We start from the raw sequence: 71573 nt of genomic DNA on the forward strand, positions 1-71573 counted from the left end.
TCCATAATCCATATTCAAGGTAATGGGTCGTTAAATTGTGGTCGCCTTTGAATGACATCATACCCTTTATCGTTTCTGCTGTAACTGGGTCAAACATAAAATGAATTCCAAAAACACCCAAAGTCATTAGCTGTAGGTGTGAACAGTTAACTCATTTAACTGTTCACATATTACACTGTATCAAGTAATCCTACATTAAACTAACTCTAAACTAAATTAACTCAATACTGCGTTAATGCTACACTGGTAATTCTGTGTTCTGCTGCTAAAACGTACAGGGAAATCAAACAAGACAGCAATTTCCATGAGCTATTGCTTCTTCCTGAAGTCATCAATTTAAGTTTTTAGTGTTTTGACTGTGAGACCCCCAGCAGCAGAAATTACATATATATACTGTCCGTTTCATCTCGCTGCAGTGTTCGAGTATTCAGGTGGACTAATGGTAGAGGCAAAATCTGCAGCATAATATGTTCTGTAACTGCAGCATTCACACTTCAGTGCCAAACAAAGACCTTTGTTTCATGGCGTACTGTCAAAAAGTCATACTGTTTAAGAACACTACCCGAGCTAACCAAAGATCAAAAATGGAAGCGTAGAAAAAACGCTACAGCAGCAGGTTGTGGCTCAGTTTCAGGCTGTGAGGCTTCACATGCATGAGTGGTGATGTTTAATGTCTCAAAGTTACCTCCATCTAGATCTTAAACCTCAGCTGGAATAAAAATGTTTGTCACAGTGAGACAAGTGTGTGTTTTTTGGAATTAGAAGGCTCAGACGATGTTGCAAGAAACTATAAAAGATGGATGGATGAGAGGAAGTGCGTGTTTACCAGATAAGCTCTGGGAAGGAGAAAGCCGGAGATAATGTGAAGAGAAAATTGGATTTTAGCAACAACAACAGGATGAGAATGCTAATGTTATGTGTGTATGGGGTGAAAACAAATGCATTTGTTTTGTGCTTTCTTCCTTTCATCCCTGTCATCTTTAATCTCTACCTGCCACATTCTTCCTGCTTCTTCCCTTTATATCCTGTTCCCATCTTTACTACACTATCTCCTCTGTTTTGCCATGGCCTCCAACTGCCCGTGTTTTTTTAGAGAGGATGGTTTTTTTTATGCCACTCATAACTTATCACTCTTGTACCTGCCCACCCTGCAGAAGAGGAAGACCACCACCATTTCTGTCGAGGTGAAGAAGTCACAGCATAAGTACATCATTGGTCCAAAGGGCAACACCCTGCAGGAGATCCTTGAGACCACAGGAGTGTCAGTGGAGATGCCTCCTCTGGACTCCGGCTCAGAGACAATCATCCTCAGAGGGGAGCCTGACAAGCTGGGACCAGCTCTGACACAGGTCTATGCCAAGGTGAGAAGATAGAGTGTAGACTAAGGAAGGTAAGGTAAGACATTTGATATTCCATGTTTGAACTCTTTTTTTAATCTCTGTGCAGGCGAAGAGTGTGATGGTGGTGGAGGTTACCGCTCCGGCATGGCTACATCGTTTCATCATTGGCAAAAAAGGACAGAACATCGGGCGAATCACGCAGCAGCTACCACGGGTAAGTGGTGAGAGCCACATGAAGAGTCACATGGCAGATGGAGGGGAGGGGATGGGGGGCAGCAGCAACATGACCGATAATGCTGAATAACAGGAACGGGGACATAAGACTGAAAGTTGAGAAGGAGAAGCGAATCTTTAATTGCCTGGTTTTCATTTCTGTGTGTAGGTTCACATTGAATTTACGGATGGTGAGGAGCGCATCAGTCTGGAGGGGCCAACAGAGGAGGTGGAGCAGGCTCAAGCTCAGATACAGGAGATCATCAAGGACCTGGTCAGTATTCACTCGTTGATTCTTAAAACATCTTCAAAACTTTTTGTCATGCTGGTGTTTTGTTGTGTAACAATTTTTTTAATTTATACCTTATTTTCAAAAATATAATTCAGTAGGCAATAACTGTTGATGTTAGGAGGTAATCTTTACAGCATAATTACTGTAATGATGATCGTGACTTGGACAAAACGCACACACCCACATCAGCTAGGTGTAAATGGGTTATTTTCAGTGCATTTACTCATAGGATCAAAGACCGTAGAAGCACAGGATTCAGCACTACACCACTTTGTACCATGATGCTCAAAGTCACTGTCAATTCTTAACTCCTCCTCTTTGTGTAGCTGGTGAGGATGGACTACACTGAAGTCATCATAGACCAGCGATTCCACAGACACCTCATTGGAAAGAATGGAGCCAACAGTAAGAAGACGTGTTGTAATGGTCTCAATAGAAATAACTGGCAATTACACTTAAAGGTCTCATATCATACCCCATTTTTCCAAGTTAACCTAGTTCCCTGGTGTCCTAATGAACATGTCTATGACATGATTTGGTCAAAATACCATAAGGATGAAGCACCGCAGCAGTTCAATCACCCTGCCAAAACAGCCCTGTTCAGAACGCTCTGTTTAGTAGTATCTCTTTAGGTCCACATTAAAGGTCCACCTTAAAAAAAAAAGTAAAACGAAACTTAAGGGACAGGAAATGACATCAGCCACAGAGGCTACTGGGAGCTAACAGCAGTTAGCATTTGGAAAAGTGATCATTTGCAGGCACATTGCCGTTATATATAACATGTATCAGCTGGACAGATAAATCCTCTGAGGCTGGACGTTTGTGTAGGACTCTGTGCTGCACTGTGGAGCCAAGAATAGAACTTTTCGCGGACTTCCGGTTTTCGGATACCGTTTCCCTCGCCAGCACTCTCACATGTTTTACGGACAAAGCGGAGTTCCCAAGACAACAATTCCAGGAATTAAGCGCATTGTGACGTCCCAATGAGTGTGGAAGTCAAAATCACATTTTATCTCCTGTACTAAGACTGACTACTTAAAACATGAGTAATTTTTTTCACAATTTGCCAACTGATAGGGCCTCCAGAGTCCCAAATATAAGGATTTAAATGATTTAAAAGTTGATTTTGCATAATATGGGACCTTTAACAATGCTAGCATTCAGAGTTTGCCATTTCTTTAAATGATTTAAGTTGATGTAAATGTTTCATTTCTCCCTCTCCCGCCCTGCAGTAAATCGGATCAAGGAGCAGTACAAAGTGTCAGTACGAATCCCCCAGGACTCCGAGCGAAGTGGTCTGGTCCGAATCGAAGGAGACCCTAAAGGAGTGCAGCTGGCACGCAGAGAACTGATTGAGATGGTTCAGAGAATGGTGAGAACAAATAGAAAATATAGACTGCATTATGTAGCCTTATCCTTATTAAGAGTGCCCCCCTCCCCCTGTTTCCAGGAAAACGAACGCACCAAAGACATGATAGTGGAGCAGAAGTTCCATCGCACAATCATCGGCCAGAAGGGAGAAAAGATCAAAGAAGTCAGAGATAAATTTCCTGAGGTGAGTGTTCACTCTCGCCATTCCTGCTGTCATTTTTACTTAATTATAATGGAGAAATATTTAATTGATTGATTGATTTGATCTTTATGAATATTATCTCATCTCCCAGGTCATTATCAATTTCCCTGACCCGTCGCAGAAGAGCGACATTGTCCAGCTGAGAGGGCCGAAGAACGAGGTGGAGAAATGTGCCAAATTCCTCCAGAAAATCATCGCTGACCTGGTACGACGCACCACACCGCTCTCTGTCATCATGTCTTTGTTTGTTTCTATCTCTCCATTGTTAAAGTGACAGCACCTTCCCTTTTTCTCTTGTAGATTGAGAACAGCTTCTCGCTCTCTGTTCCCATCTTCAAGCAATTTCACAAAAACATAATTGGTAAGGGTGGCGCCAACATCAAAAAGGTGAGACCACATATGTATACTTATAATGCATCATATTTTATTTTGAATGTTATGCCTGGCCCTTTATGTTTTTCCCAGCTAATTGACAATGACAAGTGTTATTTGTGTCACTAGATCCGCGAAGAGACCATCACAAAGATCGACCTCCCGACAGAGAACAGTAACTCAGAGATGATCGTCATCACAGGCAAAAAGAGCAACTGTGAGGCGGCCAGAGAGCGAATCCTCGCCATCCAGAGAGAACTGGTGAGAACTGGTTTGTCCTGATTATATAGCCTGTGAGGGTTTATTTTTGTTCATGGTCCCCAAAATGATCCTGTTGGCATGAGATGAGTTTATGGATTCGAGATTCTCTGAAGAGCTTCTTCTTCAAAAGATGGAAATTGTGTTAGTTGGCATCAGTGATACCTTTTTAGTCACGTTCTAGCAAATGAGCTAAAAAAAAAAAAATCTTGTTGAATCTTTCCTTTTTCCTTCCCCGCTTTTTCTAAAAAATGACAAACGATGATGATAATAGTATTTAAAGCAACAACAAATGCTGCCAAATTATAGTTTCCTTGGATTCCAAAGATGCTGAAGTCAAAACATTATGACTAATAAGGCATTAACAGAAAAGCTGATTGAGTCGTTTGAGTAATCGACAAGTCACATTTTTTTCCCTCTCTGTGTGTGCCTGCTTGTGTACACAATGCAATCTCTCTGATTTAATTGAGAGTTGGGTACCCCCCCGGTTGGCGTGTGGAGGGGGTACTGGGGGCTAGAGGCTATGACCGGCAGTGGGCAAGTTAACCCAAATCCTTAAAACAAGATTTCTGATTATTTTAGCTTCTTAAATGTGAATATTTTCTTCATTTCTTTGCTCCACATAACAATGAAATCATTCAAATTGAATCATTTTACTTTGTGGACAAAAACAAGACATTCAAGAATGTCATTCCCAGGTTTGACCAACACTGATCACGTTTTTTTTTAAACATTTTGTGACATCTTATGGACCAAACGATTAATCGAGAAAATAATCAACAGTTGCAGCTCGAGTATTAACCTATGTGTTTTTAAATGTCTTTGAGAGGGAATGGTGATTCTTTTTTTTGAAAGTGCACTTTACTATACATATCGACTGTTAATGTTACAGAGAACTTAAATAAAAGTCACTCATTGTTGTACAGCTGTGTTCCTCCGCTGTGTCAGTGTGATGACATCATCAAACGACTTTATTGGCAGATAGATTGATCTTAAAAAAAAAAGTAATTGATGCCCTAATGACTAGTATTTAAAATGACATCTCAACAAAACAAGAGTCCATATTATCTAAACTGAAAATAATATTAAAAAAATTAAGTACGTAATAGAAAAAGTCCATTAGACCCACAAATGTCCTCCTTCATCCCACCAGGCAAACATCAAAGAGACGGAGGTCACTATCCCAGCCAAACTGCACAACTCTCTGATTGGCTCCAAGGGCTGCCTCGTGCGCTCCATCATGGAGGACTGCGGTGGCGTCCACATCCATTTCCCCGCTGAAGGCTCTGGCTCAGAAAAAGTCACAATCAGAGGGCCAGCTGGAGAAGTGGAGAAGGCCAAGAAACAGCTGCTCCAGCTGGCAGAAGAAAAGGTTGGTGGGAAGAGAGGGGAAAAATGTGTGTGCGAGTGGATGAAAAGAGTGTAAGTTGTGTCCTAAAAAGAAGTGAGTTACTGTCGCCTCTTTCCTTCTCACTCCATTCAGCAAATCAACAACTTCACAGCTGAGCTGCAGGCAAAACCAGAGTATCATAAATTCTTAATTGGCCGTGGTGGTGCAAATATCCGCCGTGTGCGGGACAGGACAGGAGCTCGAATCATCTTTCCGTCACCAGACGACACGGAGCAGGAGCTGATCACCATTGTAGGGAAAGAGGAGGCTGTTCGTCAGGCTCAGAAGGAGCTGGAAAATCTGGTCAAAAACCTGGTAATTATACTGTGTGCTTAAATGTACTTGGCAAACAGAGAATATTTAAAGCCAAAGGCGGAATATAGTGGTTGTGGTGTGAACAATCTATTACTATTTTTCCATTCTCTCCTCCTCCAGGATGATGTGGTGGAGGACAGCATGGTGGTGGACGTTCGCCACCACCGCTACTTTGTATGTCGGAGAGGCCAGGTGCTGCGGGAGCTGGCCGAGGAATACGGCGGCGTGGCCGTGAGCTTCCCTCGTACTGGAGCCAACAGTCAGCGGGTCACTCTGAAGGGAGCCAAAGACTGTGTGGAGGCCGCAAAGAAACGCATCCAAGAGATCATCGAGGACCTGGTTAGACACATTAAAAACCCATTGTTGTGATTAAAAGTGTGTTTTAAAGACTTTAGCTCAATGTCTGTGTACAGATGGAAGCTAAATCAAAGGTCTTGTCAGAATTCACTGATGCTACCAACAGCAGCGGCATTTTATTTTAAAGGCAGGATCAAGAAGTCAGTAAGGACAGTTAATGTTTTCAAGGACTCTACATCCAGGGATTTTTGGGGAATAACTTTTCATTGGTTACTATGGTAACCAACTGATACCCAGTGTGGTGTTAAAGCATATTTTCCTCAGTGATTTGTGATGCAAGCTGTCCTCGCGGACACGATTTGTGTTTCAGTGTCAGTTCTGTTGTTACACAGCTGCCTTCCTCCTCTCTCTCTCTCTGTCTCTCGAGCAGGAGTCTCAGGTGAGCGTGGAGGTTGCCATCCCTCAGCGATACCACCGCGCCGTGATGGGGCCCAAAGGCTGCCGCATACAGCACCTCACCAGGGAGCACGAGGTTCAAATCAAGTTCCCAGAAAGAGACGACAGCGCTGCAGGTCAGAAATATAACACACAAAAGTGTAGCTGCAGCTGTGGCAGCACAAAAGCTCTCTGCATGTGTTGAAAATCTAAGAACGTAGGTGTAGGAATACCATAAATGTAGATTTGGCAATAGCACCTGCTGGCCATATATCCTCTTTCTTTATTATTTTGTTGAACTTCACTATATTTATTTTCAACAGTTTTAAAATGAAAAAACAAACTGTCAAAATGAGATCGAAAAATAAATTAAAACAGAAAATAATACCATACTTTTGACTTTATACGTTTGCAGATGTCCCACCAGCGTCTACAATCCATTACTAAAATAATGAACAATTTCAATAATTGATGAATCGATCTGTGTATTTTTTTTATTCAGTAATTAAAATAAGTTTTTTTCCAGCGTCTTAAATGTGAATATTTTCTGGCTAACCCTCCGTAAAACAAGGAAATAATCAACTGAACCATTTTGGTTTTTGGAAAAAACGAGACATTTGAGAACATGATCATTTCCAGGTTTGAGAAATGCAGATCAACATTTTTCAACATTTTCTGGACCAAACACTCGATTAATCAATAAAATAAAATAATGGCCCAATTAATCGATTATGAAAAAATTATGGTGAGTTGAAGCCGTATTCGACACGCGTCCAAATACACCCATTCACATTTTCTTGGTAAATTTTCAGGTCAGGAGGCTCCACCACAAGAAAACGGTGAAGTGAGTCCAGACGCAGAGTTTGTGCCCCGCAAGTGTGACATCATCATCATCTCTGGGAGGGTAGAGAAGTGTGAGATGGCCAAGGTCGCTTTGCTGGTAAGACACCATTTGTCTTCTTCTGTTAAAGATATGTTGCTGTCTCTCTTCTCCTTTTTCTAAATGACAATCTTGTCACCGCCGCCTCCTCCTCCAGGCACTGGTGCCCATAACAGAGGACGTGGAAGTGTCTTATGAGCTGCATCGCTACATCATTGGTCAGAAGGGTAGTGGAATCAGGAAGATGATGGAGGAGTATGAGGTTAGCTAACACTCTGGCGCCATCTTCTGGCCAAGGGACATGTCATACTGCAGGGCAATAAAGGCCCAAATCACTGATATAACAAGAAATACTGTGATAAGTGTGCTAAGCTAATGTAGCATGTATAAAGTCATGGATTTTCTCCATTTATATGACTTTTTACCTTTCAGAAGACGATATAAGTGATATGTGATTGACTGTGTGGTTGCATGTGTCATCTCTGTGTGTGTGTGCTGTGGTGCAGGTGAACATCTGGGTGCCTCAGCCTGAGAAGCAGCTGGATGTGATCAAGGTGACGGGGCTGGCAGCAAACGTGGAGCGAGCCAAACATGGTCTGCTGGAGAGGGTGAAAGAACTGCAGGCCGAGCAGGAGGACAGGGTAAACAAAGAGACATTTTAGTTGTTCAAATGTAATACATACTGTAAACTGTGCATATCGTTTGTGTTAGAAATATCCCGCTGCTTTGTTTGCTCTCAGGCTCTGCGCAGCTTCAAGGTGACCATGTCTGTAGACCCCAAGTTTCATCCCAAGATCATCGGTCGCAAAGGAGCCGTGATCTCCCAAATCAGAAAAGACCACGACGTCAGCATTCAGTTCCCCGACAAAGGAGACGAGCAGCAGGTGTGTCCTGTATTTTAGTTCAATGTTTTTATTTCTGCTGTCCTCGATTGACTTGTATGGAAACAGGTATTGACATATAAATAAAGTTTATATTTTCTCCCTTCTCCCCTCTCAGGATCTGATCGTGATCTCGGGGTACGAGCGAAATGTTGAGGAGGCGCGTCAGTCCATCCAGCAGCTAGTGGCTGAGTTACAGGAGATGGTGAGCCAAGACGTTCACCTGGACCCGAGGACCCACGCTCGCATCATCGGAGCCCGCGGCAAAGCCATCCGCAAACTGATGGAAGAGTTCAAGGTAAGGTTTGGTTTTGTTGTTTTCTCCAATCTGCAATCGGAAAACAGAGGAGTCAAGTTTTATTTGAGTCGTAAATCAAATCTGAACCTGATGTTACCTTCCATGTCACCATGTTTTCCTCTTGTAAACATTTTCAGGTGGATATCAGGTTTCCTCAGCCAGGTTCAGATGAACCTGACAAAGTGACCGTGACGGGTCTTCCAGACACTGTTGATAACGCCATCGACCACCTGCTCAACCTGGAGGAAGAATATGTAAGAATGATGAAGACGACTTTAGTTTGTCGTCCAAAATGTGACAAAAAAGTAATTGTTTGGGATGTCATCCAAAATTTGAACAAAAAGTCATGCTATAGTATGTTGTCCAGAATTGGTCAATATTGGTCCATAGTAGTATAGTATTATAGTATACTATACTATGACGTTTTGACCAATTTTGGACGACATACTATACTATGACGTTTTGACCAATTTTGGACGACATACTATACTATGACGTTTTTGACCAATTTTGAAAATTTTTGGACGACTTGCTTTAATATGACTTTTTTACCAATTTTTGGATGACATACTTTACGATGACGTTTTTGACCATTTTTGGACAACAAACTATACTATGTTTTTGACCAATTTTGGATGACATACTATACTATGACGTTTTTCACCATTTTTGGACGCATGCTATAATATGATGTTTTTGACCATTATGTCGTACAAAATTGCAAAAAGTGAAAAAAAATTGGTAAAAAAGGTCATAGTATAGTATGTTGTAAAAAATTGGTCAAAAATGTCATAGTATAGTATGTCCTCCAAAATGGATCAAAAACATCATAGTATAATATGTCGTCAAAAACGTCATAGTATAGTATCTCATCCGAAAATTGACAAAATTGGTCAAAAACGTCATAGTATAGTTTGTCTTCCAAAATTACTCAAAAATGTCGTCCAATATCGGAAAAGTAAAAAAAAAATGTTTTTCTTGTCCAAAATGTGACCAAAACGTCATACTATACTATTTCGTTGACCTCAATGTCATACTACACTATTTCGTCCAAAATCTGACAATTATTTCGAAAAAAAACTTTTGGTCCAAAATTTGAAAAAAACGTCATACTACAATATGTTGTCGACCTCAATGTCATACTACACTATTACGTCCAAAATCTGACCTTATTTTTGAAAAAAAAAATTGGACCAAAATTGGACAAAATATAGTATGTCGACCAAAATTTCAAGTTCACTTGAATGAGCTCACTGTTCTGTCTCAGATGCTCAGTGTGACGGAGACGGAGACATTGGCTGCTTACATGAAGCCTCCGTCTCGCTACGGAGGAGGAGGAGCAGGCGGAGCGGACGACAGCAGTGGAGGTCCAGCGAAGGGCTTTGTGGTGCGGGATGCCCCCTGGAACGCAGCAGGGACCAAGGTGGGGGCGCGCAGAGTTTTCGTTGTCTCGTCTCGTTGCCATAAAGTCGGAAGGAAATGAAAAAAAATGGCAACAAATAATACACAATTACCCATTTGCATATGTGTGCGCTCATTTCTTTTATTTGTTTATTTATTTATCCATCCATTCCACAGGCTCCTGACATGAGCAGTGCAGAGGATTTCCCCACGTTTGGAACCAGCGTGGCCCCCAAACAAGCGTCAGCCTGGGGCCCTAAGAAGTTCTGAAGCTGCTCATCTGGAGGAAAACAAAAACACTTGTGTAAAGTAGATGATGAGAGACAAATCTCTATTGAAATTGCTGCTCGCCTTTCTTCCTTTCCTTCCCTCCTTCCTTCCTCCCTCCCTCCGTAGTAATCTCCCGTCTCTTCCTCTGTAAAAACCACCTTGTTCCGTCCTCCCACGACCAGCCACAACAAATTCTTGGGAGAACTATCCCTTTTTATTGTCCTTATCTGTCGCTCTTCTTGGTACCTCTATGTTCCTCGTCCTTCTTGAGAGGAAGAGGAAAAAAAAGAAAAGAACATTGAATTCTCCTTTCATAGTTTTGCTGTTGCGCTCTTCTGCCTCTCGGGTTTCACCGCTCCTTTGGCGGCTCTTGTTGAATGATTCAAAGGGGAAAAAAACAACACTATTTTTCACCCCTGATCATCGAACTCTCCCTCACAAATGCAAACAGTCAGCTGGTTAGAGTCAGTCTGACATGTTGAGAGGCTGCTGAGTCAGCGCAGTGGAATATATGGAGACAGGTGATGGTGGATGGAGGAGAATCCAAGGGCAGCAGCAGCAGCAGCAGCAGCAGCTGCAGTGTGTGCGAGTTTGAAAACAACAGCGTCCTTTAAGCTTCTTTTCCTGTGATTTTTATAAGGAGGTTTTTGTTGACTTCACCTTTAATGTGGTGCAGCAGGTGAGGCAATGAGTGTGTGTGTGTGTGTGGACGGATGGTGCTGAAGATGATGAAAGCTCTTCGTTTGTACTGAAGGTCGTTTTTTTCTCACCCCCCCCCCCCCTCGTTTTTATTTATTCAACCACAAAAAGAAGAAGGAGCCATTTTATTTGAACTACTGTGAATCCTGCGTTTTTATAAAAGCACTCTCTGTAGCTCGACGCTGACGACCGTGTGTTTTTGGGGCGTGAATGTTGTACATGCGGGTTTTAGAACATGTTAACTGTTATGCGTGTACGTGTACAAAGGACTTTTCACTATTTTTTTAAAACTGTTTTGTTGTTAGTTTCTGGCATATTTGGAAGACTGTGTGTGTGTGTGTGTGTGTGTGTGTGTGTGTGTGTGTGTGTGTGTGTGAGTGGAAGTTAAGATGTATAGTTGAATGAAGCAGAACCAAACTTCTCTATGGTCTTTGTCCGTTTGTCTCTCTCCTCTGAGCCGTTCTCAGAGCTCATTCGGTTTTTAAAACTCTCTCAGCTCGATTTCTCGATTTCTGTCGACATGAACATGATGCTGCTTCTAATTAATCAGGAGAAAAAAAACGTCCCAAAAAATACAAACGTAACATCTGCAGTTTGGTTTGACGTGTGTGGAGTGATTTTTTTGTTGACCCCCAAAAACCCCCTTTCCACCCCCCAGCTCTGAGATTTAAAACATGTTTCCTTTTTGCGTCACAGTCAAATGAACCCAGAAATCAAACCAACACACCTGGGTTTTTTAAAAGGAATAGATGAACACTTTGGGAAACTTGCCTGTTGGAACATTGATAACCGCTTTAATGCCCGGGAGGTGAAACGAGAGCCATCGATTTAAACTGAAACAAAGAAAACACAAAAATGTAGAAGAAAATGTATGCGTCAACACATAAAACATGCAGTAAATTAAGTGTTATTACACTAGAGGTAGGGCTGAACGATTATGGAAAATAATCTAATTGCGATTTTTCGTGCCAATATTGCGATTGCGATGCGATTATTTTTTAAAGGTCTTAATCTTCTGTATTATTAAACAAAGACAAGCAATACATCATAAGTATGGCCAATACTATATTACATTAAAAATAAACTGTTCTTTCCTGGAAGACAGACCTCTGTTATGATGACATGAGGTGATGCATGAATAGATGATTTTTATTTAACTACTTCAATCACAATAGCATATTTGGAACTTACAAACATCTGAACATAAAGTGCTGAGAAGGAACCCTGGTGTTAAAATGATAGTCAGTCACAATTCACACAAAGTGCAGATTGCATATATATATATATATATATATATATATATATGTATATATATATACACACATATTTATAAAAATATGTGGCTTTACCACACTCAGTTTTTTGACATCTGTGAACTGCTAGACAGTCATTAAATATAATAATAATAATAATAAATAAATAAATAAATAAAATATACACACAACCCGTTTTGAAGTGCGTTCATATGGCGTAACTAGGGATGGGAATTTCAGACTTTTTTTTTTTTTTAACAGGAGCGGCAACCGCAGCAATGCGGGGATGGAAACTAACTATTCTACAGTGTACTACGTCGTTTTAGGCTCAAAAACTGTCCATTATTGAACATCAAAACAGCGATAATAAAAATGAGGGTCAAAAAAAAAGCGGAGCAGAGAGAACCTCTCCGCTGGCACAGGTGTGTCTCCAGACGGCTCAGGTTTTTGAACCTGCGCTTGTTGTGTCCACCCCCGTTCTTCACATTAGCGCAAGCTCGTTCGCACTACACACGCGCACACACACACACGCTTGGACACGCACAGTCACTGAACAGCTGTTCGGACAGCGGCCGAAGCTCCATAGTCACCTTACTAACCCGCCCTCACCTATTCCATTCACAAAAACGGGCCGTGACTCGTCCTCCGCAACGCGCGCATGTGAGAGCGCAGGGAGCCTGCATGTGACCAGAGTGCAGCGTCTGTGGTTAGACGATCTCGTTCATTATATTTATATCACATGTTTTACACGCGCATGTCACGTGAACAGCGTACAATCGCAGCCTTTGCGGTTAGAAAATTGCACTTGATCATATCGCGATATTATCGCAAATGCGATATATCGTTCAGCCCTAACTAGAGGTCAACCAATATAGGTTATTCTGTGGCCAATCCTGATCTTTTGTCATCCCCCCCCCACTTACTCCACACTTAGGCCCCGTCCCATTTCTCCCCTTAAAATTTCCACTTGGTTTGGAGTGCCCTCAACCGTAAATTTGCGTGGCTTCCCTATGGAATTGGGACACCACTATATGCAATTTAGCGTAGTGAAGTAACCAACGTGCTCACCTTGTTTACGATTCTACCGGTGGAGCAAGCTAGTTAGCTAGTTAGCTAGCTGCTTTCATAAATCGTCATAATCGTTATTAGTGTTCAAAGCACAACGGTCCTTTGGATGTATATAAAACCAACATATTCCGACACATTTCGACATTGTAACATGCTTATTTGCGAAAAAATATACTTACAACGAAATTGTTCCTCTGCAGATGTGGCCGCCATCTTTGTTAAAAAAAAATAAAAAATCAGGTGGCTCGCTGAATTCACAAAGCATCGTGGGTAATTTCATCTTCCACTTCGTTTTAAGACCGCATCAGAGCTCACTACATTTTGACGGTCGATTATAAGGGCAAAATCGCACTACCCCTTGCTCCACCCTACACGAGAACGGGCAAAATTTAGGGTTCGGGCAAAAATGTAGGGTTCAGGTGAAAATGTAGGGTTCGGGGAGGATTTGGGACGGGGCCTAAATGTAACAGTTAAATAATAACCAATGATACACAAAGTTGCTTTAACTTGATTTGAACCATCTAAGAAATCATTGGCTCGCTAGTTCCCAATAAATGTTGAATTTAAGACGCATTTTAATGGCTAGGAAGAGCTCAAGAGTCCGAGTGAACGGCTCCAAGTCAGCGGACATTCGAACCTAAATAATAATAATAATAATAATAACATAAAGAAAACTCAGGGTCCAACTTAAAAAGTCAGAGCTGGTGTAGAACGTTTCACATTAAAAGCTGAAAACAAGATGAGTCAATTAAACCGACTATGCAACCCAACAGGAGGGTCCAGCAGATCTGTCGATGGTACGTTCCTGTTGTGTTTACGGCGTCATTACTTAACGTTTCGTTATGGTCATTTGTCTGTTTTAGTTGTTGGAACTTTGAGGCTAATTCTCTCTCTCTTCGTGTGTGTGTGTGTGTGTGTGTGTGTTCATAAACGGCAGGATAGCGCTGCCACTGAAGCAGCCTCCATTTCTGTAAAAACGCTATGAAAAAAAAAACAAAAAAAAAAACACCCACTATTGGCCTTAATGAGTAATTAGTCTACGTTTTGGAAAGGTGTGATTGAGTTAAGTATGCAACACTGCAATAACATGTCAGTGACCAGTGAAGTTTTTTTCCTACTTTAAATAAAATGTGAAAAAACAAAGGAACCAGAAACACCAGTAGGGTTTTTGTCTTTTCTTCCGTCATATTTAATTTTATACCGAAAGAAACACGCCAAGCCAGCGTTCTGTGCATACTGTCTGTCAGTTTATTTTCATTTTTTAAAAATCAGGAGGATATGATTTGTTATGTAACAGCCTGTACAATGTAACATACGGAAAACAAACAAAAAAAAAAGAGAGGAAACAATTAAATTGTACAAAGCAGCACTGGGCTGTAAATAACCCATAGAATAATAATAATAATAATATTCACATTTTTGAGAGGAAGTTTTACCTTCGTACAACCCCTGTTTATCTTCCAGATCGCAGCTGCTCGTAGAAGGTGTCTGAGCTTTTCCGTTGTTCTCGAGTTTCAAAACTGTGCCTTTTAAAAACAAACAAAAAAAAAAACAACAACAAACAAACAAAACAAAACCACAATATCGGGGGGTTTCACGTACTGCAGCGTGTTTTGTAACAAATTGGCAACGAGACTGAAACAAACTCTGAAAATGAATGCTTTGGAAAGCTGTTCACGTACAATCAGTTGCTAGGCGGATAAAATCCTCGTATTATAAACACTCGTAAATGTAAAGCCGTGATGTTAATCGTTTGAACATTCACGTGTAAACACCAGCATCGGTCGCGTTGATCAGGTCGACTTTTACTCTTCACATGTTGATGCTTTTCTGTGTGTAAACGGACATGATAATGATGATGGAGGGAGGGGAAAGGGGGAGGGACACCCTTTTTCTTTTTTTTGGCTTCTGTCCATTTAACCACCTTCTTTTTTAGAAATAAGAGGCATTTTGCAAACCACTCATCTGTGTGTGTGTGTGTGTGTGCGCTAACGTGAAGCTACAGCCAGGACCAGGAGACGTCTATTACTGAACTCACAATTTTTTTTGTTTTTTTATTTGTGCAAAAACATGCTTTTTTTTTTAAGTTTGTGAAGTGTAAATTTTTTGATGAGCAACACAAATGGTTTTACAGGACTTCAAAGATGAAGGCACCGCAGTTGGTTGGTGAACTTTGTCTTTTTTTTTTAAAAGGTCCAGTGTGTAAGAAATGGTGACATCTACTGGTGAGACGGCACATTGTCTCACCACAGTGGCCTTTAAAGCCCCATTTTAAAATGTGCAAAACTCTGGTTTGTTTTTTCATTTAAAATTCATTTAAAATTCAAAAAAGGCTTCTTCTAATGCTACAAAAAACAAAAGTGATTATACAATTAATGAGTAGTGTCATTCAATGATTCTCCCTTACAATTACACACTGGACCTTTTAAACTCTTTCACCACTATGAAACAGCAGAGCACGGTGTCTAAAGCTTCTCTGATTGGTTGTGGCTTCATGTTTACGACACACACACACACACACACACTGGGAGTGGTTTACTCTTCTTCACAAGCTCTTATGTTCCCAAAATGTATAAAAGTGTTGCCCCTTACACATATTATCTGGAGCACAAAAGCTATCATTTCTGTTCATTATCTTTCAACAGAAGTCAAACGTTCCAGTTTTCTCCACCGTGATTGTTCTTTAGTAAGAAAGTGATGCTGGGTCATAAAAAAAAAATAGAAATGTTAACAGGACTGATGATAATAATAATAATAATAATAACTTAGGCAGACTGTTAATGTGGCCACACAAGGACAGTGATGTACAGTGGTACATGTGTAAACATTCCTCCACTTTTAAAATCCCCCACAATCACAAAGAGTTTTTTTTTTTTAAATGATTATTTGAACCCACATTTCTTTTGAGGTGACAGTCTGTTGATGTGCAGGTTCGGGGGCGATGAAGTAAGTGCCAAACTAGCTGTTTGTGAGGGTGAAAGAAAATAAGATGCTGAGAGGAGGAGAAGAAGAAAAAAAAAACCTGCAGCGAAAGAACAAACCTGTTGTGTCGATGAGGTTAGAATTTTTTTTTTCTTTTTTTTTAAAAATCGCCCACAAGTGTCCGAAACATAAAGTGCAGGCAGTGTCTGTTCTTCTTTTAAACCACCGTAGCCCCCGACCACTGAAGGCGTCCGAAAGCAAACAACAAAAAACAATAAAAAAAAAAAAAAAAATCAATAATGCTGAATTGTCAACAATCCACAACAGGAACAGCTGGATTCCAGAGGAGTCTCTTGCTCAAGGCAGGGGTTGGATTTTTAGTTGTCAGTTTTATGAAAAGTCAGAGGGGCGTCCGTCGCGTGGACGTTCCTCTCCTCCCGCCCCGAGTGCCTCCCTCTCGCTCGCTGCTACGTTTCACTCCACCCGGACCAGCAGTCCGTAGAGGAGCATGCCGCCCTGCTCCTTCGTGATCCACTCGATCTCGGAGTTGCTGAAGCGTGGGTCCAGTGGCTCGCTGTTGCCGAGAGTCTGGGGTCCGACCTTGTAGGAGCCCGGACGCACACACACCTGGAACCCTACCTGAGCCTGGTGGCAGCGGTGAGAGCGGGGATCCTGAAATCTGCATGAGGACGAGGAGACTCGCTGTGAGTGTTCTGTTTTTCTCTTCTCAGCTCTCTACTACACATGTTACAGGGTGTTTAAAAGGTCCAAGTGTCTAACATTGGTTTAAATGGAAGAAAATGAATATACAACCTATAAGTGTATAATTGCTTTGCCATCTTAAGCAATTATGCTTTACAACAGATAAGTAAAAGCCAGCTACGCAAATAAACAAAATCTTACACACTGGACCTTGTTATAATAGCATCTTTGAGTAAAGCTCATGTCTCGTGCAGCAGGGGGTGGACTTACTGCACTTTGGGAGCAAAGATCTCCAAGCCCGAGTAGCGCATGGTGGGAGAGAGCCGCACTCTGGGAACCTCCCTGCCGGGGGCGCTGTTCTCTTCTGGCTCGCTGTAGCCGTTTGGCCCCTCCGCCTTCACCGGAGACACAGAGAAGATGGACGACATCCCTGCAACGTGGTAGTTACACACACACTGTCAGGTATTTGTTTAAACAGGTGAACATGATTGGTACTGTTGTGGAAACTTTTACAGTCAACATATAGCATTGCTAAGAGCTTGTGTCGCAGGGCTACATTCTTGTGCTGCACACAGGAAGTGATTTGTTCTATGTCAAAACAGACGTAGGCAACAGCAACATTGTGCTAGTAAAGTGAGACGAGTGCTAACAGGTTGGAGTATAAATAAAAACCAACACAAAGTAAGTTTGTCTGCTCAAAAAAAAAACAGTCATTCATCAATTTGATGGTATTCCCGACTGCTCCTGCAGTGCTGGTGTATACACACAAATGCTCCCTCAGTCGGTTCAGATAGTTTTGTTCTGCCAGATGAAAGACGCTGCATAAAAATGTAACATCGTTTCTGACCGGACAGAGGCAGAGTAACATCAACAATAGACATCACCCAAAGTTACACACTGCAGCTTTAATGTTTTCCTACCTGGCAGCAGCTGACTGTGGTCTAGCGTGCGCCGCAGAGCTCCTACACTTGTGCCGTGGTATGCGATGTGCCACTTCTTCAGTGCATTAGAAACCTCACAGTGAGGTTTGATCCTGCGAAAAAGAACGAGAGCACATTTCACCAACAAATAAGCAGTGTCATTAGCTTCATTTACGCTAAAACGGCAACTGAATGAGCAACCGTTCTCTCACCTGAGGGCGAAGCGGCACCATCCAAAAGGCAGGGCGTAGTCTCGGGGCGGCTCGCCCTTCTTATAATACGCCTCGTCCCCTCGGAGTTTGTGGCATGACTCACAGTAGCACAGGTTGTACTTGGCGTCTTCGCTGAAGTAGCCGTCTGAACGAGACAAAAGGAGGCGATTATGACTCAATATGAAACACAGGTGACGTTACGGTAGAAAGTTCTGAGGTTAAAAACTCACCAGGTAGCGTGAGCAGGTCTTTGAAGCGAGAGCACAGTGCCTGGTATTCACAGGTCTTGTTGGGGTTGACCTCTGGAGGAGGCGTCCAGCACACGCTCTCTTTGATTCCTGCACAGAAAAATCTTTAGGACTCTGGAAACTCCCATGTTCTTCATCATGCAATTGTTGGACCATTTTTAAAGTATTGTTTTAAAGTATTGTAAGTAAGTAATATTTGAATGAATCTATGTTTGGAGCAGCTACAAAATTGCTTTCTTACCATCGACCATGTCTGCCTTCTCCATGTCGCCTTGACAACGGGTTTCACCGTTGTCTCCGCCCACAGCTTGTACATTGTTTGTTACTATTGTGACCTGCCGCGAAAAAAACACCATTAATATACACGTTGTCTCAGTCCCGACTGTTAAAATTCCCAATTATAATTGCTAAAATGAGTTAAAAATTGCGATATTGAGACTATACAATTTTCAGACCTGTTCACACTGGCCGTAGAGGTCGATGAAGGGGTAACAGGGTGAGGGGATGTCCTGTGCTGCCACGCCCTGGTCCATGCCATTGACAAAGAGGTGGAGACAACTGTTGGCGTCCACCAGCAGACCCAACACCGTCCCCTCTGGACAAGTGTCCAGATTAGGACCATAGTTCTCACAAATCTGAGCAGGAAAAGTTGTGAGAGAGAAAAACTTCAGTGTGAAAGATGTTTTCTACGTGACGGTAGATTTTGTTCATTTTGAGTGTGTGTACAGGTACGTACCTTTAGTGAGTTTTGGAAGACGGAATCTCTCTGCAACAGCCAGGCAGAGCGTTTCAGACAGCACGCAGTGGAGGGGAAGTTGAGCCGGTCGGGGGAGTGACCTATTACTCCTAACGACAGTGATGACGTCCACGACGGATTCAGACGGTCGATCTGAAACTGGTAACCAAACGGAACGTGTTGATGCACTGATACTGAAATAAATGAGTTTTCTTGATCCTATTAATGCTTCTATCCTCTTTGTCCTTTTAAAGGAAGTCAAAGTGTGTCGTACCTGGAAGAGCTGTTGGCGAGCCAGCGGCTGCGCAGTGACCAGCAGACCCTGGTTGTAGCTCGACACCCTGGCTGCCGTCAGGTTCTGGTTCGACAGCTGGATGTTTTTGCCGTGGTTTTCCAGGAAAGCCATGATGGTGGGCACCTGTGCACACACCTCCGTCTCAACCTAAAGATGGAATAAAGAGTTTTTATTTATTATGTAAATGCATATATCTTATTGCTCTAGTACCATTAGAGACTGTCAAACCTCTGTTGTACAGTTTTTGGTAACACTTCAGATTCAGGAACACATTTTCACCATTAGCTAGATGCTTACTAAGACATTGACAAGATTAGAAATAATGATTTTTATTCAAAATAATAATTTTGCTTTTGTCAAAGAACCAGCAAAACTGTTTTCAGCTGTGCTAACATTGCACAAGGGTTTTCAAGGGTTTCCTCATCATCCAATAGACTTCTAACGCCATTAGCAAACACAATGCACCATTAGAACACTGGAGAGATGGTTGCTGGAAATGGGCCTCTATACACCTATGTACATATTCCATTAAAAACCAGACACTTGCAGCTAGAATAGTCATTTGCCACATGTTCCACAATAAGTGTATTTCTGAAAGGCGTGTTCCTCAGGTATAAATGTTTAGGTCTTGCCATGCTCTGTGTCTTTCTTCAGCTACGACCTCTCGTGTGTAGATTGACCTTTTATTTGCAAAGAAAATAAAACCATGTCGGCCGGCAGAAGTCTCTATTTCATTCTTCACCAGCAGCAGTGATACCCAGATTTTTATGGCTATGAACTTAGTCTTATTTTTATTAATAATGTTACACTTGTAGTTTTGACGAAGGGAAAAAATACTTAACATTTAAATTTTTACAAAATATGGCGTTGTTACATAATGCTGCTTTCCAAGCCCTCCTTACCTCTCTGACAGGAGTGTTGTCCTCCTCTCCTTCACTGCAGCTCTCTGACGACAGCGACGGCTCCTTGACGCTCTCCATGTCCTCCATCAGTGAAGAGCTGACGATGGACACAGCTGTGATACGCCCGTACAGGTCCAACACTGCGTACACATTCTGCAAGAAGTGACAGAACAGCGCTGAACATCAGATGTGGATCGTTTTAATTTAAATGTCGATGTTTATTTGAGACGGTGTGTGTGTGTGTGTACCTTGGACACTGCAGTAGCAGCAGGTCCCATGTCTTCTCCGTCAATGAAGATGTGCATGGTGTCATCGCTGCATCTCTTCACACCCACACGGTTTCCGACCTGCAAATGCATATCACGTCTTAACAACATCTACTTAGAGCTGAAACTATGAATTGATTACTAAATGAATCGTCAACTATACATGACTATACATTTTGGTTTGTTGACAAAACAAGACATTTGAAAACACACATAATTTCTAGGTTTGACAAACACTGATCAACATTTTTAAGCATAAATAATCGGCAGATTAATCGATGAAGAAAATAATCGTTAGTTTCAGCTCTAAATCTACTGTGTCTGTTTCACTTAACACAGACAAAACATTCAACAGTTTGTCGTTAATAAAAAAAATTCTAATTCTTGACACCCATTTCTTACAAACTACACAAAGTGTAGTGATGACTGCTGAGATGAATGTATTTATTTTGTGGAAAAATAAAATAATTGAATAATATCGAGCTGTAATCATACTTTTTTTCTATTAAATTAATAAACATAGTTTTAAGTTATTGATCTAAGGTTTATTTAACTAGTAACCCTAGTATATCGCTCTATAATCAACAGGGTTACATGGCATCTCTTATATGGAACAAATACTATATTTATGTAGCATATGTTTTTTATTTAGTTTATATTTAGGCTATTTTAAAATGTCTCCAACTCACAGTAAGGCCTTGTTTGTTTACTTTCTGACTAACCTACACTGCTGCTGTGAAGTGTGACTGGATGCTTGAATTTCCCTCGGGATCAATAAAGTATCTATATAATACTGTAAATATTTGTAATACATACAAAGTTGTAATACATTTGAACGGTTAAAATGTTCCATCAAAAAGATAAGACATTTCTGACATAAAAAAAAAAAACGATATTTGGGGCCTTAAGCTTTAAATCAATAGGACAGGCTAAGCTAATGTAAGACATCCACTGCCTGAAGATGCTAATCTTTCTAATCTTAGTGCTAAACTCACAACATTTTCTACAGGTTTTAAATCTAACAGATGTACGTGAGGAGCTCACAGCATGGACAAAGAGAGACAGATGGTGCAGATTACCGTCAGCCGGTCCAGTGAACAGCCGTAGTTCTGACGCTGCAGCACGCCGTTGCGGCGGACCTCGGAGCCGCAGAGCAGCCAGGTGACCTTGGTGCGAAGATGCGGCAGAGAGGGCGAGAGACCCGACAGCGGGCACGACGGCAGCTCCGGGGGCGCAAGCGTGGTCACGCCGATGTGCAGCGAACCGCTCCACTGCTCGTCCACTTCGTCGATCCTCACCTGCAAAGAGACACGAGGTGGAAAGGAAATCAAACATTGGCAATTGTTCAATATCGCTATGTACTGCATAAATATAAAAAAGTGGAATTAATATCTAAGAAATATCCATCCATCTGCTACTGCTTTATCCTCCACATGAGAGTCGCAGGGATTCTTACCTCAAACAACTCGTCTGCTTTGAGTTCCTTGGCACTGAACAAGATGCCATGCGAGTAACCTCCGACTCTGACGGCCTGGCAGTCTTCACCGAGCAGCACCACATTCTTACCGTGTTTACTATGGAGCCGATGAGCCACGCCTGCTACTACACACACACAACCACACACAGAGGAGAGATGGACATGAGGCTTAGAAGACATTTAATATGACATTTCTTCACTCTTAATAACCACTGATGCAAGAGATTTGTGTGGACAATGGGAGGATCAACGCTTATGTCAGAGAAAACATAACACTTTGACCTAATTTAGTTTTATCTCTATGTGGCGTGATCATGCTCAGAAAAAAAACATTTCTTTTACCTGGTGAGTGGATGGGGAAGCTCTTCTCAGTGATGTTGCAGGTACAGAGGCTGTTGTCCAGCGGACCCGAGGAGCTGGTGATGGACACCTGAACACACTGACCGTACAGGTCGACCACTGCAAACACTTCTGAGGAAGAGCGAGAGATGAAGCACTACGTGATCTTTAAACCTCCTTCAGATATTTTGTCAGAAGTGTCTCTCCTTTACCTGGAGGGAGACCAGAGCAGGCGACACCCTGGTCCACGCCGTTGATGTAATAGTGCAGGTCGCCACTGGCTGAGCGCATCATGCCTATCCTTGAGCCCGTGGTCAGAGAGTCGAGGTCACACCCGTAGTTGTTGCGCATCGTGTTGCCATCCTGCATGATGGCTGTACCACTGTGGAAACAAAACATGAGGAAAACAACTTTAATATTTTGTGTTTTATGTTTTTTTTTTATATGCTCCACACATTCAACATTTTAAGTTCTTGTTTTCCAGCCATTAAACACAAATCACTAGACATATGATTTAAAGAACTAAAAAGAAACTGAAGTTACAGATCATACTGTGCTTAACAAATGTATTAGACCAGCACTGCACGCAATGTAAGGTTCATCAGCATTGGTAATTATCAAAATAATTTTTTTTATGTTTATGTAATGATTAATCCACCAGTGTGTAGAAGCTCTTTAACTAAAATTTGAATGCTAAAATACAATTATTGTTATCCATGAATTTTCAGATTTACTGTTTTACAAAAAATGTGTTATAGTACGACGTAGCATTAGGGTCACATTGCGAAAGACTTTGAGAATGAAGTCTTAATTAAATAATTAAAACTATTCCTAAGAGGTTTGCAAATATTTTCAACGGATCCTTGTTCAGGGCGATGCCGACTATTATGATGGTAAATTTCAAGTCATTCTAAGATACATTTTGTTTTTGAGAAAAAAGTCAGCTCACTGTCAAAGTGAATCAGGGCAAATGGATCATTTCAAAAATTCATTAAAATTATTCTTTAAGAGGTTTGCAAATATTTTCAATGGATCCTTGTTCAGGGTGATGCCGAGGGCAAATGGATAATTTCCCATTATTACACACGCCAGCAGTACTGTACGACTTTATTCTCATAAATGTACAACTTTATTCTCGAAGTCTTTGATTTTTAATACTCCATCATACTTATAATTCTAATCATAACTTACTACATCTGCAGTTATTCACTTGCATTACTGAACAGTCAATTGTTTTAGTGGTTGACTGTTATTCTTGATTACTAATACATTTGTTAAGCACTGTAGTTGAACATGCACAGTGATAAACCTTTATGCACATATTGCATCACTACCTGAGCATCCAAGTGTCGTAGTCTATGTCAGTCATCGTGTTTGGAAACTCCAGCTCCTCTGGTCTGATGGCTGTCACTCCTAGACACACATGCAGCACAGTAGATGAGTGCAACAGCAGTGATTACAGAAGAAAAACAAACACCTGTTTCGAAAAGGTTGTGAAATTCTAATCTAATCCCTGAAATGTGCTCACAAGAGAAATGTGAGATTAAAGTGAGTGTTTTTTATTTTTATTTTTAAGGCAATGCTCCTTTATTAGAATTGTATTTTTATATGTGAAAATAAACACAATGCAATGACAAAGCCGTAAAGAAAAACAAAAGTTAGGTGACGAAATAAGAAAATAAATGAGCACCTGCTTCTATTGAACCCGACCAGCGGTCCACCATCTTCTGAATGACGATTTCAAACAGCTCTCCGTCTCGAAGGCTCCTACAACACAAACGAGACGAGTTCAAATCCTGTTAGAGATGTTTCAGAATTTTCAGAAGTATAGATTTTGCCACAACATATATTACACTTCACTACAACTGACATTGCAAGGACAAATTAATATTCATGTAAAATAGATGCAGTGTTTTTTTCTGTGTCAACAAAAGGGCTACAATTTGACATGACAAAAAAAAAGTCTCGACAGATCACATATAAACCCAGTGAAATGTGACATGAATGTTATTTGTCAAATCGTTCCGTCACCTGTTGGAAATGACAATGGCATCATTGAACTCGCTGCGGCAGTTCTGACGCAGGGCGGTGCGCCCCCCGTTGGTGATGACGGCGTTGGTGCCATGTAGCTGGTGGAAGCGCAGGTCGCTGGTCGTGGTGGCCCCGCCTACTGAGCAGGGGCTCCCAGGGGACATGGCTGTGGGTCCCTCTGAGCTGTCCTCCGGGAGAGGAGGGAGGTCCACTGAGAAGACATAAGAGGTGAAATGGTTAAAATGCTCATCCAATCCCAATCCAATCCAATTTACTGTTGCACAATTCACAGTGTTTACATGTTTTAGTGCCTTTTTTACACTGTACATTTATAATAATAATAGTTGAGGATTCATTTACTAATCGATTCAAAATAAAATAATTGTTGAAGCCCTACATCGCATCACAATCACTTTCTAGCAGATGTTGTAGCACTTTAACCAGAAATTATATACGAGACAATAAATTATATGTGATTTGATGCATTATTTTATCATGCTGTCCATTCCTCCGCCTCACTCTCTCACCCATGTCATCCATGATGGTGGCCTGAGCGGCCTGCCCATAGAGGTCGACCACAGCGTAGACGCTGGGAGGGACATTCCAGGCTGCTGGACCCTGAGGCACACCGTTTACAAAGAAGTGAAGGCTGCCATCTTCTTTCCTCACCACACCTACTGTGTCTCCTGCCTAAAAGGAGGGAAAACAAATCCATGAAGACAAACCTTAATAAAAGGAACAGCTCATTGTGATGGGAAGGGGGGGGAGGGGGTCATGAGAAATAAAGATGGCTCACCTTGAGTCGGTCCAAATTGTGTCCGTACTCGTCCAAGATTGTCGTTCCATTGTGCATCACGCCGTTTCCCGTCATCATCCATGTCCCTAGAGAACAACAAAGGTTGTTTTGACACTACTCTGACACTCCTGGAGGCTTACAGAGAATGCATTTACTTTATTCTCCACCTCTGACATAATGAATAGAGATGAGTCTTTGAAAAATTAAACACATTTTCTCTTTTACTTTTGTGCACTTTTCACCTGAGCGTAAGTTAGTCATGGTGGAGGGCAGCTGCAGATATGCGGGGTTGTGCGTTGTGACACCGATTTCGATGGAGCCCGCCCACTTGTCCACCATTTTGTCGATGCGAACCTGGAACACCTCGTTGGAGCGCAGGGGCCGGCTGCTCAGGACCACACCGTGGTTGAAGTCGTCAGTCGCGCTGTAAAAAACAGTGTCATCAACTTGTGAGCGTGGTGACATTTTGAAATTAAGGACTTGTACGTATTCTCTACTGCAAACTTGAATATCCTTTTTACACTTAAATCTACTGATGAGAAATATCCAGCCTCACTGCCCTCTGCTTTAAACGATGAAATAATTTAATTTGTCGGACAGAATCAAAATGGATTTAAATAAAATATCTCCAAAACTATCAAAACAAAAATCTATTTTTTTATGTTTCGTAAGTTGACCCAGTGGAAAGGAGAGGGACTCACTGTGGCCGCAACGCCGTCCTGCCGTCACTGATGATCGCGGCCTTCTGGCCACAGTTTTGGTGGAAGAGGAGGCGGTCGAGACCCTCTGGGTCAGGGGTGAGGGAGAGGGCCGGTCGAGGTCGACCCACATCCGGCGATAGAGCCCTCATGATGGCGTTATTGCGTCTGAGGCGGTCGCTGTGGTTGTGGTTGTGGACTATGGTGACTTTCACCGCCATGCCGTAAAGGTCGACCACGCCGTAGACCACGCCGGGCGTCTGGGCTGCAGCAACACCTGGGAGGAGAAGAAACAAAATGTGCATTCTCAACTCATTCTCAATCGAGTTAACGAAAACCCACCACACATGTATTTTCTGAGCTGACTCGTTGGTGCGTGTTGTAGGCCTGAACGATTTTGGGAAAATATCTCACTGCCATTTTACCTACAGATATTGTGGCCAGAAGGCCACAATCATCAGTGACGGCAGGACGGCGTTACATCTTTTAGATCTACATGAAGGTCAATATTCACTGTAACCGATTTAAAACATGATAGACGAGGTCGACCAAAGCAGCCGATGGCGGATTTGTCAGGGACAGGTAATCAACAAACTTAACTCTATCAAATAAAATATTAAAATTAAGTTTTTTAGATCAATAAAGTTGTAAAAACTTTTTTGACCAATAACACTTAGATAAGTAATAATCTTCCCCATGCATAAATAATAATCGGTAAATGCCAACTGTAGCTTTAAATGCCAAAGACAGCCCATACGATTCATGTGTGCACTTCTACTCAGCATCGACATTTCTACCTTGATGTGTCTCACCTTGGTCGATCCCATTGATGTAGAAATGCAGCGCTCCACTGGCTTTTCGCATCAACCCGATGTGATCGCCCTCCTGAAACGTGAGGGGAGCAGTTGTTGCAAGTACAAACACAGACGCGCTTTCACAGTCGGAGGCAAAATGAAATGTGAATCTGTGTTTGTGTGTGTGTATCTGAACCTGAAGTTCATCGAGGCTGAATTCACAGTATTCCCTGCGGGTTCCTTTCCCGTTGGTCAGTATCCCACAGCCACTCATCATGATTGTACCTGGTGAAAAAAAACAAAGAAGTCCAGTGTAACTCATAAGTGAACAATAACTCACGCTTTTTTGTTTCTGTGCATCTTTGTGCGTTACGTTACCTGAGCGCAGATTGGTCATAGTTGCAGGATAGTCCAGGTTGTTGGGGTTATGTGTGGTCACGCCAATCTCTATAGAGCCTGACCACTTATCGACCAGTTTATCGATTCGGATCTTAAAAAAACACCATCAAAATATTTAATCTTTTGGTATGAATAGTCTTAATTAATAAAATGAAGTGGCAGAATCACAACAATCACTAAAAGTTACTTGTTATATATTTAAAAGCTGTAATTTAAGCTTTATATCACGCATTCAAAGACATTTTTTGCATTCAGTTGTGTGATTGTAGTCACCTCGAACATCTCGTTGTGTCGGAGCGGCCGGTTGGTCATCACCACGCCGTTGTTGAACTCGTCCAGCGGTCTTCTCCGCTCCGCCGTCTTGTTGTTGTTGCTCAGTTTGATCAGCGTGCCACACTTCTCGTGAAAAAGCAGCGCGTCATTGGTGGTCATCCCACCTGTCAGAGCTCCTGGCCCCAGCCCTCCATTACTAGCAGGACTATTATTGGTATTTCCACTTTCTCCACCACCTCCTCCTCCTCCTGTTGTACCTGTCCCACTGTCACCGTTCACTGCGCCTCCTCCGCTGCTGCTCCCTCTGCCATTTCTGGCTGAGGAATCAGTTCCTGCATTCCCTACTCCTTCTCCTCCACCGCCGCCGCCTCCGCCCACTCCTCCTCCCCCTCCACCATCTTCCCCCCCACCCTCATCCTCAGAGCGATAAAAAGATACTATTGCATTGTTGAAGACATCGAAAAGCTGGTGCTCTGTCAGAACTGAGGAAAGAGAGAGGTAGATGAGAATGGACATCGATGCTGGTTGTGTTACAGTGTGCGTCCATCAGATGACCTGAGGAGGATTTTCTTACCTGTGTCGGGCTCCAGATTGTTGGGGAACTTGTCTGGTCTGCTGTGACTGCAGCTGAGCTCAGGCACTGCCAGGAAAACAGTCAAATGTATACAGTCAAATAAAAACAATCCAACAATGAAACATGATCGGTGGTTAAAATCACAGCTACCTTCATCTCCATTGATCATTCCATTCATTGCTGCCACATTCATCAGTGCTGTAATCCCTGTATCTTCCCGACCAACACACACCACCACCTCCTCCTCTTCCTCCTCCTCTTCTTCCTCCTCCTCCTCCTCCTCATCATCAGCCTCCTTGTCCTGCTCTATTGTCTCTCTCTCCCTCTCTGCAGAGGGTGGCGGTGGCTCACAGCTCACCACTGTCACTTGAGTGCACTTGCCGTACAGGTCCACTACTGCCCACAGCTTGGGCGGCAGGCCACTGGCGGCCGCGCCACAGTCCTGCCCGTTAACCCAGAGGTGGAGCTCGCCACGGGAGCCGCGCTGAATGCCCACGCGGTCGCCCTCCGCTAGCTGGTCAAGGTCGCGGCCGTACTCCTCCAGCACTGATCGGCCGTCACGCAGCACCGAGCAGCCCGACACGATCCAGGAGCCGCCCTTGAGGCCTGTGGCGCTGCTGGGGAAGTCCAGAGCAGCGGGGTCCAGAGCCGTCACGCCAATCTCAATGGAGCCGCTCCACGAGTTCACCTGAGGTCAAACGGGAAAGACTCAGTTAATATTTACATTCTCAAAAATGTTCAACCATGTAGATAAAAGTGCTGATACACGAGCGCTGCAGACTGCAGAGCAGGATGAGAACAGTAGAAGACTGGAGTAAGAAAAACAGCAACAGCAGCTGCTACTCTGATCATCTCAGTGAGTGAGGAAACATCTGAGCTGTGAGTGACTGCTCAGTCTGGTACATAGCTCAAAACTGGAAATATCTATCTATAGAAAACAAAGTGTGTTCAGATAAATGACCCATCGTGTTATTTTTAGTCGTTCTGTCAGTGTAGCTCACAGAGCACTTTGAAAAATAAAGCAGGACAGAGTGGATGCTGAGTAACATGGAGGAAAAATGTGTTGATTGCATGAATGCTAAAGTAAATAAAAACAGTATAACCATAATTCCATGTCCAAAAGGGATGTTTTGAGCATATTAACGAATAAAGGTAGTTGTGTCCACATCCAATCCCATATTGAGACCTGATGCAAGATACCAGATCAAAGAAAAATAGGAAGAGCATAATCCATCCTGCTAACATCACATTCGAGAAAAAGATATATATGTACATTAGATAACGTTTACGGCATACGGCAAGTGTTATACATATTTGACGACAGCATGTGTTTTGTGCCTATACCTAATTTGCCTTGACGTGTGACGGAGGACAGCTCGGCCTGCACAATTAACTGCAAAACAACTGTAATCGCAATCCAAGCGCAACAACCAGATCGAAATACACTACTAAACCAACTATTTGATTGTGTCAAAACAGCATTATGATGTAATTCTGCAGTGCTTTTTCGTCAGATGAAAACGTCTTTCTCTTTTGTAGACAGACATGAAAATTACATAGATAAAGATACAGAAATAAGTCCAATTATGAATCACATCACAATTCCAATATTTCTTCAGTTTTCCTTTGAACAACCAGCAAAGATAATGATGTTTTCTCGCTGTGATGTTGAAACATATGCCAACAGAATACACCATATTTAAGCTTTACTGCTACTGCAAATCCAACACAGAATTCAACAACACACAAAGGCCTCACTGCTCCACTCCTTGTGTCTTTGCACGACATTGGAATCCTATCACATAACAAGCAGCCTGAGATTGATATCAATTTCCTCCCAGAAAACTCAACATAAGCTCAACAATAACGTCATCCTTTATTGATCTCTGGGGGTTAAATTCTATCTTTCATGCTGTGTCAGCTACAACACAGAGATTGTGCAGCAGCTGGATATTCAGATTCCTGTACAGAGACACTTCAGCCCAGCATAAGCTTGCTAAAACAGGGGCACAAATCCACATATTCTCACTCAGAAGCAGAGTTCCTCAGGCTTGATTCACTCCACTTGCTGTCCCTGCATATTAATCCCCCCCCTCCTCCACACACACACCACAAAACCGCTATGTACTTTGTGCATCATGTAAAATAGAATTTAGACAAAATAAAATATGATTAAACCAAACATCTCTTCCCAGTGTTGCCACGGGACTGTAGTTTAAGTTGGCAGAAAACCAAAATGATGAAGTGACCTTGAGCATAACATTGAATCCAGACCAGCTCCTGGGATGTTTTCCCTGCAAAGATTCACCTCTGTTGTTCCAAAAAGAAATCTATTTTGAGACCAAAATATTATTTTGAAAAATTGCCCTGCCCAGCTCCTCTAATTCGATCATTTTCCCCAAGTGTCCTGCTGCACTCTGTGGCAGCTGCAATGTAAGGCAGTGTGCTACTACAGCCCCGTGTATCTAGGTTAACAGATTTAGTAGTAACTCAGACTGACCGGGTCGTGTGTGGAGCAGACAGACATCTCCTTCCCTCGCTCACTCACTTATGTAACAGCAGCCCGTGGGTGTCTGCCTCATACTATCTCATCGTCTTCTAAAATACAGCCTATAAACATGAAAGCGGAGCAGTACCAACAAACTACTTCATAAAACAATGCATTATTAACTGTTCAAAAGAAAAGAAAGAAAAAAAATACATTTTACTTACTTATTTGCAGGTTTGACTTTAAAACCGTGAAATATATTAATTGAATTAATTGAATTTGTAATCACCAGCTGTATTATTCTAACCTAATTATTCCTCAAGGGGAAAAAACTACTGACAAAATTATTACATAACGACATTTTGCTATGGCATTGTGCTAGTTAAGCCACATGCATTAAATACATGATATTTCTTAACCCAACCAGTTGTTCATTCACTCGCCTTCCAACTCATTCCAGTACAGCTTCATGGATGTCAGTGAACGCAATAGAGAGTCATGCCAATGTGTGCCCTCTATGATGGAAAGTTATTGATTTTTTGTGCAGGCAATATGTCATGACACGCATTGCCATGAGAGCATGAGGCTGTTTATTGTGGAAGCCTTTATCACATGGAGAGATAGATAAGAGATGGATAGTCCTTTAGACACTGATTACCTACAGTGTCTAAAGGACACAGCTCCACAGTCCACACTGTGATTTTTGATTTATATAAGGGAAATCAGGCAAAAACAACATTATTCCTGGAACAACACACATAAACTAATAGCCAAGATCAATGAAATAAACCCTTAAATTGATAATTTTAAGCTGTAATGACGTCATTATACTTTTCAGCTTACTGTATCCACTATCAGTTACTTTTGACATTTATTTACAAAACCATGGTTTAAAGCCCGGTGCCATCGATATTCATGAAATCCACATGGACGGAGGAGCTGGATGAGGACGAGGACAGCGCGGACACACTTGGGAACTGCTGCTTAAAAATGATCCACACATTTCTTAGATGTTCTGTTGACGCATTGTTCACACCTGTTATCATCCAACCTGAGATTTTATGGGCCAAACCATGAATCCAGACAATAATGGACAGTTTAATCCATTATGAAACAAATGGCTAGTTGCAGCCCTAGAACAAACACAAATGGTGTACATGTGTATTTGTTTATAGAGCAGTGAAGTACGATTCACCTGTGATTTCATCACCTCAGATGAACGTTAACAGCACTTATCAACAGATCCTCTGTTTAATGTGTCTGTATTGATTTTCATTGGTAACATGTGACTTCTTGTCCGGATGTTAAAACAGAAACTTTACAAACACTCAGGACAGTTATTCTTAAATATTTCATCAGTCTGAGGTCTCTGAAGTCATGGCTTCTATTATTGAAAGTCTTCCAAATGTTACAATAACACACACACAAGGATAATTAGCTCATGTGGTTAAAAGAAAGACTGGAGTTCCTAAGGTCAGGGGTTCGAATCTTAGCTGAAGTGATTTTTTTACATACAATATTCAACGCAAAGAGTAAATAGGTGTTTGAAAATGTAAGGAACAGTGTGGAAAGGTGGTTAGAGCACAGGCTTTAAGTCTTGATGTTGGGAGTTCAATTCCTTTATACGTCAAGATGAAATGTTCCACATCCAAAGTGAAGACAGAAAAGCACCAAGAGCTTCCAAATGTGACAGGGATGTGTGGCGTAGTGGACTTGTTCGCAACCGCAAGGTTGTGCCAGTCCGGTGATGGCTGGTTCGACTCCACCTTGTGATTGCATGTGCACTGGTAGGGGTTTGGTGTTGGGAGTCGGGGATGGGCTTGTGTGAGTGGTTTTCACTGAAGTCACATATTAACAATGAAAATCAATGCAGACAAATTAATCAGAGGCTTCTGTTGACAAGTGCTTTTAACGTCCATCTGAGGTGATGAAATCACAGCTGAATCCTACTTCACTGCTCCATAAACAAATACACATGTACACCATTTGTGTTTGTTCAAGGGCTCCAACTAGACATTGTTTTCATAATGGATTAAACTGTCCATTATTGTCTGGATTCATGGTTATACCTGGAAATGATGATGTTCTAAAATGTCTTGTTTTGTCCACAAACCAAAAATGATTGGGTTTCAATGATTTCTTCGTTTTTATGAGCAAAGAAAGCAGAAAATTATGAATGTTTGAATAATTCAAATAATCAAAGCTGTTTGAGTGGATTATTAGTCGTGGTGGTGGTGGTGGGGGGGGGGGGAAACAAATATATTGAAATATTGTACCAGTTTGCATGGCAATATACGACAGAACAGAGCGTCAACAGAACATCTAAAATGTGTGGATCAATTTTAAGCAGCAGTTACCACATGCTTGTCCCTGCTGCTCCTCGTCTGCGCCTCCTGCTCCTGCTGGCCATCCGTGTTCTCGACTTCGACGTGGATTTCATAATATCGATGGCACGTTAGCTTCGGTTTTAAACCATGGATTGGTAAATAAATGGCCAACCGATAGTGAATACAGTAAGCTGAAAAGTATAATGACGTCATTAAAGTGCTGTCACAGAACTCAGGGATTAAGTACTTTTATAATGATAAAAAAAAACAAAAAAACAATTCAATTGAATATTAACAATGAAAAGAAAGTTTTGGTCTCATTGCTATGCTTGTATTTTGTTTTTTGGAGAGGTGGTTTACAAATAAATCTTACTTATCGTTATAATAACTATTATGGTTAGTATAATCCTGTGGACACTTTTACAGACGTCTCTTTTACTATTGTGGTCAATGGAGAAATTGCTTTTCAGGCCCAATGGGTATTTTGCTGTATTTTGTATTTTATTGCAGTATCCACAGTGGCCCACCATGACAAACTTGTCTTCAAGGCAGAGGGGACGGTGCTCTATCCAGTTCTTATAATACATCCATAACTCAAACGTATCATTACTATCAACATGGGGCAAATGGTAAAGGAATCACACAATTTGTCTTCATGTCACGGTCTACACTCTGAAAGCAATGGAGTTAAAATTAAAAATAGGAACTTTGTTGAAGTAACGTTTTGTTTTTCAGACCCTGATATAGATCCCAACTTCAACCAAACTACATTCTAAAATAGATATGGTGACATTTTTAACAATCCAGATCAACACCAAAATGGAATATTTCTTATCCAACTTATTATTATTATTATTATAATATCTTAAATTATTAAATACCTCTATGTAATAGGTAATAAAGTAGTCACCAAACAAAGAATCCTCCAACACATGTAAGCAGTAGAATAGGGAATGTAGTGCAGACTAAATGGTCAAATATGAATGTAAAATGCAAAGTATATTTATAGAACGGGTGATAATAATGGTACAGTACGTGTTACACACATGGTAAATATGTGGTTATAAGATCTGCAGTAAATGGATTACACCTTCTTATCATACAGTTAACATTGATGTGTTTAGTGCTTGGATCATGTGTACAAGCTCAGTCGTTCATGAACATGTAACTCTGAATGTTATGTGTAAGAATACGGAGAGCAGAGGCTAACTGAGAGCATGTGTGATGTGTATTTGTTTGTGTTAAGCCTTCGTGTAACTGGGATCAGAACACAGCTGCAGCTATTAGCCGTCAGCACAGACTGGCAGAGTCCGGCACTGGTGACAGTCACTCCGCGACAACAACACTAAACACCGCAAACGCAACCCCGATTCTACTGAACCCCTGTGGCTCAATTAACAACACCGGGTCATTGACAACACAAGACAGAGACACTGTAGCACCTTCCAGAAATGCTAACCCCGGCTAGCCTGGTATCAACCCGCTTGGTGCTGCTAGCGGCTCATAGCTAACTGCCTCCACCAAGGAACCATGGGTAGGTTGTAGTTAGCACAGCGGTCCGAATAACATGTCTTCACATAAGACGGTGTTCATTTAACGACTATGATGCGGCTAAAGCTCTGACTGTGTGAGTAATTCACCGCTGAACAACCACGACTACCACGGTCGCTGTCAAACCGTGGAAGCCGCCCCGGGCAGCGGGAGCTCCAGCCTCTGCGGACAGTGACAGACCCCCGGCCCGTCCCAGCAGCTCTGCTCCCCCCCGCACTCCCGCTGCTCTCTCCCCGCTCGGAAGATGCAGCGGCGGCCTGTTGTTGTTTACCTTCTTGTCAATGCGGACGGTGAAGACATCCCGGTCCCTCAGCGGCTCCTTGCTAAGTACCAGGCCATGGTTGAACTCCTGGACTGGCTGGTTGCGCCGGGCGGTTCGGTTGGAGTTGGACAGGCCGATAAGCTTTCCGCTCCGCGGATGCAGCTCCGCCGCCATCTTCAACGGGCGGCCAGTATTCACGACAGTCCTACTTTGCGACAGTAAAATTATGATATCCGGTAGACGTCTACGAATCGCACGAGAGAACCGCGCCACACCCTAGTAATTTAAATATGAATGTATACATTGAAACCAAAATAATATTAGTTTATATAATATGCATGTTAATATTTATATAATATGGGCATCATTTTCAATTTCACATACAGAAAAACTCACAGACCAATTGAATCATTGTGGCTGACTTCATTTTTTTTTTGTGCCAAATGAAAATAATTTCACCTAAACTTTACACTGGACATTTAAGTCTTCTGTTTTATTTGATGTCTGATTTTGCAGTTGAATTATTAATACAATTTTCCCCGTAAATTGCTTAAATGTGATTCAACTAATTATTCTAATAAAGTATTACCATTATAATCTTAAAGGTCTTTGTGAAACACACACTGTAAACATTCATATTACTGGAGAAAACGTGAAGAAAACTCTTGATGGAACCTCCTGTTGTGCAAAAATAAAACATCGTGTGTGTAAAAATCCACTAGAGGGGGCAAAATCCACATTTAAAATCTAATCTCTGTGTACCCCAGCCACTGTTTCTCATTAATGTTTAATCCCAATCTCCTCAAAGCGGAATCAGCATTTTGTTTGTCTTAAATGCATCAAAACAATTAATTTTTTATGTATTTTTAAGAGAATTATATTTTATTCGGAGACACACTGTTGCATGTACCAAGGTCGGGCTCACACTTACCCGATGAATCTGTTTATTCTGTTAAAATTGGCCAAGAGATTAATATTTTACACCAAACTGTCATCCAGAGGTCAACTGATACAAGTACTATATTCATATGAAGAATTAGTATTAGCAGCCTGATTAGAAGGACATCCACTGCAAACATCTACTGCTTATTTTCTGTGTACACTTTCTATGCAGGGCAACTGTGAGAGAAGACTGACTTTTGTTTGCCAGCTAAATCTAGATCCAAATCCTTCCCCTGGACCTGGATTTTCTCCAGACAGCCTGTCAGGAAGTGGGAGCCGACGTCGTCCTCACCTTCACCTAAAAAATAGACACAACCTCATGTGATTATGTGTTACAAAAAGTCTGTAATTGTCCGGGTGAATTGGAAGAATATGGGGATACTGTTGTTGTCTATCCTCACCCAGTAGGCTTCCAATGGCTAGACGGCCATTTTTCCATGCACCCAAGACACCAGGGTTCATCAGTGGAGTGACATGTAAATCAGTGAGCTTGGGATGTTCTTGAAACACTTCCAGTAAGTCATTAAACCTTATCACCAGTCTCTTTAGAGTGTTTTTCATAATCGTCTTTTCATCACCATAAGAGAATGTGACCATCTGTTAGTTCAAGAGAGACAGAAAAAAAACAACTACTTAAGTCAAGACAATGGTTCATGTAAGCTGATTCGTCTAACTAATATATACAGTGGGTGCAAACTGCAGGAATTATCTGGAAATTAGGGCTGCACAATATAGCGAATATTAATCAGCATCGCGATAATAACCTGCAATATACGCATCACAAAATATATAATATACTTGTATATTTTTCCTCATGTAAGCAATTTATCATAGTGGTAGACGGAGGTCTCAAAGAGAGGCTGCACATCTTTGAGTCTGGATCTGCAAGAGATTTCTTCCTCTCCTCTGACTGAAGTGCACTGAATAGTTGAGTTTCTCTTCCTCTCTCACTTTATTTTTGTAAGGTCTCCACCTTGCATGTAAAATTTGCTGATATAATGTATGTTGTGATTTGGTGTTAGCTACATAAATACCATTTTATTTATCTATCACATTGTCGTTGCACATTGCATATTTTCCTAATTTGGTGTCCTACAGTATGGCTCATATCTGATGTATACACATACCTTTGTGTCATTATTAGCCACCAAAGCGACCGTCAGCTCTTGCCCTGGAGCCTTAAAGCTAAAAATGGTCCCATCCAGCTGACTGAAATCTCCCTGCACTTCAATATTGACATTTGTGTCAAAAGGGAAAACTACAAAAGCACAAAAAACATATTTAAAAACACATGAACTCGACCTTTAAAGGTGCATTATGTAATAAATCTAAAGAACCTGGCTATAAAATCCTCCTAATATGTCACAGAGACTCAGGAATAATGTTCATATAACAAACTGAACTCACCAACAACAACAGTACAGACAACATATTTGCATTAAAAAAAATATTTTGCAGACTGCAAATCATGTTTATGTTTTGAAATCATGTTTTGGCATGTGGCGCCACCTACCGCCGTCTACCAATCATTGAAGTCAGTAGAGTCTCAGCTGCCGAGAAACCACGGGTTGCCAGTTACGAAAACAAAACCTAAAAGACCTCAGTATTTTGAATTTGAATGTTGTAACCCTTTTTTAGCCACATTCTTTCATATGGCACCTTTAATATAAATTACAGATAAAAGGAAAAAATGTACACTTTAGTTTAGGTGCCTTGTCATGTAAGGACATACTATCTATTCTCGTTGTTAGTTAATGAGATGTAAATACTAGCTCCTGTTCTGCACAACTGAACACAACTTTTTCACCTGAGGTGCTGAAAATGGCAAATCCAGTGCCGGAGAAGTAGCTGCCGGGCTTGATGTTTTCGTAGCAGGGCCACATCTCCCCCACCTCCGTCTCCCAGGGGATGTTGAGGTCCAGCCAGCTGCCCTTTCGCACACAGCCATCCATGTGTGGGTCAAACTACAGCAAAGAAAGCAACACTGCGTTTAGTGGGACGAACTGCAGGACGAAGAGTGAGGGGAAGAGCCGACACCTGCGGATGCTTCAGAATTGTCAAACGTTGGAAAGTGTTTGTGGTCGGTCTTCACCACACTTGTGCAAATCAGTTTCTTATGTCCCCAGGTGGGAGAAGACAATTTATCAATTGAAGATGGTCTTAGAAGTATTTCTCCACTGATAGCGTACATTTATTTCTTCAAAATTAACATTTGTGCGACTGTTTTAAGGCTAAGTTCAGGAGTGAAGTTTGCAATAAAATAGTGGCACAACATACTGAAACTACAAGAAGCATAAGCACTGAAAACTTGTCTAAATGAATCACAGGGTATTTGTGACCACTATACAGCTACTTAATAGCATGTAAACGCTGTGTGTGTAGTTACACAATAATGCGTTTGTGATATTTAAGCAAAATTGACAACATGCTTTAGTTCATGATCTGTATTTGTGCTCATTTTCTGCAGATAGTTAAAACAAAAAGTACAGTATCTAACAGCAGTGCTGTAGAAATGTTAATGTGAAGGACTTAGCAACATCTACAACATCTACAACATCATCTGTTAAATTTGGATGTTGCAGCTGAATATCTTTCACCTCAAAGCATGAAAAAGAACATACAGTTGGCTTTAGTTCACATTAAAATTCAAATTAGATTTGAAAAGACCTGTCCCTAATGTAAAAGATGAAGGGCTCCTTCTGTGGGAACATTTAGGTGATTGTACAAAACTGTATGCACTGGACCTTAAAGGGGGAAACAACATACACATCAAGTTATTGTACTAGCATGACAAAAAAAGAAAGAAAAAAGGAAAAGAGCCAGAGAACCTGAACCATCAGCTTGTCCTTGTTGATCAGGATCCCGCCAAGAGCCAGACGCATTTCCCCTAACATGGCCTTCATTTTCGGTTGGGAATGCATACCAACCACCACCTTACTGGAGCCGTCCACTTCCAGAATCACAAACATTTCTTGGTTGCTCACTTCCAGCTTGGGGACACAAGGAGAACAAGAATGTCAGAGTTCCAATACAAGTACAGCTTTAAAGCTCAAGTGTGTAACTTCTGTCACCAAAACCCCACACCTCAGGTTAGCCTGCAGATCTTTCTGAAAGGACGTCTCTGGGTCCATATTCCAATTTCATTTTAGCATCTCACTTCCACACTAGTGTTTCAGCGAACTGGGTTAAATCTAAATGGACGCTGGTTAAATGAGTGTGTAAGTATTCACTTTCGATAGGAATAAGCTGACGTCACATCCATGTGACGCACTGGTGAATCTTGTCGGTGATTAGGTGGTCGTTCCATGGAAGTCCTGAGGGCTACCGTAAAAATAATAATAATAATAATGCATTATATTTGGAGGCGCCTTTCTTGACACTCAAGGTCGCTGACAAGTAGATGGGCTCAAAGCTCTTTTTCTCTGTTTTCTGGTATCCATCTATCCATTTTTTATCCTCCACATGAGTGCTGTGCCAATCACAGCTGACATAGGGCAAAAGGGCGGGGTCACACCCTGGACAGATCGCCAGTCCATAGTTTTAGAATTTTCTAGATATCACAAATGGTCCAGGAGTTACAGTAATGAGAAGCATGCATGCCAAATCCTAGCATGTGACATTTATGCCGCCAGTTGTGTACTCTGTGTCTCCACAGACACAAAGCCAAAACACTGCCATACTGAGAAACATAGGGAGAGTCTGCAGCGCTGATTTGAAAGGGATTTGAATGTGAACGGGCTTTTGTTTTGTACTTGAAAAGTTACACACTACAGCTTTAAATCTTTAACACATGAAAGATTTTTGCCACATTTGGCGCAGTAAACCTACCGTGTGCCACTTCCCATCGTTGATTTTGGGGCCTCCTGCCACACTGACCAGCATGCCCTCCTGGCTAATCTGCATCAGAGGGACGCCCTCATTCAGGGACAAAACAAACCAGTCCTCTCCATCCTTGGTGTCGCCGTAGAAAATGACACCCTCGGGGTCAAACGTCCGCACCTGAAAGGACGACTTGATGCTGCAGAGATTGAACAGTAGAATAGAATAGAATGCCTTTATTGTCAATAAAAAAGGGGGGTAAGGCTGTAAGGGTAAGGTGCACAGTCCTGAGGCGTATGTGCATTTACAAACAAAGTAAATAAATACGGTACTATATACAGTACCGCATTGAAAAGTAAAGTTGATAAAGTTATTGCACAGTGGGTATGGTATTTCACAGTGGTGGGACTATGACATCAGTGCATGTTAGAGTTGAGGGTGGTTATTGCTTTTTCTGATTAGATTTAAACTGAGGGGAGGTCAAATGTAGTGAAAGCCAATAAGATGAAGATTACTAAATGTATGTTGTTAAAAATAATAATAATAATGAGAAGCCAGGAACAAATCTCAGAACAAAATTCTTCACTTTCACCCTGCACCTGCTTCAATTGTCCTCTTGTGAATTTTTCCGAGTTTCTATTGAAGCAGGAGCACATCTCACACAGGTCGTGTTGTTTCCGTGAAGCGGGCGTCATGCTGCAGTGTTTGTGCTGACGCACCTGTTGACGTCGCTGAGGTTGACTGTTGCATGGACCAGCGGCCTCCAGATGTCTCTGTTCTGGCTGAGGTGGACGGTGGTGCTGCCTGGTACTGTCGTCGTCTGAAAAACAACAAAGTCATTCAACAGCACTAAATCCCATTCTTTCATTCCTGATCTTGTCGTTTCCTGACAGATAGTCTGACTGGTAGAACACTTCAGCAAATTACTACGTGGATATTTACAGTTAATGACTGTGTCCTAGATGCTGTACTTTATATTAGGTTACTGAATCATTTGATCCTTTATTACTAGAAATTGACAGCTGTATCATCAGGGATCTCATAATCAGCTATACTGGCAAAGTATGAGTGCACATACGAGGAATTTGACTTAGTTCTGTTGTGTTTATCTGTGTATTTACACATAAAAGAAGACATGAAAACAAGGATAAGGGTGATTTTGGCAGTGTTGTCCTGGATTTATTAGCTTGTTTTTTTTACTGAAACTTCAGTATTTTTTACATATAAATGTACAGTCTTCTCCTTTTAACGGTTACCACAGTGGCTCATCTGCCTCCATACATTCAATCACTTTGAGAAGATTCCTGTAATAGCCCCACAAGTCATTTCACAATAAAATACAAAAAATGTGATCATAGATAAAGCATGTAATACAATAACGCATCAAATGGAAACAATAATTACCACTGTCTCACATGATGTTGCAGCTTAAATGTAATTTTTGGACATTGTTTGGACATTGAGGTGATTCAGAAGTTCTACATTTTTTAACTTGGATCTGTTTCAGTGATGCAAATTGATATACAAACACAGATACATACCACACCGGCTAGGTTTCCCTGGACTCCCCATGCCAGCAGAATAAGACCCGACATGAGCAGCAGTCCACCTGTCATGGCTTTGCAAAGCACGACCATCCTTTCTATGAGTTCACCCGCCAAGGCCTTCCAGAGTGCACAGTCCCAAGCTCAAAGCAGGTCTGCAGACTCCAAACTACACTGACGTGAGAGCGGTGGTGATGGTGGTGGTATATCGAGAGAGATTCTGATGCTGACTCACTCACACTGTCATGGGGTCCAGAGGGTCAACGTAGGTTATTGATGCGTGGCTGTGACTAACGGGAAGTTTGCTGAAGAAGATCCAGTGAGCAGGTAGCAAAGACAAGGACGTATGAAGCGAAGGAAGGAAGGAAGGAAGAAGAAAAGTGTGATTTGTTGGCGGTAATGATATTAAAATGACTCAAAGAAATGTAGAAAAGTGTGCATTTCAGTCAGCTGCGGTGATTCGTGGATTCGTGCATGGGCCTATTTACAGTGTGGGTGGCTGACCTCAGCCAGACCTCCTGTGTGTATTTACCCAATACACAGGAACTTTGATCCTCTTCTGCTGCTGGTGTCTATCCAGCTGCTGATGTGGTGTGGGAGTGCCCTACTGGCTGCCATTCATTTTGGGCTCCAGAGCAAAATATATATATATTTTTAAATGGATTGAGGAGTGCCTTTCTAGTGGAGAAAAGTGATGCAGTGCCCTCGGGGTGACCCTCCAATCAAAAAGGGTGACGTTATGTCAGTTCCTAAAGGGTGTTCATGGAAGAATTTATACAGTGCCTCAGAGAAAATGTCTACCATGGTAATAGAAAGTTATGCTGTGCTGTAAATGAAGTCTTGTAAAAGAGTTATTTTTCTCTTTTGCTGCATTCCTCTGATACTGGGAAATAGGCCTGATGGGAAGAAGTGAAATCCAGACAGTGTTGGGCAGTAACACATTACTCCGAATTATATCACATATAATATGACATATAATATGATTATTACTCTATCCAGTAACAAGTGCAATCAGACAGCCATTCCCAAACGTCCTCAAAACCTTAAATAATATCTTATTTATTTCATAAGCAGTCAAAATCCAAGGTCATCTAGGAAACGGTTAGCCTTAAGCTTAATTTACTGAAGTATTCCTGTATTTACTAACAATTAGTCAAAATAACTGTTTCCAACTTCAAGGTACAAAACAAAGTGACCATCATGTGGAGGACAACGCGGTAGAAGACGGATGGACGGATGAACACAAAGTACACAAAGACATAAAATGTCCAAAGTGTCTACTAAACATGTGCATTTGCAAAAATACCATATATTTTACAATTATTTGAAGCTTAAAAATAAAAATCCTCTAAATTTGAACCCCCCCCCCCCCCCCCGCTGTAATACCTTCATAACCCACAGAGGGGCAGTGACCCACACTTTGGGAATGATTACATATAACAGTAATAATAGATCAGGATTTCCCCCCTGTGGAGGATATCTTATGATGATGAGGTTGCACAGCAGATCACATCAGAAGGAATATGAAAGCAGTTAAAGATTAAATTTGTTTCCCCCCATTAGTGTTGACATAATAAAACAAGTGTTTCCTTCAGTTTCAGTCGGTAAAACTAGACACATTCATGCAACATACATGTCAAAGGTGTAGTAATAAACACTGCCCACTCATTAACATACAAAAAGGTGAGATTTCATCACACAGCGTGAGTGTCGTAGTGACGACTGAGGTCACAATATCCAGTGTGAAAACCCAGATCCACCGAGATAAACTCATCCAGTGCTGTGCTACGCTGAAGAGCTACAAACGTCACACAAACGCACAATTTCTCCTCACATTCTTGACATTTCATAGTGCATGTTTTGCAAGACAAATCCAATTTGAGTCCTGTTTTCATAAGAACTGCATCTCAATGGGTCACTTGACTGCCTGTACCTGTTAAAACCACTGAGTGTCACTAGTGGGAAAAATGCTTGTTCAAGGCTCTCTGGCTTCTAGCAACAAGCTGTTATTGGCCTGTGTTTTGTTTTTGTTTTCTTTCCCCCAGTTCTGTAACAAATTCACGGAAATAAAAGCTTTTATATAAAATTTAATGGAAACTTCAATGCGTGCTATTGAAAATATTATGAAATGTATAACCAAAGATACAAAACATCACGTAGCAGTGGAAATTGTGAGGACATTAACACGGAATGCAGCGATAGAGGTCAATTATATTTATGTAAAAAGTAATCAAGTATGCGCCTCAAGAAAGTTCAAAGGATCTTAAATTTTGTTCTGCCTTTTATAAAACATTAAAAAGACATCAGGACAGAATTCAAACAATGCGAAACTCAGAGTCCTGCCAACTTTGAGCACATGGTTCATATTAGGAACTCTGAATGAATCAACATGTAAAGATTAATAGAGACAATTTGGAGAAGAAGGAGTAAAAAAAAAACATGAAACCAGACAAGAGCTGATTTCATTGGGTCATCAGGTTAATACTTTATTTTGTTTGATTGCAGCAAAAGAGAAAGAAAGGGAGATGGAAACAAGAGGAGAGAGATAGAGAGAACAAGAAAAGGAGACTACAGACTTTGGGAGAGCTGTGGCTACAAGCCTTTGTATCAAATCTAAAGACAAAGTCATCAGGCAACATTAAAACATCTTTTAAAAATAACATTAACATATTTTGTGGGCTCTATATGGCACAGTATTACCCTAGACATGTACACAATACCAAAACAGTTTAGCCACACCCCTACATCTATGAACACCTTCATAGCAAACAAAAGCCATGAAATCTATCTCCAAATCATACGGTCATTTCTCAGGAAAACATTGATTTGCAATTCAAATTTCTTATGCCATAACAAGGCACCTTATCAGTTGAAATCTGGCAGATCCACGTCTTACTATAGATAATTATTTAAATATCAAAGCAGAGGCACATTCATTTAAACTAAAACATACAGTAAATAGTTGTATATTACCACCAGATTCCAGTCCAGTCACTACAATACGTCAATTTGCATGCTTTTGGTCTGTATGATAGCCGTGATGGCAAACTATGGCATAAGAAATGGTCCAAAAACACAAACATGTCCATCTACAGGAATGACTTCAGATAGTATATTGGAGACAGCAAGGCTTTTTTTTTTTTTTTTTTTTTTTTAACACTCAAACTAACCCACAGAAAAGTGTCAAACAACAACAAAAAAAAACAATAACAGGTGGCCCATACACTGCTCAGGCAGATTTATTTTGGTTTTCATATTCACACTTTCACTCACTCACCACACACGCTCGCAAAACACGCAAAAGGCTTGTAACCACACCCGAGGGGATGCTTGTGTGCCCCTTCAGTCGGTCACACCGTTTTAACACTCCTGTCTGATCCAGTACCATCACCTGTGCACACACACACACACACACACACACACACACACACACACACACACACACACACACACACACACACACACACACACACACACACACACACACACACACACACACACACACACACACACACACACACAAACACACACACACACACACACACACAAGCATACTGTATGTACTTCGTTCAGAGGTGCAGAGTGCTAATGTTTGCTTGAGGGAATAGAGAGAGAGAGAAAGAATTAAACAGGTCTTAAGTAGAAGCTGTGAGATGTAAATGTGGTGGCCGCTTGTGTGGAACTTCTCCAAATAGCAGTCTATGATTAATTAAAAAAAAAAAAGAAAATAGATACGGAAGATGAAAAGTCCAGAAATTATAAAAGGAAACAGAAAAAAAAAAAAAAAAGTTGTGCGCACAGTGCCAGATTTGCTGAGGATATAAACGGTAAGGAAGCAAGTGTTGCTCATGCTTTGTGGATACTGAACCCAAGTTTACTGACATGTTCCTAGGACTACTGTATATATGCATACCAGACGTTATACGGTTCTTTAACAGGTTATTTGTGTCAAAACAGAAACAAAGGAACTGAAACCAACTCTACAATTAATGTAGCTGTACTTCATTAACCTCATGACTAAATATACATTCATATTTTTAAGTTTACTCCCCCCTCCCTCCCTCCCTCCCCTTTTTCACTGAAGCCACTTCCATCTGGTAAGAGGGCTAAACAACATAAACAACAACATAGTTTAACAAAACAAACATGGAGAAATAACATTACACAACAAAAAAAAGGGCCCCAAGAGGGCATTATGGGGTTTGGGCCACCACTTTGGCTGCTAAGCTCAGCCTTTTCCTACCACTTAGTAAATGACACAGGGCGGGATGGGAAATAGGTCATACTATTTCCAATTTCCCATCAGAGCGAGAACGGGAATATGTGTGTTTTTGTCCCAAAAATCACTTCAGTGGGGCCTTCTGACTCAGTGTCCAACAGTTTTGTGCCCATATATCTCTTTTCCTATCCAGAAATAATACAATACCCTGAATCCAGAGGTAAAAGCTACGCAAGGTGAAGGCTGACTGGTTTTTATTCCTTTCCTCTTTTTTTGTGTGAAGGAAATGAGATGAAAAACGGAAGTGCAATGTTCTACCAGCCTTCGATTCTAACCCAGTGGCCAGCTACATATCTGAAGCAGCTACATGTGTCCCCTTTTTAAGTGACCACTACTTTTCTATTTTGTGCACATAAGGTACAAACTATGGTGAATGCTGTACAGTTCCTACAGTGTCACCTGCCCATAAAGTCATATGGTTAGAAGCTCAGATGATCTGTCATTGTCATAGTCTCGCTTTCAGCCATAGAACTGACATTTAATGATTTGGATATGAAGAATCACTTCTAAATGCACTTCTAGACATTGACCTACTGTAGTTATTCCAACTAGAGTAGGAATGCTGTGTGCGTCATGACACGGAATGATCTATCCATTCATGCACATACTCCACTCACACGCGCACACACTTTCACACATACGCAGCAAAACCTGCCGGAGGCAACCTCTGCATGCACAAAATCCCTACACGCATGTGCATGTACATGCTCATATATAACTTTCATTTAACGACAGGAAGATTCACCCGCCCTCTCATTCTCACTAACTCTCGTCTTTGACGTTATCGTTGCCCACACAAGCCGTCCCTGAACATTGTTTATCCTCGTTCGTCATGACTATAAAGGGAAGCAGACTGAACTTTTTTTTTTCCCTGCACATCACACATTCTTGTTAGCAGTTCTTATTCTTATATTATAGATAATATGAGTCAGAGGGGAAGATTAATCAAGCTCTAGAACTATGACGCACTACAGCAAAACAGGAGAAACAAAGAGAAGGTGGGCAGGAGTAAAGAGAGGGGAGGTGATGATACATTACTACATTATTGGCCTTCTCCTCCCCGTTTCTTTGCTCCTTCTCCTCCCTTCACACATACTCCTGGTTGAATGCCTATAGCTCTGATCTCTACTGAATAAAACAGAGGCAGAGGTACTGTGCAAGTGCAGTCAGTGACCCAGTGAGCACGCACCCCTCTCCCGCTCATCCTAAACAGGCCAGGCTGTCCCCTCTGGGATATATTCCTCATAGTGCTTCTGTTGTCCTAAGGTTTGCTGTTGCTGTCTCTTTGCTTCTTACTGCTGCCGCTGCTGCTGCTGTATAGGCTGGGATTTGCCACAAGGGGGTGGGGGGCTGCGCCCATGTAGGGCCCAGCAGATGCGTAGTTGAAGATGGCTGGAAGGAAAGGCAGAGGCTCCACCTTGTCCCCCCCAGGTGCCATCATATTGAGAGCCACAGGTAGAGCTGCCAAGTTATAGGGATAGGCCAGCAGCTGGGGCCCATAGAGCAGCTGGTAAGGGTCTGGATAAAATGGTAGCTTGGCCAGGTCCCCGCCATTAGGGACCAATACTTTTCCCAGTGGGCCAAAGGGAAGATGTCCAGCAGGATAGGAGGACATAAGTAGGTTTTCCTCTTGCTTCTTACCAGAGCGATAGCTGTCTGGAACAAGGAGGGGAAGGGGGTAATCCTGGGAAGTGTAGCCAACTGGGGTGACATCCCCCTGCTGGGAATCTCTGGAAGAAACAGTGTCCTGGTACTCTGGCTCAGGTGGTTGAGGTGCTCGGGGCAGAAGGAGAGCGTGGGCAGAGGGGCGATCGCCAGCACCTCCTGCTCCAGTGGGAAGCGGGAGTCTGTCGAGTACCTGTGAACTGGAGTGAACCTGTCGGTTGATTTGACCTAACAGTCCAAGAGCAGAGGGGGAGTGACTTGGGGATGTGGGAGTGTGCCTGTGTGAGGTTGGTGCATTTGTAGTGGTTTGAGTGGAGATGTGGTGCGGGGACGGCACAGGACTCAAGGGCTCCTCTTTAGGAACCAACAGAACAGTTTGGTTCTCTGTGGCATGAACAGATCTTCTCAATAGCTGGGCTCTCTCTCTCTCCTTTTCTCTCTCTTTCTCTGTTTCAATGTCTCTCTCCCTCTCTCTCTCTAGCGCCCTCTCTTTCTCTCTCTGCCTCTCCATCGCCCTCTCTCTAGCTAGTATAGAGGACATTGTCAAGTCTTGTGCTTCTTCAGGAGAAGGACTCCTGGACTGTGGCTCAACTCTGAGCTCTTCATACAGAGGTGGTTCCTCATAACCTGCATGTTGAAATATGCCACTCCCACACTGCCTCTCTCTGTCTATAATGACACCATCCCGTTTCATGAATCCACCCTCAGAGCAGGGCACTGTTGTCATGGAAACGGGAGCAGCGGCAGCAGCAGCAGCGGTTATTCTGGTCTGTGACGTCACTGGCACATTTGGAGAGGTGTTGGTGGATGCCACAACATGCACAGGGCTGGGTATTCTGTGGATCTGGCTGTCTAGGTTCTTTCTGCTGTGGGTGCGGTAGTCCAAACATTCAGGTCCATTCATGACAAGCACACTCTGTAGAGCAGAGGGCGTGGCAGCTGTGAGTTCCTGTTTAGTGGGTGTGAGGTTGACTGGACTTTCTGATGGAGGGTCTCCGTTTTGTGGACTATGCTCTTTCTCTGGAGCTGGATGAGTGAGCCCGGTTAGTTCAGGTATGTCTCTGGACTCTGACATTGGATGTTCAGCTGTCAGTTCAAGGAGGTGGTCCTCATGCTGCTGTGATGCCAAGCAGTCACCGCTGCTGGGCAGGTCTGGCATTGAATAGCTGATGACTGAAACAGAGAGAGCACTGGGAACATGTGCTTTATCAGTCTCTAGGTCTCTGCTAACATCTTTAATAACTGTCTCTTTTGTTTTGGGCTCTGATGCCTCTTCTTCCTTTTCTCGTTCTGGGGAGCTGCTTAGCTCATGGCGTCGGACATGGCGAGTAAGTGCTGAAGATGTCTTGCACACCTTATGACACTGTGGACAGGTGTGTCGTGATAACGCTCTTCTGCTTAGGCAACTTGGACTAGAATTACTCCCGACTAAGCCCATATGCCCCCCCTTTCCTTCATCATACTTTGCGATCTCTGGCACAGATTTGATCCCAACTCCTTCAACTTGTTCTCCAAGTGCCACTTTAGGGGGGACACAGGATGCGTCAGTGGGCTTAGGATGCTGGGCTCTCTGGTGGTCTTCCAACTTATCCCTTGAGGGGAAAGTGGCATGGCAGAAGAGACATACGAACTCCAGCAGATGGCTCAGCTCGTGTTTGTCTCGCTTTCTGGTGCTTGAGAACCAGCGGCCACATGTACCACACTCTGCTGCATTCCCGTTAGACCATGGCCGCCTCTTTATTCCCATAGGAGCCTCTGAGGTAGATGGAGGAGGCTTTGGAGAGTGCAGAGGACTGGTGGGAACCTTATGACAGGCCTCCTTGACCTGTTCTTTTGTGTCTTTGTTCTTCTCCTTTAAAGGAGCAGAGGGATAGTCTTTCTTTTTCCCCTCTTCTTCAGCTCTGTTAGCTTTTGACAGTTTATGGGGCTCCTCAATCTTCCCGTCTTCTTCCTCATCTTGTGATTTGTCAGTTTCTTTATTTATACGGTTCTTGAGCCTCTCTGCCCTCCTCTTCACCCGGATGGAGCGCTTGTATTTCGATTTCCTCTGCCAGCTCTTGACCCTCTGCAGATGTGCTTGAGTCTTTCTTTTAGGCTTGTAGGAGTAGTAAGGCCGCCATAAATTGTCCTCTGTGTCGTGGTCACTGTCCTGCTCACGGACCTCCTGACGGAAGTAGTACTCCCTCACTCCATCCGGGGATTTTGACGTCTTTTTTCTGACCTCCTCCACACATTCTCCTCCATCCTTTTCACCCTCTACTTCCATGCTGGCTCTACGGTGCAGGCGGTGTTTATGGTGATGATGATGGATGTTAGAGTGGCGTGACTCCTTGTCGTCCCGCACAGATGGTTCAGTGCGTTTAGCTTTTGGGGGAGAGAGGCTCTTGTCTCTTCTAAGGTCTGTCTCGGAGATGCTACGCTTTACGATGGCTTCCTCACCAATACGTACAGTAATCTGGCACAATGGCCCTGCCTCTTTGACCTGTGAACCTACAGAGGCTGGCAGCTGCTTTAAATTAGAGCTGTCATTTTTACTGTGGGACTTGCGTGACTTGTGAAACAATCTGCCTGTCTCTGTCTCCTGAACACCTCTGAAACCATCCTCTGTGTTATCGGAACCGTCTCTTGATCTCTTTCTGTAGTTATCTGCGCTGTCCCTTTGCTTTTTCACTGACCTTGGACTGCCCTTGTGTAAAGTCTGACTGTTGCTGGTTTCAGGGGATGGGCTGTTTAATGAGCTTTTTTCACTACCAGAGATGACCTGGTTGCTATGCACAATGACAGACGATGACACTGCAGTTCCATGTACTATGACTGAGGGTTTTGTATGTCCATATGTTATCACAGAAGGCATGCTTGCTTCTGTGCCTTTGCCAGTCTTATGAGTTTTGGTTTTGCTGCTACTAGACATTTTGAAGCTGCCACTGCCTCTACTCTGGTCTGACTCAAAGGCCTCACTCTCAAGCATCCTAACTTGGGGCATGTCTGTATGGGGGAGGGGCATTGGTACAGAGAGGTCCCGGTGTTCAGCAGCCCCAGAAACTGAGAAGTCATCTGGGTCAGGCTTAACACTCTGAGGGTGGGCTCCACTGATGAGACTCTGTAGATCCCCGGGGGCCAGAGCACAGCCCAGGCCAGACAGTGAGAGAGGAGGTGTTTCAGCTGATGGCAGTAGCAGGCCATTATGCAAACTGTCACTGTATGTCCTGTAGGGTCTCTTCTGAGAACGCATGGGAAGAAGGCGGTAGAGTTTAAGGGCATTAGCTTTCTGCTTATAGCCCCCATTAGCTGTCTTTTCACTGGAGATGAGGCTGGGATTAATGCCGTGAATTGTTTTCTGGTGTGTTTTGAGATTGTAGTAAGTGGCGAAGGCATCCCAGCAGAAGATGCACTGGTAGCGTCGCTCTCCTGTGTGCCAAACTTCATGTTTCGTGCGGTACTCAGCCAGGGCAAAAACTTTGTCGCAATAATGGCATGGATATTTGCGGCGCCATGAGTGCACATTGGAGTGACGCTTTAGGCTTGATAGAGTCATGTAGGAGCGCTCACACACGGAGCAGAAGTAAATGATATTGCCATCTACCACCTTCACAAAATGGTGCTCGTCTCCCGCCAGCAACTCTGCGGCTGCTGCATCATCACCTTGGATACGTGCCAGGAGGCTTCGTGCCTTCTTCCCTGGCCGCACCTTACTGATGTCTGTTTCTCCCACAATCACTCCCCCTTCCACCCTCACCTCACCCTCCTCCAGTGGCTCCTCCTTTGGCTGCACAGTGAGAGAAGGAGGGCTCAGGCTGTTGGAGGGTAGGCCTGGCACCTTGCAGGAGGCCTCATGGGATTGCAGTCTCTTGCTGTGGATGAAGACTTTGCCACAGTAACGGCAACTGAGGCCACGACTGCCACGATGCAGCCGCATGTGGACTGTGAGGGAGGAGGCCGAGCTGAAAATCCGATGACACACCCCACAAATCAGCTCAGGTTTCATGCTGTCAGTAGGAGGATAGGAGGATGAGTGAGGGGTTGCAGTAAGACCCTCAGATGGGGGAGGAGGAGGAGGTAGTGGTAAGGGAGGAGGGAGGTGAAGGGTGGGTGGGTGAAGGCTTGGTCCATGAGGGCTTCCTGCTTTCCCAGCTGGTCTTCCTGTTATTTTTTCTCTCCTCTCTGCATCTTCACCTCTCTGATAGGCTGACGTGCCCAGACTGAAGAGGATCTGAGCTGTCTGGGACGGTGAGGCTGTACTGTTTGCAACTCTGTGTCCATAACATCCTCCTAAAGATCCACCGGATGATCTTGGGGGCGATCTCTGAAACTGAGCCTCTGGATTGGGTTTGGAGCACTTTAGTGGAGGTGGAGATTTTATATCCTTCCTGACAAGTGCATGAACAGTCATGGGAGAAGAGGAGGAGGAAGGTGAAGAGGATGGAGAACTGTCGTGCCTTGGGGGCTTGAAAGGTCTGTGCTTTACATCCATTGTTGCGTCAAGTTTCCACAGCAACCCCTCGTCCGAGCTTTTGGATGGACGCCGTCGCTGGGGGGAAGGGGAGGATGAGGAGGAGCTCCGACAGTGGTTTGGAGATGTCATAGAGGCTGGAAGGGGGGCAGCACTAAGCGGGAAGCTTAAGGTGATTTTTGCATTTTTAGGTCCATCAGCCATGTCCTCAAGTCTGTCCTCCATCATGGCTTCTCCCCTGCCTCCTTGCCTTTTACCTTTCATCTCCAGCTGCTCAGTTTCCCCTTCCTCCTCCTCGTCAGACTGAGAGGCCACCCTGCGAGACCTGACAGGTTTGTGTAGTTCTTTGATCGTTGTAGAGCTGGATAAATTCACAGGTGGGTGTGAGGAGACCTCAAATGACAGTGGTGGGGAAGACAAAGGTATGGACCGCTGACTCTGCTGCCACGTGGTGTCCTCAGACGCAGTTTGTGTGAGGTTGCAGAGGGGAATTAGCCCAGTTGCCAGGTGCTGCTCATTCAGACATGACTGAAGACGGCCCACATGGAGGGGGTCCCATACCTTTTCACCGGACACCATGACCAGCCCTCGAAATCTGAAAGAGAAATTAAAAAGAATATATTAGTACCATAAACATCCTAAGGTATATGCACCATAAAAAAAGATATACATTTACATCAAGAAAATGTTGACACCGCACCAAAATCTTTTGCCAGAGCAGCCAAGGCGTTCACGTGTCGCTTGAGAAAATGCTAAGAAAACTCAATGCCCTGAACTCAAACAGATCAGCCAGGAATGGTGAGTGAAAGGAAGGAGAGGGCTGGGGGAAGGAACAAATCTGTGGCAGTGCTGGTTTAGATTTCAGCGTGCCACAGCCAAGCCTTCAGAAAAGCATTCCAGAGATCCATCTCTCTCGGCTGTGACACAACATTCCCTATGCCTAATTGGAAGGCACTCAGATTTAATCAAGATTCCCTCAGAATAGAGTATTGACATAAGATTCATGGCCCTAAAACAATTTAAAATAGTCCCAGGCTCTTGCTATTTGTGCAAGGGCCTTGTTAGCCATTGCTGGCAGTGGCTAGTATTTGCTGGGCATGACTCTAACCATTTATTTGTGAAGGCGAAGGTGGGGAACGAGGGGAAGAGGAGAAGGGAGGGAGACTGCATGCATGTGCACTGAGTTTTTCCGCTCTCTGCATCCGGTACAATCTCAGCTGAGCTGCAGAAGATGAGCGACAGGCTATTCTTATTTCCATTCTACTTCAGCTGCCATGGCGGCGGACGCAGCAGTCCAGCAAATTTCGACAAATATTACGCCTACAGATTCATATGCAAGAAGCGGTTTCTCTTCTTGCATATTAACAAATATTCCATTGGTTTAGAACTGAGGATTAGGGAGGAGAAAAGAGAAGGTATAAGGTCAAAATGATGTGACGAGGAGAAAAATCCTCAGTCATGCTTTTTTGCCTGCGTTTTCAAGCAGCAAAGCAGCCAGGAAGGCAGGCCGCTGTAAAATTCCACAGGCAGCCCTGAACAGGCAGAAACTAGGTCAGCACTGTTATTGCAGAGGGAAGAGGAGGGAGAGAGAGAGAACAGAGAGAGAGAGAGAGGGAGAGAGAGAGAGAGAGAGAGGATGAGGCAGAGTGGAAGGGTGACAGAAAAAGAGAGAGGGAGAGTTTGCGAGCGAGGAGAGTGCAAGAGACGGAAAGAAAAAGAGCGAGGGGTGGGGGGGGTGTGTGTGAGGGGGGTGTTCAAACAGGAACAGCCAGACACACTGCACTGTCAGACAGACAGGAGCCCGGGCGAACACTCGCACACATGAAAACAACGCACAGACATGAATACAGACACGCACCTAAATATCCACACAGTCAGACATGCATGTGTGTACACAGCACTGTGCATATGCTCGTCCATGCCCAGTGGCACGACTCAAAGACATAAACAAAGCAGCTCACTGTCCAAGGGCCAACTTGTAAATGACATTCAAAAACAAAAGGTGAATCGGAGGCCAACATGGCACCATGGCTGAGGGTATAAGTAAAGAGAGAAGTGCACACAGCAAAATAAAAACAAACATGATCAGTAATAATAATAATAGTGCATATACAGTCAAATATATTTTTTGTTGTTTTGTACGCAGACACCAAACCGTTAATTTCCCTTTGCCTGTTTATGCCTATTCAAGGTGATCCGACGCTAAAAACAAAGATGCACAATCATGTCTCGCCTGGCTTGTCGTATTATGTTGCTCTGCTTTGAATCAGGCCCCCTCTGTCACTCATATTCGCGGCGCGATAGATGTTGTGCAGGAAATCCCTCATGGTGAGTGCCAGCCTGCTACAAGTGGGCGGACACACTGAGAGACAAGCGCTAAGGCTAAAAATTTTCACCATCTCATCTGATGCTTGTACCGTGAACAGGAAAATGCGTATGACGCCCCCTCGCTCGTTCTCTCTATCTCCCTGTGACGCACACAGCTGCTGCTGCACAAGCAGAGCATGCACAACACGCCGTCTGAGTGTGACAGGCATCTTTTAACACGCTTTAAATGTGCTGGATTCACTTGCACACACGGAGGTGTGTGCACAAACACACAGGAGGTGTACAAAAACATCACCGTTGTACACACTTTTGACTGATGTGACCATGAACATGGCAAGAACTCTCAAGCAAGAATCAAAATAAACAGCCGACCTGTTCCCACACTTCTCCGCAACAGGACGTTCTGCACAAACAAACACGTCAGTCGCTCTGTGAAGTGTTCATCTGATGTATTTACACTTGTGGCACTACAAAACCACACAGCAGGCACAGGTGCTCGTCCGTAGCACGACTAATTACAAACATGATTTGGATGTAACATAAAACACATTAAACCAAAGACGTTGGCTTTCATATGACAGATGCTCTCCATTTACAGGTAGAAGAAAGAGCAGCGCAATTTCGATCGTGTGCTAATTCAATTTGCAATCCCTGTCAAATGACAAATATGACAAACGTTTAATTCGGCAAATTTAGCCATCTCGGTGTTGAATTATTGGGAATAATTTAAACTTGTTCATCTGTCTCCTCAACAGAAAAAGCAAAGGTGGTGTTTGGCCAATTCATCCCATCTTTTAAATCAAATTAGAAACATATGCGTTATTGACTTTGAGGTATTTGTCGCTAACGTTGGGGGGAAATACCAGATAACTTCAACCTTGTAAGCAATTAATTAGTAATCCACTGAATTTAAACGGACAGTCAGTCACCAGGAACATCACTGCTGAAGTGGCCTTGCATAACATACGACAGGAAGGCAGATGAGTTTGGCTGCTACGCCAGCTCAAAGCCTTGAACCAGCCATTGAGCAATCTGTTTATTCCACTGAAACTGGTACTGGTACTTTGTCAAATAATTGTTAGACTCCAATAATCATGCTTCCTTTTCTTGCCACCTTCCATCTCAAAGAAAATGACTTCAAAAATATTAGCACAAATAATGTAATATTATGCATGCAAATATTATGGCTTCAGAATAAAGTGTGTTAAGACTTATTGAGGACTAAAGGTCTGACTATGAACAAACAGCATTTTAATAACAATTTTGGTGGTGATTGATTTACTTCCACATTGCAAAATGAATGTAAGCAGCATTTGTAAATTTGTACCAAAGGCTTATTAAAATGTCTCTGACAGTACATCTAATATAATCAAGTCATCTTTTCTCTTGCCAGCATTTTCCCCATCACCATTCTGGTTGATTCCAACATTTTCATAATAATAACACTGGACAACATATTTTGGACATCAATAATTCATGACAACATTTCAGTGATCTGAGAAAGAACTGGACTTGTACACCTCATACTATTTCCAGCCTTGGGGAAACTGGGGGCATAACAGGAAACACTGACCAATCATATGACACTTCAAAGAGCGGGCACTCCCCATTGGCTGTTGTACTAGACAGCTGCGTATACATGACCCTTTGGTAGAAAATGGTAATTATTCAGCAATGATACTATCTTGTCTCCAGTGCAAAGCAAACAAAAAAAAAAGGAAGAGAGTCAGCGAATCAGTGCAACACAACTTGTAACAATATCGGCGGAGCATTTCTAAGATAAAGAGATTGCCTCAGGTCATCTGTCGCGTATGATGTGTGTGTGTCTGTCCTTGCTCATCTACTGGGAGGAGCTATGAACACAGAGCCTCCATCCCAAACTGTTAGTATTTAATGCAATTGGGTTTCTTAAACTACTATCTGTGATCTAAAACAATATGTGATGGAGGAATAACTACAGTATTGTGCAAAAATCCAGTTTCTGTCAAATTCTGTGATCATTGCAATGATGTGACTGAAATGTGGTCTTACATATTAGCAAACTGCCAGTGGGTTTAACTCAGACAAAAGTGCATGTAATTCTCAAGCATGTCTTGAACAAACCTGGAGTAATAGACCTTTTTCACGGCAGATATTTCTCAGCATGAAATAGTAGGACAAACACAGGTTAGTCACGCCATTTACTTTAACACTTAAAGTTATAAGAGTGAGGGTAGGTCACACTAAATACTTGACACTTGAACCTGTAGAAGCTTTTGTTGTCGTTTCCATATTTTCTGGATGTGTTTCCATAAAGTGATAGAGAAAAATTATACTGTATGGTCATTTTAGTATTACTACAATAACAAATCTCATTGTGGCCTAAGACCTTTGCACATGACTGTATGTAAGTGACGAAGTCAGGCAGGTTTTAAAGTTTAAATATTAGTTAAACTACTTGTTGTGATGTAACAACAACTGTGAATCCTGAACTTTCTTCACAGTAGAGCAGTGTGTGCATGAAGCGCTGTTAACCTGAGCTGACCTAGTATATTGGTTTTGTCACTGCTTTCACTCATCTCAGCAATTAAAAATGTGGTGCATATTAACTTTTAAATAGAAAACATTCTGTCTTATGTTTCTTAGTACAGCAATGTTTAGATATTTTTAAAGATATTTTTGGGCCTTTTTTTTTTTTGGGCCTTGGAATCAAACCCTGGTCACTGCAATGGGCCCAACTGAGCTATATAGCACCCCAGCAATGTTCAGATCTTGTGTTGCCTGGCCACATTGCCGCACTGCAAAGAGGAAGTGATTTTCATATAACGTATGACTGAAAACACTTTCAGAAGTAAAGTCTACTGCTCATAAAATGTGGTCATTCAGCAGTTTGACAGGATAAACACTTCTTGCCCCTGCGCTACCGCTGTATACACAAATGCTCCCTCACTCAGCTCCGATAGCATAGATAACCAAACCTGTTTTCAGTAAGGATGGGTCGATAACATTTCTTTGTGTTTGTTACTTCACATCACATTCTTGAGTATCTACCGATGCCCATATCAGTCTGATACAATCATTATATATAACTTTAAAACTACAAACACATTTGTGCTGATGCATTTACCACCAAGCACTTTCAAAGACAGAATTCCCCCATAAAGAAGAAATAAACAGCCCTCAACATGACTCAGCTAAAATGCTGTTGTTGATTTCTTTTCCTACATTTTCTACAGTCTATAATAAGTTGGACCAATACCAAGTACTGCATCAGCTCAACCCTAGTTTTCCGATGAAGGACGCGACATACAAATAACGTTACATAATTTCCGTTCACGCAGACCGAACACAGGCAAAAAATAACAACAAAAACCTCCATAAGTTACACGCTGCAAGTTGTAGCGCACACAAAACCACAGGAACAAGAAACACGCTGTAATGAACCAAAATTATCCTTTGAAGAAATATTCAGCAGTGACAAGCTGTCATTTTGTGTATGTATACGTGTGCCTGCATGAGAGTTCAAGACGAGTGCCTGCGAGGCGTAGTGTGTGTGTGTGTGTGTGGGGGGGGGGGGGGGGGGGGCATTGGTTTTCCAGTCAGTGAGCCAGGGGCAAGGAGCATGTGGGAAGAGGAAGGTGACGGTTAGGCTTTCTCCCCTGTGAGGGGCAGCCAGAGGGGCCCAACTATCAGAGCAGCAGTTGGTCTGTGAAGAGGAGGGTGTATATGAGCACATGAGGGTGTGCATGAGTGGGAGTGGGCATCGTTAGAAAAACAGCTACTGAACTCTCCACAACCCCCCAGCCAAGAGAGCATGGTGGAGCCAGCCAGATGGGATAGAGGGAGGGAAGAAAGGAGGGAGGAGGTAAGCAGAAGGGAAGTTGGTATGGGTCGAGGAGTTTTTGAGCAGAGGTGGCAGTGGTGGTTGTGCAGTGAGTATGGGAGGTAGGGGTAACTTCAAACACATCTCCTCATGTTCACATTTCATGGTTTCCTTGTCTTTGTGATCCCTCTCAGCATGACTGACTGCGTTGGCCCCTTCTCCTCTCTCCCTCCCCATGTGTAAACCGTCGTATCGTGGTGTCTTTGCATGCTGCTCCACGCACCAGCGAACATGCCCATGTCTAAATGCTATTCCCTCCATGGTCTGTTAGCGCTCAACCCAGCACATAATTCCCATAATTCTACTCAGTGCAACAAAATCACAGGACGCTTTGAAAAGCTCTAAGGCCAAATAAGTTCCCCTGGAGAGTAGAAACACTATACCAGTGACCTATTGGAGGTAATTTCCCCAAAATCATTTTCAATTTCATACAGAGTCCCAGTTGAAGGGGGCGTGTTAGTGCCACTGGAGTTCTCTGAAACCACCGAGACGCATTTGCACATATTATCATTAATGGCATGATTAACTATGGCAGGCCCTGCACCAGTTTTATGAACACAACAACATCAACATCCTTTATGTTGCGGTATTTAAAAAAAAACAAAAAAACAAAAAAAAACAACTACATCATATAAAAGAAGCCAATCAGACTTGCACGCATGCTCTTTTATACTTGTGACAACAACAGAGCATTGCATCACAACACCAAACTACACTCGTATCGTCTGACCTATGACCCATAGCAGTGTGGATCACATTTTCCATACATTGAGCTCAATGTATTGGCTTGGCATTCATGGACACCAGGAATGTGCATTAGTTGGCAGCAGATGCTGTTGTTTTGGAAAAAAAAAGTGAGTCTTATGGAAGCAACAGTGGGGTTGTGACATCAACATGCCCTCTGCTGCTCCATGAGAGACAACCTCTAACGAAACGGCATGCTGGTAAAATGGAGGACAAACTGGGCTGGCCAAATTTAGGAAAAAGACAGAATCAGTCAGTGGAAAATCAGATGTTTACCGTCGTCTATGCAAGTTTTCTCCCTGAAACACTTCTTCTAATGTTGTTTATAAGTTGATGGGCAAGGGTGGACTGGCCCACCATGTTAAGACCCCAACAACAATGCTCACATCATGTTGAACGCCTGTTTTGACATGTGACTGACTGTCCCTCAACTCACCTGTGGTGAATCACAGAGACGCAAGAGGCTGTGATGAATTAAAAGTTTTATCACAGCCTCAAAACGAGTCATCACTCTTGAAAAAGAATTGCGTGGTGCGCCAGCGACAGAGCGGAGGATGAGGGAGACAAGGCCTGTTACTGGCACACACACACAGACGCACGCACACACAAATATGTCTCCACAAACACACTGCACAAATACACACACCCACCAACACTCACGCCCCAGCACACGCACACTATAATAAAAAACCTTTTCCTCCTCTTCATGTGTGAAGCAACTACAGCTACAGCAGCAGAGTGAAGCAGAAAAACAAGCAGGAAAACAACAGAATTCAGCCTCTCTTCCTCTAATTCTCTCTGTCTGTCTCTCAGGAAGGCAAGCATACAAGAAAACGTACCTCGGAAAACCTCCTGCTGCATCTCTGCTGCGATGTGTTCTCTCCCCTCACACTCCCTCTCCCTCTCTCTCTCTCCCCCTTGCTCTGTGTATGCGCACGTCTGAGTGTGTGTGTGTGTGTGTGTGTGTGTGTGTGACAGAGCGAGAGGGAGAGAGAGTGAGAGCAGGGAGAGGCGGTGCACACACACACATACAGGCAGCAGTGTGTGAAGACAGAGGGCAGGAGTGATTCTCACACTCAAACTTGCTTGCTCTCCCTCACTCACTCCCCTTTTCTAGCTCTCTCTCTTCTCTCACTCCAGTTTATGCCTCTGACACACGATTCTTAGTATTTTTTTGCTTTTTTTTACCCCAGCAAGTGACCCCCCCACCCCTTTCCTCCCCTCTCCTCCCACCTCACTGAATCCAATCTTCTTTTTATTTGGAAGTGTTGTTCCCTCTCTCCCTCTGTCTCTCTCTCTCTCTCTCTCTCTCTCTCACACACTCTCACACACACACACACGCGCGCGCGCACACACACACACTACTTTATATACACAAAGCCCAGCGATAGGGAGAGGGCGGGAGAGGCAGAGGGAGACATAGTGGGAGAGCAAGCAAGCAAGAGGACGCCATTTAAGCAGTTTGTTACGAGCACTGCAAGTCCCCAAAATGGCTGAAAACAAACAGGAACCACGCCAACTCACAAAACCTGGGCACAGGGACGCGAAGACAGTGAGACTGTGAGAGGAGTGTGAGCGAGGGAGACGCAGAAAGTCGGACAGAGAGAGGGGACAAACTGGTGCTGGTCTAACGGTGGATGGAAGCAGCCTGTTAAACAAGTATAGTTGAGGGGAAAATGTTGGGCATTAAAGGGGCACTCCAGTGATTTAGCACTGTACTTTGATAAACTTTAGCTACTCAATGGAGCCTGAATATGGACAGATTTGTCAAAATCAATGCAACAATCGTTGAGATATCCTGACTTTAAAGTCTCGTAGTGTGGGCCATGCTCCAAAACCACTGAAACCTACAATTTCCATGATGCACGATCTTTCATTAGACTCCCCCCGCCTGGCTAATGTCCACATCTTTCAAACTCCATGACCTTAGTCTCTAATCCTGAACGGCATCATCCATAACAGCACTGTTTGAGAACATGCTAACAGGTTGAGTTGGGAGGACCGTATTCCTTCAAGAAACACAATTCAATTGAGGAAGGCTGGTGTGGCCTATCAATCCATGGATTTGCCAAAACATACCAGTGTGGTTTATGGTGCCATAAGAAATTACTTTACAGCTTTGGAAAGTTGTCAGCATGACAGTAATTCTATCCCCCCCATTTTGACCGGGAACACATGCTGCTTGTGGCGCACAAATTGCAGATACATTTGCAGTCCTACAGGGCCTTTTTGTGAGGAGTGGCATTTGATACGTGTCTGAATTAACAGAGGATTATTGAAAGTGCGGACCTTCCACATTTTCGGTGGTCCAAATGGGGGGCCAGAACATGATAATACAGAGATAAAAACAGAGGTAATGACTCATATTTTCCATGTAAAGCCTAGATCACAGTACCCAATTTCCAGCCGGATAAACCACGTGTGGACAATTTCTGCAAGTCATGACCTGAACTGACGTGTGATCTGCAGAATTTGCCACATCTCAAGCGACCCCAGCATCAGAGACCAGAATGAGGTGATGGCAGCTGAAAGCCAAACGGAATTTCAACCACACTTCACCAGAGAGGAGAAGGAGAAGAAAAAGAGAAGTGTGACATCTAAAAATGCGACAAGCGTCACAGACAGCACTGCTTCAGTCAATGTAGGCTTGGCTTCACACGGTATTTTGACTTGTCACATGCATGAGCGTGAACTCATAGTGAATGCAAAAATACTGGGGTGCGCGGCGATCCTCCAACTACTCAAAGTTGAGTAGTGTGAAACTGGATTATGGTAAAACATGGAAAATCAGTTATAAGTCTCTAAGACACAGCTACAGGTGGACAGATAGAGACAGAAACAGCGATTAACCTCTCTCAGGAAGGATAGTGCGAGTCTGTAGATCAGTGTTTCTCTGCTCCAACACATCTGATTCAAACAAATGGGTCGTTATCAGGCTTCAGCAGAGCTTACTGATGAGCTGACCATTTGAATCGGGTGTGTTTGAGCAGGAAAACGTGAAGGACAGTGGCTCCCCAGGACCAGGAGAAAGAAACCCTGCTCTTGTCTTAAAACTACAAATCACAGGCTTCCACTCTGTTTTGCAAAACATGCCAGAGGGCCCTTAACAAAACAATGGCCCAAAAGCACGCTCATCAAGGCCTGCAGCTGAGTATCAGTTATGATTCATTCGTAACCATGAAAAATGCCTGACAACAAGCGCTCTTGTCCGTTATGGTGACTCTTGGCCATGCTCACCATGGTCAGTGGAAAGTCCACATATCTATGTTCTCCCTCCGTTGGCCCTGAACTACTTAGTAGCTTTAGATCAGGAGGAATTCTTTCAGCTTGAACAAGAAAGAAGAAAAATGAGAGGAGGGATGGAAGAATGTTCCAGTGCTGTTATACGACAACACCATCATACTTCCCACTGTCCTTTTGAGTGGAAGTGCACCCCCCACCACCCGGTACCCACCAACTGAACCTTGACGCCAACAACCCACCCTCCTCCTACTCTTTCCCTGCCCTTTCCCTCTCTCCCTCTTTTTCATCACTCTCTCACCCTCATTGTACACAGCCACACTTGTCTCCATGGGAACCACTCTGTGATTGGGTGTTGTTCCTGTGACCTCTATGGGTCTTGGAGTTGGAACTCCCCCCACCCGGCCCACCCGATGCACCCCTGCACGTTTTCAAAGCATGCTGCTTGCGTGTGGACGGTGCATGTGACAGCAGCTGTGAGGGTTTTCAGGACTGGACTGTGTAAAAACCTACGATCACAACTACAAGTACTAACAATGCCTAAAATGTGGAGAAATGAAAGGAGCAACATGCGTGAAACAGATTACCCACTGGCAAAGACAATTGGGAGTTTATGTACCAGGAGTGCAGCCACTTGGTCCACACATGTACATGTGCGCTGGCACTGTCCCATGGCTGTGGCCAGCCACCGACTCTGTATTCAGAGGCACCCCTGCTGTCCAGGCGTCCCATTCATGGATGTTCGGCGAAACGTGATCATAGCTTTTCATGCTGTGCTACCAAGCGACACACGCACACACACACACACATCTGAATTTACCAAGATGTGGAACTAAGGAAGCCATCTTGCATCCTGTAACAATATGCCACTATGAGGAAGAAAACAAAAGCCAAAAATGAGCAGGTTTCAAGAATGATAAATATCATTGTATTTATAAAACGCTTTTCTAGACTTGATGACCACTCAAAGCTGTTTTTCACTACAGTTTGGCCATTCACTCATATTTCCATACAGAATATCTATGAAGGTTATTTCCTATCATTCACACACTTCTTATCCAAGGACACATCGGCATGTAGACTAGCAGAGCTGGGAATCAAACCCACAACCTTCAAGGTGAAACACGACTCGCTCTACCATTTAGCAACTACAGGGTTTCTCACTCCCAGTACTGGGAAGCCACTGTCGTGCATGTTTTAGGCGTTTCCCTGCTCAAACACATCTAATTCAAATGGTCAGCTCATCAGTAAGCTCTGCTGAAGCCTGATAACGCCCCATTTATTTGAATCAGGTGTGAATCAGGACAGTGGCTCCCCAGGACCTGGAGTGAGAAACCCTGAGCTACTACAAGAGGGTGGCATAAAGAAGCAATAAACACAACATGCTAGGTCTGAAGCATAACATTAAGGAGGGTATACAGGCAAAATAATAGACATTACTATAAAACAAGTTTTGTATTTGTAGCCTTTGAATAAGCGCTTTATACTTAATGTATGCATGTATGGTAGATTTTTTTTCGTGTCCGTCTTTAGCAAATCTTCCCACGATAATGAGTGAAAAGCATTTTGGTATTTTGATTTAACCTGCAGGCATTTGCTTCGGCTAGTGTCTCAAGACCAGAGCTTTGAATCGAGCAAAATCTTTGCTGCAGAAATAAATACTGTGATTGATGAAGGTGATGGAAAGGAGTCTACTAGCTACAGTAAGCCGGCTGATCAGTGGCTACAGGAAAAGTGAGCCGTTTTCAGATGTCAAACCAAACCACAATTTTGGTCAGCAGCCAGGAGACTGTTGACACAACTGTCAGATGGCTACGGAAATCCATTCATATTATTTATTATTTTATCCGTATTATTCTGTCCAGAGCACAATGTACTATTGTGAAGGATTACTTTGGGAAACGGTCCTTGGTTTCATCAGTGAGTGAATGTTTTTCACTCTTGCTCATGTCTGAGCATTTCGAAAAAAAAATAAATGGATCTTGTGCTTTTTATAAATAGTGCAAACATGTGAAACTGCATCACATGAGAATAATTAGTTTGACGAATATAAGAGGAAGAGCCAATTTTGAGTGATTTATATATATTTAGGTTGAATTCTTACGATTAAGGATATGTCTGTGTGTGCGTGCTTGTGTGTGTGTGTGCGTGCGTGTACAGGCCCTGAGGCATGCTCCAGCACTAGTAAACATACTCAGTGATCTCAAAGAAGCGATGACTAACCTGCTCTCCAGCTGACTTGGACCCATATCAAAGTGAGAAGTCTTGAGGAGTTCAAAGGTCAGTGGTTTCCTTAAAGAGGAAGCTGTGGCTTTACGAAGACGATGCAGCGAATCCTGCGTCTGTGGCCTGCACTTAGAAAAGTGAAGACAGAGATGCGGAATGAAACCGCAGCACATACATTATGTTTAAGTACATGTACAGATTGGCATGACATATGTTTACATTTGGAGCCAGACACCACACAAATTAAACAGTGTTTAAGGCCCCCCCGCTGTGTCTGACAGACACAGAGGCGGTGCTTGCATGCTGGAGCATGTATTTATTAGCCAACGCTTCTCTGCTGTTTACTAAAATTGGGACGACACCTCAGATACATGGAACAGAAGAACCTCCCAATAAACAGCTCCCATTAGATGAACAGTCACTGCAGTTGAGACGTTTCAAGTGAATCACTCTTACTCGTGACTATCTAGAGTTGCAGAGATCTTACATGTCAATAAACTCCTAAAACTTTCACAAGAGGGGTTGAAAGCACCCTTCATGGCTAAGATTTCAATGACTCATCAATCCAAATTTGGTTTATTTTTTACATTATATATATATATATATATATATATATATATATTAATAAATTAATATATATATATATATTTTAACAAAGTCTAACTTTTCTCATAAAGCCTCAAAGTGTCATCCTGACACATCACAGGGTGGAAAAAAAACCTGTCTAATAAAATATTATACGAGACCTCAAGGCGACCCAGCTTGGCACACGTGAAGAAGACTTCGACTGTGCCAATAAACATTTTAATATTTGCATTCTCTCTCACATGGAAACATGTCAATCCACATGGCACTACGAACCATGTCTTACTTTCAAAGATATTTTACGCACAATTGCTTTTTTAAAGCTTTATGAGGCTATGCTATGTAACACCATAATGACAAGCTGTAACGTTGTCTTTATGTGTACCATCTCTTGATATATATGTGTATCCTATGTAGCGTATGAAGGCATATATGAATTTCATATACAGAGAACTTGAAATCTGTAACAAAAACGGTCACACATTCTCAGCTTTTTAAGCTGAGTTAGAGAAGTTTACACACATTAAAATGGCGATATAATCGCCAGACTTCCCAGGTAATCTTGACAAGTAAAAAGCTGACTAAACTTGTTTAGAAAATAACTCAATGGGCAGATTTATAGTATCAGATGACAGATGTTTTTTCATTACCCGGAATTCGACAGGCCTGCTGCAGGTCCATGAAGCAGTCACACTGAGCTGAAACAAGGATGGTTGTGTGAGCGGCGCAGCACTGCTGAGTCACACAAACTGTCCCTGGGCACACAAGAGATAAAATGCAAAAAAAGGGGGTAATGAACGGGTTTTAGCCACATGTGCGTGTTATAATCGACATGGAATTCATAATTAATTTGATACGCAACAAACCACTGGCTAAATAAAGTTGTATAACAGGGAAGAAAAAAAGCAAAGGAGGAGAGGAAGAGAGGGTTTGTAGTGTGGACGTTGCCAAAGGAGAATGGAAAGGATAGGTGGAAAATCATCAGGGAGGGGTGGCTGATACGGTCGTGGAAGGGTGTTTGTGGACGGCTGTTTTTTCCACTGCCAGAGAGAGAGAGAGAGCGGCTAAATCAAATTAATTAGCTTCTTCATCTCCAGGCAGCTACTCAGGCATGCTGTACTGGCGAAGACGGACATTTGTAGGAAGAAAGAGGGGGCTGTGTGCAAAGGAGAATGGGAGAAAGCCAGATAGTCCATGGTGGAGGTGAAAAGCCTGCTGTGTATGTGCGCCATTCAGGAGGACGGGCAGCAGATGGGAGGGGTGCATAATTCTCTGATAAGCGTGAGGGTTGTTTTGCTGGAGCCTGTGTTGAGGAGGAGGAAGTGGCTGCGTGTTGGCTGAGGCTGTGCACTGCTGCGCTTCGGGGCGATGGTACTTCCTGTTTCGAGACAGCCTGTATTTTGAAGGCACTGTAAACAGCCCTGCTTCTCTGCACGACACTTTAAATAGCACACAGACGCTTCAATCAGAACCTTCCGGAAACACAAGGAGCTAAAAAAAAAATCTTGCAAAGACAGACAGAAAAGTACAAAGGGTTTAAAGTGACAGAAGTAGGGTGAATTTGTCTAAAGATCAAGCGGAAAATTATTAATCACTGTTTACAACCGGACAACAGAAGAAAGGGGAAAGGAAAGCAGTTAAGAGGGAAGAAAAGCGTGAGACAGATGGTCAGGGGCTATGGCATCATGCCAGGGGAAACAGTGAAACTGAACACAAAAAAGTGAAGACAGAGAAAGGGAGCAAAGGCAAGTTGGACATCGAGGAGAGAGCCAGTACAAACAGCATGTGCCATCTATGAGGGCAAGAGAGATGGAGGGAATGGAGCAAGGGTGAGAACAAAAAAGATGGCTGAAGAGAGCATGAGAGACTTTACGAGGAAGGTTTGAGCATAAGGGAGAAGGTTCTGTAAAGGCGAAACAGCAAGCATGCGAGTACGTAAGGCTGAACTGTGCATAAAAAAAAGGGAAGAGGCCCAGAGGAGACACGTTATATAAATAAAAAGTGGGGACAAAAATAGGATACATGGCAAAGGAGACTCCAGACAGCACAAGGGGTCAAGACCTTGGGAGAAGAGAGCAGTGGACAGGCCAGTGGAGCAGGGTTGCCCAGATGAGACTTGGCTGCACTACATGAGACCCAGATTAGCACTAAAGCCGATTGCAACACAAGGTGGGATTAAGAGCAATTAATTTAGCACCCAGATAGTTCCAGGAAGAAGCTGAAAGGACTAATACAAAAAAATGGATCGGCTGCAAATCTCTGCTGTGTCCTGTGAGTCAAACAGTACAGTAGGTGACTGAACACCGACTTCTCTCCACTAGTTTTTGTAGATGAGTTCAAGTAGATCAGAAGTTGGAGGGCCTAATGCTCGGAGCGCATGGGTGATAAAGGAATGATAAGAAAAGACAACAACTGACAGGCGCTGAAATCAGCCAAAACAAGCACCCAAAGAACAGGACATTCTCTTGCGAACAGAAATGGGCTGGCCTGTTCCAGTGGACTCAGTGAGCATGCCTCCGACCCTGCGTCACCAATCTTTATTAAAAACAAAATCCTGATGAAAAGCTTGAGGCAAAATACAAACTGACACATATTTCTTTTGTTCAAATTACAATGGGTGAATCACTTAAATGACAAATTTCATTTTGAGGCTGTTGTTTACTTTGATTGTGAGAGTGAAATTGGTGCTTTTCACACCATAAAAGGCCCAGAACCAGCTTCACAAACTTTAATATGCCCTACAAAATCCGTATCATCTGGTCAGCAAAAACATTTTATCTTAGCAATATCATAACAGCCTGATGGAGATGTTGCCGTTTGTAACTAATATCCAGGCACATTTGCTCGTCCCACCACGCTTTCCATCTGCCCGTCTCTCCCTCTCTTCTTGTTCAGTGTTACTTTATTGTGTTACAAAGCTCCTCCCTTCCCTACCTCCTCACCAACCCCTGTAAACGTACACACTCACAGTCATACTCTGACATCAGACAAGGGCTCCCCCTACAGACAAACCAAATCCAGGCCCTTTTACAGGAAGTCATGTGTTCGATGTTTTGAAACAACATATGTGAATATCAATACAACACATGAATATGATAACATGGGTACGCAAGTATAGATAAAAGAAATGTCTTGTCTAACGGACTAATGTAACAACAACATAACACCCCTAACCAAACTTTTACTCTTCACTGAGACCTTGTTTGAAATGGGGATTTTGTTTAACTGACTTGGATTGTTATTTTAAACCAATTAAAATTGCAATTTGTGTTAATAGTAATAAAATATATATTCTACAAAGTCACCATATTTACATCCTGCAGTCAATCCTACAAAATACTGTGACTATCAGAAGTAAAATAGCTCATTAAATGGATTGTTTATTTGTTATCGTTATAGTATCATTTATCATTATTAATGACGCAATACGCCACAGCTTTTTTTTGAAAGTTTTTTATCTTTATGTATGTAAAGAATGTCACACAATGACGTACTTTACAAAATAAGTGTTTGGCATGTAGATCTGCCAGTAATATCAATCAATTATATTTCAGGAATTTATGAAGCGTAGAAATAAGGGTTCCAAATGGGGTCCTTCTACAAGGGCTGAGGTTCTACCTGGAAATATTTGCTTCTGAAAAACATTTTTAAAACCCCTTTCCTGAATAAAGGATTTTAAAAGGGTTCTTGGTAGAACCCTCCAAATGTGTTCCAGGTGGAACCTTTATAAATAGGTTCTTACTGGAGCCAAAAAAGGGTTCTCCTATGAGGACAAGCAAAAGAACCTTATATGGTTCTACTTAAAATATACATTTCTAAGGGTGCAGTCAATAGCTAAAGGAGCATAAGAATGGTTTTAGATGTTGGCCTGCTCTTACACACCTCCTTCCAATGGTCAGCCATTCATTCGAATCATGTGTATTGGAGCAGGGCAACATCTTAAATATGCAGGGAAACATTGGCTTACAGGTTACACCTTCATACCAACGCTGTAACATTCAATTTTAAAAAGGATGATGATTCACAATCCAGCCTTCAACAGGTTGGTGGATATTAAAATATTATTTAGCAAAAGAACTTTACCATTTATATCAATAAAAATGTAGTGGTGTGGGTAAAGTACCTGAACTCTGAAGCCTATGCACCAACCTCCTTGTAGCAGCAGAGGGAGCAGGACTGGTGGCCTTGTGGGGCCCACTTCTGTACTGGAAACGTGGTTACTCTTGAATATCTTTGCAATGGTGATGATTCCCAGTTTGAGCCAGAGGAGGGAGCCAACTGCTCTATAATAGATCCTTTGTATAGTCATTGGTATTGCATGGCACATGGTGAACAAAGTGATTTACTGTCAAATTCCTCTGTGTATATCAAAATTGACATGCATGCCATTTTACCAATTTGTCATAATTTTAAACACGTTTTTTTTTTTTATTTACTCCATAAGGACACTGCAGACGTACCATCTAGCCTTGCCTCTGGACTTGAAAGATGCTCTCCTCTTGGGGACCTGCCAGAAAGACATGATGGCAAAGAGGCTTGTTCATGCTGGCAGGGAAGCAGCATATACACAGAAAGCAAAACCAGCCACAATCCACTAGAGTAATTGTTTTACACAAATTACTGTGTTAAAAAGAACTTGGAGGAGCCCCAAAGGGGGAAAAAAATCAACCCAGTCAAACATGTTGGTTCAGTCTCTTTATTTAAAGTCAGTAAAATTAAACCATTGTTTAAGCAGTGTTACACAGTCATTTCATGTTAAAATCAACTACACCATCCCATCGTCAGATTATGCAACCAATGTAAGGAGATATTGTGAGGTGGCTAAGGCATTGTGTCTAGTTTTTGCTTGTACTTCCTATTCCCGTTATTGTAAACACACAAAGGGACGAAACCATTTTAAATTGTGCAGCTTTAAAATTGACTTCACATTGACACAAATTGTACCAGTATCATTTTAGACATTTGAGAATCAGCAGCAACCAAACGTTTATACTTTACTTACCTTGGGTGTAACACACAAGACCTCACCAGATTTATCTACAGGCTTATTTAGTAAATAACCGCCTCCAAAAAGAAGACTGGTGCTGAAAACGATGTCTTCAACGGTTGCTTATTACAACGGACTTACTTTTTCAATAACAGTCACATGCACGTAGTTAGCTAGCAAAATGGCTTCAACTTTCGACACCGACGAGGAGTCTAGACCGTTGAAATAATGACTCGATACCATTTGTTTCGACAATTTAGCTCTACCTCTTCACAATACAATGGGAACAATTTAACGTTTCGTACTTCGTATAGCAAGCAATTCGATATTGTGAAATTTGCGCAGCTATTAACATAGTCTAGTAAGTCAACAAGAATACTCCAGTCTCCATCTTTCTCGTTCACAAGAAAATAGTCAACCACCGCCATGTTGGACGCTAATGGAGACCTAGCAGCTTTATGCTAGCAGAGACACAGCATTTATTTATTCTGAATGAGTCAAAAGGCTGAAATTTCCATTATCACTGTAAAAATACACACATACGTACGTTTAAACACGACCGTAGATTGCGGCTTACATAACCAGGGATTTAATTAGCTAATAATTAACTGGTGAGAAACTAACGAACGGTTTGTCCATTAACGTGTAGGTTTGACTTACTGGACTGGACGCACACGAACATATTCACATTTTATATATATTTAAAAAAACACAAAGCAAAGCTTAATTCATTATACATAATACATTGGATGTGTGAAATGACAGAGAGACAGTGAAGAACATACCGTCGTTAATGGCGAAGAAGTCCGACTTTAAAGCTAACAGCAACATTTCAACGAAGCATAAATACCAACATCGGACTTTAAATTAGCGACTGGTTTGTTGCTACCACGTAATCTTCACAGTTTGTAGTAACTGAATTTTAGAAGACAACTTAACAGAAAGCTAACAAATATTACTTCACCGCCAAAACGACGGCATTTGCGATTGCTTTTAAAACGTGGCCTACAACTAAATTTCACTCGTAAAGGAACATAACGAAGACGTAAAAACAAGCGAATGATACAGTCAGACACATATTCACCATATGACACATATTGGTCAAAAAATAGTCAAAAAATCTGAAAACACGCGAGAAACTAACACTCCAGGCTTCTCCCATACTTTCCTGTAGGCCGCGCGGAAAATTCAGTCCTCTGGCCGGACATCGTGTGCAGGTGAGTCCGAGGCTTGCAACAAAAGTCCCAGAGATCCAAAAATCCACAAGTTAAAAAAGCGGTTCGTCGACGGGCCCCTATTATAGCTAGAAAAATAATCCGTATTAAAGTGTTTTTGAGACGAAAATGTCATGTATTTCGACAATTTTCCAGTTTCATAAACGGTCTTTTACAGGCCTCAGCCCTGAGCCACTTTTCTTAGAGCCCAGGCTGATCCAGAGCGAGACGAACGAGACAACAGAGATTTTTTTTATTTTTGCTCTCTGGGAAGAATTCAACATCGGCAGCGTTCGGGAAACATCGGAAACGGGGAGGGTTGTGTTGAAATTATTCCAAGAAGGCTCAATTCTTAGCACCTATTGGTGCATTATTATCTTCTACTCAATATGAATGAGAAGATGAGCGAATAGGGAGCATTGTAATTTAATATTCATATTTAGTATGCAAATTAGCAATGGCACCGCCTACGCTATTTTAACAAAGCCAATAATGGCGAGTTAGGAACGGATCAACGCCCGCCCTCATTTTTCATTCGTTTACGAAATCCAACGCGGAATTGTATTGGTTGTACGCATGATAAAAGGACTTGTTTACGTAACTGTATTAAACAGCCAATGGGCGTTTTACTACGTATACCTATGTCCCGCCCCACAAAGACTCTGTCCCTGTCCTTTTGAGTGTGAAACCCCGTAGTAACACTCAGTCTATATAAACAAGCGTTGAGCAGCTTAACGTTCAGAAGCGCTCAGAGCGCTCCAGAGTGTAGACCAGGAAAAGGGAGGGGGACAGTCGGTAGCTAGCGAAGTCAGGATCAAAGTACAATTAATTACGTTATAAAGGCAAGCGACAGCTGAGGTCCCTGGGATATCGCCTTCGGAGACTATCCGGTCACCGTTGGCGGCCTGACCAGAGCCGAGGTGCCGAGTTAAAGGCTGTTCCTGCTCACAAAGCGGCGTGCCGAGGAAGGACGCGTCTCTTTGAATAGACAGGATGCACGGACCGCCCTCCGGCGACAGCGCATGCCCATTGCGCCTGATCAAGAGAGTTCAGTTCGGCGTCCTCAGTCCAGATGAGCTTGTAGGTTTTCTTTATGGGGATCTTTTTTGTGAAATATCTGACACATCATGCACACGTTACTTTTAACAATTAGTTTACTTATCTTGTAGATTAAACATGTACACGGTTCTGTTTACAACGAAGATGCTTGCTGTTGCTGTTAGCCTAGCCTAGCTAGCTGT

General features: G+C 42.7%; 5 protein-coding genes across 8 annotated transcripts in view; 2 read left to right on the forward strand and 3 right to left on the reverse strand.

Moving 5' to 3' along the window:
• The window catches only part of hdlbpb (high density lipoprotein binding protein b), a gene marked incomplete at both ends in the record, with an annotated part of 13450 nt that extends 3235 nt beyond the window's left edge, over positions 1 to 10215 (forward strand). The window contains 21 exons of one of the 4 annotated variants that reach the window (XM_083885916.1): positions 1155 to 1361; positions 1447 to 1554; positions 1723 to 1827; positions 2172 to 2250; positions 3078 to 3217; positions 3296 to 3400; positions 3510 to 3623; positions 3719 to 3805; positions 3920 to 4051; positions 5202 to 5420; positions 5532 to 5753; positions 5874 to 6113; positions 6481 to 6646; positions 7298 to 7425; positions 7523 to 7627; positions 7872 to 8006; positions 8106 to 8249; positions 8365 to 8544; positions 8682 to 8798; positions 9812 to 9967; positions 10123 to 10215. In XM_083885916.1, the coding sequence (XP_083742042.1) occupies positions 1155 to 1361; positions 1447 to 1554; positions 1723 to 1827; positions 2172 to 2250; positions 3078 to 3217; positions 3296 to 3400; positions 3510 to 3623; positions 3719 to 3805; positions 3920 to 4051; positions 5202 to 5420; positions 5532 to 5753; positions 5874 to 6113; positions 6481 to 6646; positions 7298 to 7425; positions 7523 to 7627; positions 7872 to 8006; positions 8106 to 8249; positions 8365 to 8544; positions 8682 to 8798; positions 9812 to 9967; positions 10123 to 10215 (2982 nt within the window). Of the gene's footprint in view, positions 1 to 1154; positions 1362 to 1446; positions 1555 to 1722; positions 1828 to 2171; positions 2251 to 3077; positions 3218 to 3295; positions 3401 to 3509; positions 3624 to 3718; positions 3806 to 3919; positions 4052 to 5201; positions 5421 to 5531; positions 5754 to 5873; positions 6114 to 6480; positions 6659 to 7297; positions 7426 to 7522; positions 7628 to 7871; positions 8007 to 8105; positions 8250 to 8364; positions 8545 to 8681; positions 8799 to 9811; positions 9968 to 10122 lie in introns of all 4 variants that reach the window. The other 3 variants (XM_083885917.1, XM_083885918.1, XM_083885919.1) reach the window with 3 other exon arrangements.
• A 4256-nt stretch (positions 10216 to 14471) lies between these two features.
• Positions 14472 to 34636, reverse strand: neurl4 (neuralized E3 ubiquitin protein ligase 4). The gene is made up of 29 exons (XM_083885915.1): positions 34457 to 34636; positions 27970 to 28507; positions 27820 to 27885; positions 27246 to 27727; positions 26952 to 27063; positions 26770 to 26858; positions 26592 to 26664; positions 25783 to 26056; positions 25324 to 25505; positions 25082 to 25167; positions 24813 to 24975; positions 24286 to 24496; positions 23945 to 24021; positions 23589 to 23667; positions 22467 to 22636; positions 22258 to 22386; positions 21895 to 22040; positions 21518 to 21736; positions 20421 to 20519; positions 20173 to 20325; positions 19250 to 19417; positions 18976 to 19134; positions 18695 to 18874; positions 18481 to 18574; positions 18222 to 18329; positions 17992 to 18136; positions 17780 to 17892; positions 17130 to 17289; positions 14472 to 16836 (listed from the first exon to the last, which is right to left on the reverse strand). Exons 1-29 carry the CDS (start codon positions 34619 to 34621, stop codon positions 16632 to 16634), a joined length of 4845 nt encoding a protein of 1614 aa, XP_083742041.1. The 5' UTR covers positions 34622 to 34636; the 3' UTR covers positions 14472 to 16631.
• An 886-nt stretch (positions 34637 to 35522) lies between these two features.
• shbg (sex hormone-binding globulin) lies at positions 35523 to 40845 on the reverse strand (the record flags this gene model as incomplete). Its single annotated transcript, XM_083905788.1, has 8 exons — positions 35523 to 35687; positions 35791 to 35986; positions 36517 to 36647; positions 37197 to 37353; positions 38218 to 38379; positions 39218 to 39407; positions 39928 to 40028; positions 40750 to 40845. The coding sequence occupies 8 exons, from the start codon at positions 40843 to 40845 to the stop codon at positions 35554 to 35556; spliced, it is 1167 nt and encodes a 388-aa protein (XP_083761914.1). The 3' UTR covers positions 35523 to 35553.
• A 4816-nt stretch (positions 40846 to 45661) lies between these two features.
• Positions 45662 to 51725, reverse strand: zbtb4 (zinc finger and BTB domain containing 4; the record flags this gene model as incomplete). Its single annotated transcript, XM_083905801.1, has 1 exon — positions 45662 to 51725. One exon carries the CDS (start codon positions 51723 to 51725, stop codon positions 46293 to 46295), a length of 5433 nt encoding a protein of 1810 aa, XP_083761927.1. The 3' UTR covers positions 45662 to 46292.
• A 19436-nt stretch (positions 51726 to 71161) lies between these two features.
• Positions 71162 to 71573, forward strand: part of polr2a (RNA polymerase II subunit A) — a 10140-nt gene continuing 9728 nt past the window's right edge. Inside the window, exon 1 of the mRNA XM_083910872.1 lies at positions 71162 to 71412. Coding sequence (XP_083766998.1) covers positions 71326 to 71412 — 87 coding nt within the window. The 5' untranslated portion in view covers positions 71162 to 71325. The remainder of the gene's footprint in view (positions 71413 to 71573) is intronic.

Source organism: Microchirus variegatus, assembly GCF_963457635.1.
Source record: "Microchirus variegatus genome assembly, chromosome: 2".
In the NCBI taxonomy this organism is placed as follows: domain Eukaryota; kingdom Metazoa; phylum Chordata; class Actinopteri; order Pleuronectiformes; family Soleidae; genus Microchirus; species Microchirus variegatus.

Coding starts and splice junctions, on each gene's coding strand:
- neurl4 (XM_083885915.1), bottom strand. CDS start 34,621: ATGGCGGCGGAGCTGCATCCGCGGAGCGGAAAGCTTATCGGCCTGTCC. Junction 20,520..21,517: donor GTTCACTGGACCGGCTGACG/GTAATCTGCACC, acceptor ATGCATTTGCAG/GTCGGAAACCGTGTGGGTGT. Junction 18,330..18,480: donor GAAGGCAGACATGGTCGATG/GTAAGAAAGCAA, acceptor TTTTCTGTGCAG/GAATCAAAGAGAGCGTGTGC.